Below are 72,089 nucleotides of genomic sequence, written 5' to 3' on the forward strand. Positions count from 1 at the left end.
GTATATGCCATTGGCCGCTTAGTCAGGTGAAAATAACTAATGTTTCACATGCATGTTTACTAGTACCAAAAAGTTATTTATTTGTTCATATAAAACTAATCTATACTTTCTCATTATATTTTGTAGGATGGAGCCATTCTACCTGCTGGAGCCGTACTACGAGGAAAACCACCGAGGATGACTCACCGCGGAGGGGGAGGTAACAACTTTACTTCTACTTGTTATTTTTCCTCTGCATATGTACTTGTGTTCACGAATTAATCTAATAATTTCTATTCTTTGCAGGAACTGTACCCTCTTCATCCTCGAACCCACGATAAGTTTGAGGACATGCGGTATGATGGCAGGTACACTCCTCTCCTTGAGAGGGCTGGACTTGACGTTGTATCATTCTAGGTTCGTCGTGGATTGCCTGCCTTCAAGCCCGCGGCGATCTCAGCTCTAGTCGACAGGTACCATAAGTATGAATTGATTCACTTCCATTTATACTTTCAGTTGTCGATGTGCATATAACCATAGTACTTCTTTCTTGTTTTGTAGATGGAGGCTAGAGACTCATAGCTTCCACCTACCTTGCGGTGAGATGACCGTTACTCTTCAGGACATGCAGAAGTTTCTTGGTGTCCGTATAAGTGGCAGCCCAGTTATCGGCCACTGCACTGCTGCTGGTTGGAGAGGTAGAGTGGAGCTCTTCCTTGGAAGAGAGCTTCCTCCAGAGACACCGAGTACCCGCTCCTCTGGAGTACTCATTAGTTGGCTGAGGCAGAACTTTGGTTAGTGTCATGATCATGCAGACGAGCAGACAGTTACCTACTACTACAGGGCATGGATCATGCACCTTTTTTGTTGTGTTTTGTTCCCCTACGGGACAGGAGACACCGCGTCATGGATGTACCTGCCCTGCCTTACTGACTGGCACACGGCGAGGGGCTATAGCTGGGGTTCCGCAGTGTTGGGGTACTTGTACCGGCAGCTTTGCGAGGCGTGTCGCCGGAGTTCGCCGAACTCTACATTAGGAGGATGTGTTTACTTGTTTCAGCTTTGGATGTGGTCTCGTCTACCGGTCGGTCGGTCCAAAGTTCTTGATCCTCGTCCCTGGTTCGAGGTGCATGGCCTTCGACGTCGACCGACGTATGCCTACCTTTGGGACCAGGTTAAGGGTCCCTTCGCCCGGAGTAAACGCGCCTACATCGAATTCGTGAACGAGCTCAACGCACTCATGCCAGGGCTAGTGAGTTAGCTGCATTTCACATACTAATTTGTTTTTCCGATGTAAGCACTACTTGACTAAAGAATCAAATGCAGGTTAGTTGGGAGCCGTACGACGACGAACAGTACGAGCACATTGGGTTCAGTGTCATGTGCAAGATGGACGAAGACCTGTACCTGATGCGGTGCCCCGTTGATCTGTTTCTATGTGGTTGAGTTCCACCAGCCACACCGAGTTGCATGCCAATTTAGGTTGAGGCAGGAGTGGCCCATGGAGCCATTCTCGACGTCAATAGACTTGCACAAATAAGCGTCTTTGAACTGTTGTATACTTTATTGAATATCATGACTTGCACACATGCCAAGTTCTGAATACAGTAAATGAGGTCACTGTCTTTTCTGGCGGCAGCCATGGAGATATCAATTGCACTTTGGCTTGACAGTAGCTTGTCCCATGCCATGGCTTTGGTTGTCGAACCTAAAAATTGCTGCTCCAAAGATACGTTTGCTCAGGCGGTGGCCACAGTAGTAGCACTGATGGTCCAACAATTTGACTGCACACAAACAATGGCCACAGTAACAATTGTAGCTCCACTTTGCCTCCCTCATTGTGAAGTTTACTCTGATACTTCTCCCAGTGAATGCCAACCCCTTTTGCACTGATCACCAGCAATTAATACAAAAATGTCTTGGTCGCAGCGTGTCTCTGCTACTTTTGCACTGATCACCAGCAATTAATACAATGTTGTCAATCTGTGCATAGCTCAAACTTTCAACTAATAGATTCAATTTCCAATTATCTTCGCGATGAGAGTATATACCACCACCAAGCCACCAATTTTGTTATAGGGTCACTTTCAACTAGTTAGAGTGTCTGCTCTTCAATTTTGTTATGATATCCTGTTGAAGTCTATAAGTTTGCATTTTCATTTCTGTCAACCTACAGGATCGATCATCGGAAACAAAAGAAGGAGATGGACTTTGAGACCTTGCACCGTGACTACATCGATCACTGGGAAAACTTTCATGAGAACTTGTATGAGAATGACCAGCCCCACATGAATGAGAACTTCAGAGCGTACCTATCTTGGTACAGACGGGCAACAAGGACCAAGCTAAAGGTGCAATGGACCCAAACAGACTATGCCGACATTGAGTCCTCCGACGATGAACGAACATCTTACGACCTTGCGACGAGAGCCGGAACATAGGTGGAGCCTGCACCGAGTGGTAATATCAACTATAACCCCCTATAACCCCATCATTTAAATACCATTGCATGCAGTTGCCTGTGCCGGTGTCCACTTATTTTGCTTGTAGCTAAGCAAGGCCTGAAATTTTGGACTCCCGGCCAGGTTGCCTTAACTTCACTGTAGTCAGTACCTGTGAAAGGTTGTTCACGCACCTCAAAAGCACCTGTGAACAGGCATGCTGGGCCTGTACTTGGCAATGAGCCTGCAAATCATTTAGATATACATGAGCCTAATTTTCACTAAACTTAAACTACAGCCCTGTACAAGCAATATTCATTTGTGTGTGTGTGTGTGTGTATATATATATATATATATATATATATATATATATATATATATATATATATATATATATATATATATATATATATATATATATATATATATATATATATATATATATATATATACCTTGCAGCCCGTCCAGAAGAGGTGAAGCAAATGATGACTGATGCCTTAACTTTGATAGCAGCTCGCACCTAGAAAAGTAGTTATGGTATTTTAGACCCCCAAAAATAAGTACACAGAAGTAAAGATAATTGTTGAAATGCAAATCCTTCATCAAGAAAACATACAACTCAATAGAAATTTTACCTCAGCACAAATTCTGCCCACTGTAAAAGCAATTGTGCATCATGATTGGACTGTCCTTTCTAAGTGCACCATGGACCAGTATGTCAGGCTACAAAGGCGCGTGTTTAGTTCCAACCCCAAATTTTCAAAAAGTGCTACAATATCCATCACATCGAATCTTGCGATACGTGTATGGAACATTAAATATAGACGAAAAAAAACTAATTGCACAGTTTGGTTAAAAATTACGAGACGAACGTTTTGAGCCTAATTAGTCCATGATTGAACACTAATTGTCAAATAAAAACGAAAGTACTACAGTAGACCAAATTCCTAAATTCACTCAACTAAACACGCGCTAAAAATTGTCAAGAACTTACCGTCGAGAACTGCATTTGGCACATCAGTTGCCTCTGCACGAGTAGGCCTGAGGTTGTCAGTCATGCTGTCCACGACATGAGTAACAACAGCAGGCTTTCCAGCCATGTTGCACTTGTGAAGTGCGGACTTTTGAGCCCGTGTTTAGTTAGGTGAATTTGGATTTTGGGACTACTGTAGCACGTTCATTTTTATTTGGTAAATAGTGTTCAAACATGGACTAATTAGGCATAAAACGTTCGTCTCGCAATTTCCCACCAAACTGTGCAATTAGTTTTTATTTTCGTCTACATTTAATGCTCCATGCACGGGCCGCAAACATTCGATATGACAGGTACTGTAGCAACTTTTTAGACTTTGGGGTCCAACTAAACAAGGGCCGAAACAAAAAGACCTACAATATGGAGAACCTAGAGAGGTAAGATCAAAGGCTAAACGAACTAGTATAAAAAAGACAATTGTCGCATCTTAAAACAAGAGAAAGGTATCATTTTATTATGAAATAAAATGTTTCAGATCACCCAATTTTGAGAGGTACTCACGTGCCTGTGTTGCAGGGAAAAAAATATTTGCACTGTTAACAACGTTGTTCTCAAACAAAGCGGAGACACTGTATTCAAATATAGCTACACAACCTGTATTCAAATATAGCTACACAACCTTTTAACTGAAGAAATACTGGACTTCCGGCCAGGTTGCCTTAACTTCACTGTAGTCAGTACATGCTAGTTTAGATTTCCTACCTAGGTATTATGAGAAGGTACACCTACCTAGGTTTTGAGTGCATTAATATTTGTTTTATTTTGCAGGGCAACGCGTTGAAGCAATCTGTGATTGAGATCGAACAGTTTCCAAAGACAGGCGTGGACGATCACACACTAAACACCTTTTTTGGAGTAAGTCGACACTAGCCATCTTGTTGGTTTATGCTTAAGTAAGTTGTTTGAGCTAGTGGTTTTCTACCTAATATCTCACTGCTCAAGCATGACATCTAGCATAACAAAGGTAGTATGATGATGATATGGCATTCATTTGAATAATAACTTATTTGTATACATTCAACAGCTTACTAATTGCATTTTTGCATGACAGAGGCTAGCACGTAGGCTGCGGCGTGTTGCAGCTCGTTGTGGTTGTGGTACTAGCGCTGTGATGGACATACACGGGCCACACGCACGACAGTGGAACACACCTGTAGGCCTCAGTACTTCTTCTCATGGAGGTACTAGCGCTGTGACTGTGGACACTTTCCAAGGCCACGGAGACGAGGAAGACGATGAGGAGGCCGAGGAGCATGGTTATCATGAGCTTGCCGAGTCTTAGCTCCTGGACGCTCCTTCGACTGAGCCTACGCAGGTTGCAGGAATGAGACGACGTCGTCCGCCTTGCAAGTACACTCCAGGCACCGGCCCTCTTGGCCATAAGGGTAAGGGTAAGACTAGGAGGCATTGATGACGACTTGTAGGTTAAGACTATGCTACCAACTTAGATTCGATGCCACAATTATTTAGGCTGCATGGACTTTGCTTATTTTGCATGTGTGGAGATTTAGAAAGTATGTAGTTACTTTCCTATAACTATTTGGGACTGTATGGACATTTTGGACTATGCAGGACATATTATGTTGATTGTGATTGAAAGGATCAAGATGCCCAAGAGGGGGGGGTGAATTGGGCTAATTCTAAATTTTCTTGCAATAATCAAATCCTACGGATAGCCCAATTAACCCCTTGTGCCTAGAAAAGTGTTTCAATCAAACTAAAGCACAACGGACTTACAACCTATGTAGCAAACTTACTCTAGCATGCAATTCTATGGATGTAAAAACAAGTATTGAATTGCTCAAAGTAAATACTCAAAGTAAATGCTCAAAGTAAATAGAGAGAGAGGAACACGGCGATGTTTTGCCGAGGTATCGAAGAGTCGCCACTCCCCACTAGTCCTCGTTGGAGCACCCGCGCAAGGGTGTAGCTCCCCCTTGATCCGCGCAAGGATCAAGTGCTCTCTACGGGTTGATTCTTCGACACTCCGTCGCGGCGAATCACCCAAAGCCGCTCACAACTTGAGTTGGGTCACCCACAAGCTCCGCCGGGTGATCACCAAGCTCCCAATCACCACCAAGCCGTCTAGGTGATGGCGATCACCAAGAGTAACAAGCACGAACTCTCACTTGACCACGCGAAGCCTAATGAGAAGATGGATGCACACTTTGCTACTCTTGATTTACTAATGAGGCTACTCTCTTGGATTCTCAAATCTCAATCACCTCACTAGGACCTTGCTCTTCTTGGCACTCATAAACGTGTTTCTCAGCTGTTGGAATGAGCAAAAGTAACTCCACACACGAGTGGAGCTTCTATTTATAAGGCAGCCTGAAAAACGAACCGTTATGAACTTCTATGGGGTGACCGGACGCTCCGATCATGTTGACCGGACGCTCCGGTCAGTTCAACCCATGAGCCAGTGGAAATGTGTTGACCGGACGCGTCCGGTCGCATGAAACCCTCACTGGATGCTTACTGGACTTGATCGGACGCTGAACCCTCAGGGTCCGGTCAGTACTGACCGGACGTGTCCGGTCACAGATTCCCTTCATTGGAACCTTACTGGAGTCGACCGAACGCTGCCTCTCAGCATCCGGTCACTTGACCTCTCCAGCGTCCGGTCGCACCGAATGCAGTTTGCTGATCAAATGAACTGACCGGACCCTGCGGCCAGCGTCCGGTCACACCGGAGCCAGCGTCTGGTCAGCATTTGACCCTCCATTCACTTCCAACTCTCGATCATATGTGAATAAAGTTTGATCCAAAAGATCTTAGGCATTCATAGGAGCTACCTAGAGCTAGTTTTAATAAGTGTGCACCACACCTAACTCACTAGACTCAACTAGGTCAAGCTACCCATCCATACCCCCCTTTATAGTACGGCCAAAGGAAAAACAAAGTCCTAAACTACTCTAAGTGTCTCTCCAACTCCAATCGACACTTAGAACTAGTCATCATTAACCTTGTCATCCATCCTTTGAAAACCAAAACGATTTCCATCGTAGGGGCATGACAACCTCGATTGCCCAATTGATCTCCATTACCATGACAACTTAATTGCCTCTGCAAAACACACGTTAGTCATAGTAATCTTGTATTGACATTAATCACCGAAATCCAACTAGGGGCCTAGATGCTTTCAATCTCCCCCTTTTTGGTGATTGATGACAATACCACCTCGAGTATGTGAAAGAGTGAGGTTTTTGACGGGCTTGGTTCATATAAGCTTTTGTCGATAAGAACAAAAGTGTTAGGCAAGCTTATATGACCCAAGCCAACACAATGTACTCAAAGGATATGAATTAAGCATGAGTACAAATAACAAAGCTCATTTGCTTCGAAGTATAAACACGGAAGCAAGGGCAAATGAGCATAACACAAGTGATATGACATATAAATAATGCAAAGTAAAGGACACACATGTCATATATCACAATCGTATAGATAGCACTATCACATAGATAGATATAAAAGTATGCATGAAAGTAAACACACGAATGCATAAGTAATAGTGTATCACACAAATAAAACTCCAAATGTATATAATAAGCTACTACTAGATAACTAGCTCCCCCTAAAACTCGCTCCCCCTGAGTAGTCTACATACTCGAACCCTCTCCCCCTTTGGCGTCAAACACCAAAACCTAAAGGTCGGTCGGCGGGGCTGCAGCGGACGAGCCGGGCGCTGAAGTACGTGGAGCAAGATGAAACTGGGCGCCATCATCATCTGACCCTGAGCTCTAAACTGACTGACCCTTTGTAGCAGGAAGTGACGCTGAAGCGGTCTGGGTCTGAGCTAGGGTAGGTGCTGCCTGTGATGCTGCTAGGATGTCTGTCATAGGATCTGATGAGGCGACAGACAAAAGGAGCCTTTGAGTAGTCATGATAGCTAGAGCTGCTGTAGAGGGACCGACGGTATGCATATGAGGTGGTGTAGGCATGCCGGTCAACTCGCTGAAGGATGCTCCAAGACTCCTGGAGACTGATATGTCAGGCACAAAAAGCGAGGAAGACTGCTCTGGTGTGAAGCCCGTCTGAAAAGGCGTGAACTGCGGGGCTACAACCGGTGAGGACAACCACTGGGACACCTGAACTGTAGGTGAAGCAAATGGAGCTGGAGGCTGTCCCTGACTCTAAAGCCCACTGGGCTGTACTGCTGGAGTCGTCGAAGTGGTGGCAGGCGGAGCAAGCTGGGGCAAAAGCTGTGGCTGTGGGGCCCCAAGTGCTGTGACGACATGCTGCATAAATCCCATGAGCTGTTGCTACATAAGTAACTGCTGGTGCTGAAGGAGCTGCTGCTACCGCTGGAACTCGTCCTGATGAGCCTGAAACTAAGCAAAGTTGGCAGCTGTCTCCTGAGCCTGTCGTGCCTGCTCTCGCTGCATCCGCTCAAGAATGGCAATCAATGCGGGGTCCGTCTGCGGTGCGGGTGGTGCTGAGCTAGAACTGTAACACCTCAGGTGTTTAAATATTAAAATCTGACATGTCATCATATGCATTACAAAGCATTTGGCATTTGGTGAAAACTTTGAGATGCATACACTAATACAAGTTTATATTTATGTGGTACGTGTTGCATTGTATTGTTTGACTCAAGTTCAAAGTTTGTTTGGGTTTTGAATTTTTCGAGAAAACCCCGCTTTTCAACATTTAAATCCTACCCTGAAAATCCATTTCAAAATCTAAGCATATTTTGGGGTTGAGCCTTGAAGCAAAAGTGTAGAGCTTGACAAGTTATACAAAGTTCATTTTTGGAGTTTTTCAAGTTGTTTAGAAAAAATTTGAGTAATTCAAAAAGGCGTAATTCGTTAAATATTCCCTATTTGAATTTAAAAGATCATTTCAAAATCTAGACAGAATTAGGGGTTGGTTATAAAAGCAAAGTTGTAGAACTCTTAATTTTGAACAACTTTTGTTTTTGGAGATTTTTGAGTTGTTATGAAAATTTGAGAGTAATTTGTGAAATTTGGCGAATGGCAAATCTGTAATTTCTGTGAACAGTGTCCACCGCTGAAGCTACATTGCCGGCGTTTCCTTCTTCGGCATTCCAGGCGCGGTCGTGGCCATTTTGGCGTCGCACTGGCGCGGTGAAGGCCACAGCGCAGCTTCCTCGAGCTTCTTGGCCTCCTTTATAGCCTGAGCCGCCGTCGTCTTTGCCTTTTCTTCTTGCTCTGTTTTTCCCGTCGCCTTGCTCATCTCCGGTGAGCCCGCGCCGTTGTTGTTGTGCTCCACCGTCGCTGCTAAGCTAGTTCCAGCTCTGCCGTATCCTTGCACATCCAGCCGACCCACCAATTCGGCTAGTCTTGGTCAGGAACTCGAGTTGCATCGTCTTCTTCCTCGCGGCCGGCAACTCCTCCGCCGAGCACGATTCGCCGCGGCCAGAGCTCCACGGTGCATCTTCGTCCCTGGTTTTGGTTGATTTTGTTTCGTTTCAATGCTGTGGTGCTTAATCCATAGTTGGTTGCTCATTTTGACCACTGTAGTCGCCGGTTCTTCATCACCGACGATCTTTGCTCCGCCGTGATCACCGTGATCGTCGTCACGCCTCTCCGTTGCTTCTCCGACCTCGCTCCTTGCTTCAACATGTTCGGGGTGAGCCACTGATGCTTCCTGGATCCCTTGTTTGAGCTCTACCGGTCGCACACCACCGGCGTAGCGCTGCCGTGCCACCGTGTCCGCCATGGCCGACGACGAGCTAGTATAGGGCCGTAATCAGTGCTGCTAGGGACGTCAATCGATGCGCCTAGTCTTGGTGATCATTTTGGTACGTTGGCCGTCGCCGTTGGGCTCACCGTCGGCGAGAAATCGCCAGTCAGCGCCGTCGTTGCCGTGGTCAGCGCGCGAGGTTAGGGATGACAAGTGGGGTCGGGTTGTCAGTGACTCAACGTTCAAATGGAATTTTTCTATTTTCAGATTTGAATGAATAGTGATGTAATTTGTTATTTTTGTGTAGATTTATTTGGAGCTCCAAAAATTATGAAAATTTTTGTGTGACTTCTCTGTGATGTATAGTATTTAATAAAAATATGAAATAATGTTTTCCAGTACTTTTTGAATGTGATAAAAATTGCTCAATTTATTAATAAATGTATTTCCATGATTTTTCTAGGCTTATTTAATTGTCCAAAAATTATGAAATTTGTTTTGTCACTTATCATGTAATGAACATTTACAAAATTTTGAGCTCAATTAGAATATGTTGATTTATTTCATAATTTTGGATTAAATAATTAATTCATAAAAGCAAATAGTAACCTTTAATGATTTAGGTTTTGTTTGAAATTTTGGATTGAGTGATGACCTTGGGTCATTAGTTGATAATGATCCTTGGCAATTGATGTATGTGTTACGAAAAAGATTTAGTTGTTTGACTTGCAACTGTACCGCGAAGGAAAGTTGTATTCAAATTGTTAATTTTTGTATCCATCATCGAGCATCATATTTCGTATTCCGCATCATGTTAAACATGGCATTGTTATTACGTGTAGTGAATGAAGGTGAAAACGTGGTAGTTAATCAAGTTGTTGAGGAGGTTAATTCGTCTGTTGAGGTCGGATCGAATACTTGTGTAACGTCGCAGGAACCGGACTTTTCCGTCAACGAAGGCAAGCCCCGGATGCATACAACCCTACCTTGTGTTTTATAATTTAATTTCGCTTTTGCTTTCCGTTACTGCATTAAGTGATTAGGAGTTAAGTAAGAGCCTAATTGGTGTATTACCACCCTTGTTATTCCATATTTACCATATTACCAGTTTTAAACTCGTATATGCCTAGTTTTGCTTAGCTATGCGTAGAACGATGAAAGTCGGGTGACTAACTGCCACCTGCAAGTTTTAAATGGAACATTGGTTAATTATGTTAGCATGTGATATGGGAATGTGGAGTAATAAATCTAGACCGGGCGGACTCAGTGAGTGTGAGCCACCTGACATGGAGGTCTTGTGAGCGGGGTCTTTCCGCCTGTGTCGATTAAGGCACGTCCGTTGTTGAATTGCATGAGGTGAGAATTTGTAGTACTAACCACATACTCCGATAAGCCTTTGCTCGGCTATTCTATTATGAGAATGGCTACTCGCGCACTAGGAGTGGAGAGATGGCGGGAATAGCGTGTACCCACGTGGCCATGGGCTGGAATGGTGGAGTACTGTATTCTCGGGTGGCGCGGACCCATTCTTGTTTTAGAGGATCCGAGGGTAGGTTGGTATATGTAGGTCGGGGACCTGCATATGTCATGTGGTCTGGAATTCCTAGCTGGGTTTTTAATCGGTTCGAATCATCGTTGCTCCTCAGTTATGGAGACTCAACTCACTGTTCATCATCGTAGTATTAATAACTGGAACTTGAATAAGGCTTGTGAAGGTGTTGGATATGAAGTTTCATGATCTCAGTGCGGATCGTGTCAGCTTTGTATATAATTCTTAAGAAGTTTTTATGCAAAAGAACTTTGATCATTGTTAAAGCTATACCTTGAATCTCTAGGCCTGCATTCCTAAGTTATCAGTTAATATTTCGGTTAAGTCTTGTTGAGTACTTTTGTACTCAGGGTTTGTTGACCCTTGTTGCAGGTGAGCCTCATGAGCAGATCTGTTTTGGATTGTGCTGCATGACTATCGTTCGTTCTGACGATGAGAAGTAAATGTGTGATCCTTGGGCAGGATGTTTATTTTGTGTGTTATGTATATATTAATTATGCCACTCCACTACTACTATGGTTTGTAATAATTATCGAACTTAGTTTGTAAGGTTTGAAACAACTGGTTTGTAAACTATGTTACCGTAAGACTTCCGCTGTTTTTACTCTGGTGTCGATATTTGAATAAATGTTGTAATACTGCAATGACTTTGTAATGTGATCCTGCTCGGAAATCATGGATGATTCAGGGTTCCCCGAGGACACTCGACAGTCTTCTTAAGTTAACGGAAACATGTGCATAAATGTTAAAGGTCGGTGGACAGTGACAGGTGCATGTGGGCCCTATAATTTAGAAGGTTCTGCCACAGAATGGTATCAGAGCGATCGTTACAAGGTTTTTGTTGTATTATTTTACAAAAACTTCAAAATGATTTGGGATGACTAAATTTAATTTGATAATTTGGTCCAAATTGCTTCTGACTTGTCTTATTTCTTTCTCACCATTCCGTATTTGATTAAAAAGGTTTTGTGTGGTGGAGTAGTAATATTACTATGCCCTATATAAAAATAAATGTTGTTTATGTGCATTATAAACTTTGATGTTTTTGTTCATAAGAACGATTCATGCATCATGAATAATTCATTCGTTACTTCCTTCACCTCTTAGTCTGGAGTTAAGTAGTGAGTCTGGTTGGAGGAATGTAATCCATCTTAGCTACTTTTTAGATTTTGATCAAATGGTCTTACTTGGATTAAATTGGTTTCCTACAGTATGGCTCGTGCCAAGATGACGCCCCGTAAGTCCACCGGACCCAAAGGAGTTCCTCATCACCAACTTGCCCCTAGAAATAATGGTGCTAGCAGTAGCAGTGCTAGGCCTGATCCCCAGGCAGAGATACTGAGGATTTCTATAGAGTTAGCACAATCTACTAGAGATAGGGCTTTGGATGTTATACAAATAGGAGAATTACAGGGTCAATTGAGGCATCTCACCACCGCGCATAGGAACTACGAACGTATGTTGGTTCGTACGGTGGAGGGAAGAAATGAAGCTTGGCAGAGGGAAAATGTAGCTAGAGCTAGAACTCATGAGCTAGAATTCTATGTAGAAGATTTAGAAGAACATAATACTTATCTGCATGAGGAAGTTCATAGGCTTAGCAATCTACTAAATCCGAATCATGAGCCTCAAGCTGATGCCATGGACCCCGGTGTCATCCTTGCCGATAATGATGAATTGGGAGAGGAAGAAGAAGAAGATCCTGAAGAATTAGTAATGATCGATGAAAGTGATAACGAAGGCGGTAATAATTCCGGAATGGATACCGAGCCTAAAGTTTGAAGTAATTGAGGAAAGGAGTAGAGTTGTATAATAGTAGCTCTAGTTTAGTTATGTAGTTTTGTTTTTGTACTTGCGGGTTTGTTTGTACATTAGTAAACTCTATGTAATATGTCTAGAGTAAGCTTTGGTACAATTCAATAAAGACATGTGAATAAAGTTTGGTTTGTTATGAGCAGATGCGTCGTACGCGGGGTTCGTTTATTCCGGGAACTTCACACGATGAGGACGGTATTCTAGATCCGCCACCAGTTCCAACAAATTTAGCTGATGCTATAACCGCACTTGTCAATGTGACGGCTGAAAATTCTCGTTTGCTTCATGAGATGGCTCAGAGTAATCAGAATCAGATGCACAGAAACCGTGGACGCCATCATAATAGACAGGAGGCTACATATGTTGATTTCACAGACATAAGACCCCCGGTGTTCACCAAGGCAGATGAACCATTAGAGGCTGATGACTGGCTTCGAACCATGGAGTAGAAATTTGACCTTATTCCATGCACGGAGTATCAGAAACCTGCGTTTGCCGCCCAGCAACTTAGAAGAGCAGCAAGTGCTTGGTGGGCAAACTTAGTGGCTATGCAACCAGCTGGCATTCCAATAACTTGGGCTGAGTTCCGTGCTGCCTTCAGAGCCCATTATATCCCTGAAGGAGTGATGGCTATGAAGCTAGATGAATTCCTTGCTTTAAAGCAAGGAGATCAAACCGTGATGCAGTATGTGGGAAGATTTAATCATCTGTCCCAATATGCATCCGAACATGTCAATACTGATGCCAAGAAGAAGAGGTGGTTTATGAGAGGCCTAAATACCAAGTTGCAGACTATGATGACCACTTGCACCAATGTTACTTATCATGAGGCAGTAAATATTGCAATTGCTTCAGAGTCAAAGTATCGGCAGCATAAGGAGCTCAAAAAGAAAAAGAGTGTGCCGTCTGGATCTTTTGGGGGAAATCAGAAGAGGTAGAGGGTGATTTATCATCTAGTACATCATAATCGTCCTCCTTATCGTCCGCCGCAGTTCCAAGCCGGGCAACAGTCAAATGTCCGTCCTGCTATAACCTATCTGAATTCACAGTCAACCAATGCTCCTGGTGGTAATGCTCCAACATCCCGGGGTCACAACTATCCGTGTTACAATTGTGGAAGGACTGGTCATTTCTCCAGGGAATGTCTATACCCTAGGCAGGCTAATCAAAATTATCAGAAGACCCCTGCCAATCAACAATAGGGTCAGGCACCAAACAAGAACCCCAATCAGAATGCTCAGAAGGGCAAAGATGAGAGGAAGACAGAACGGGTGTTCTATATTCAAGCTGGAGAAATTCCGGAAGGGGAGCCAATGATGATGGGTATGTTTCCTGTTGCCAATCACCCTGCAGTTATACTTTTTGATTCTGGCGCATCGCATTCATTCATCAATAGAACATTTGTCGTGAAGCATGAAATTTCAATTGGGGCAACAAAGGAAAGTTTCTTTATACAGTCGCCCAGGGGACATCTGTGTACTAAGGAAATGGTATACCAGGTACCCGTAAACCTGGGTGGGCATATTTTTCCCACTACCATGATTATCCTTAAGGATCAGGATATAGATGTAATTTTGGGAATGAATTAGATGTATCAGCATAAGGCTGTTATAGATGCTTTGAATAGGACATTAAGAGTGAGTTTGCCTGATAGTAATTCTCAACTTCTCATCCAACTTCCAACCCTAAGAAGATCAGTGGGCAAGATTTGTACAACTGCTGTCAAAGAGATTAGAGATATTCTAGTAGTGTGTGAATTTCTGGATGTGTTTCCTGAAGATTTACCCGGTCTACCACCTGATAGGGATGTACAGTTTAATATAGAGTTACAACCTGGAACAGCTCCGATTTCTCGGAGAGCTTATAGGATGCCACCTAAGGAATTGGCCGAGTTGAAGACTCAGTTACAAGAATTGATTGAGAAAGGGTTTATCCAACCTAGTTCCTCACCTTGGGGATATTCGGCAATTTTTTTGTAAAAAAGAAAGATGAGACCCTGAGGTTATGTGTTGACTATCGTCCATTGAATGAAGTGACCATCAAGAATAAGTATCCACTACCTCGGATAGATTTGCTTTTTGATCAATTGGCCGGAGCCAAAGTTTTCTCCAAGATAGATTTGAGATCAGGATATCACCAAATCAAGATAAAGCCTGAAGATATTCCCAAAACGTCATTTACCACAAGATATGGATTATATGAATACTTGGTAATGTCTTTTGGTTTGACAAATGCTCCAGCTCATTTCATGTATCTAATGAACTCAGTATTCATGCCTGAGCTAGACAAGTTTGTAGTGGTGTTTATTGATGACATTTTAGTATATTCCAAGAATAAGAAAGAACATGCGAAACATCTCAGAATTGTTCTGACCCGTTTGAGAGAACATCAACTATATGCCAAGTTCAGCAAGTGTGATCTTTGGCTTAAGGAAGTGCAATTTCTTGGACATGTCTTGTCAATCGAAGGAGTTGCAGTTGATCCTAGCAAAGTGAAGGATGTGCTTGATTGGAAACCGCCATCCACAGTTCATCAAGTTCGGAGTTTTCTGGGATTGGCGGGGTATTACCGTCGGTTTATTCTAGATTTCTAAAAAATATCAAAGTCCATAACTGAGTTGTTGAAGCACCAAGTTAAGTTTGTCTAGTCATCTGATTGTGAGGAGGCTTTCCAGACTTTGAAGAGACTGTTAACCACTGCACCAGTATTAGCCCAACCTGATATCGAGAAGCTGTTTGATGTTTATTGTGATGCTTCAGGTAATGGTATTGGATGTGTGTTGATGCAAGAAGGCTAAGTTATTGCCTATGTATCCAGGCAACTTAAGCAGCATGAAGAACACTATCCGACTCATGACTTGGAGTTAGCAGCTGTGGTTCATGCTCTGAAGATTTGGCGGCATTACCTGCTTAGTAATATGTGCCATATGTATATAGATCACAAGAGCTTAAAGTATATCTTTACTCAGTCAGAGTTGAACATGCGACAAAGAAGATGGTTAGAACTGATTAAGGATTATGATTTGGAAGTACATTATCACCCTGGTAAAGCAAATGTAGTTGCAGATGCCCTCAGTTGCAAAAGTTATTGTAATTGTCTAACAGTGAGAACAATGGGTTTGAATTTATGTCAAGAAATGGAAAAGTTGAATGTAGAAGTAATTCAACAAGGAAGTTTGACCAACATAATTATTGAAGCCACTATTCGAGATCAAGTTATTGCTGCTCAGAAGGAAAACAAGGGTATAGCCCATATCAAAGAAAGAGTCAAGAATGGAAAAGCGGAATGCTTTAGCATTGATGATGAAGATGTGTTGTGGTTCAAGGATCGTCTGGTGGTACCAAAAGTTCCTGAATTGCGGCAGTCGATTCTAGATGAGGCACATGCTACTAGGTTATCTATCCATCCAGGAAGCAACAAAATGTACCATGACTTGAAGCAAAGATTCTGGTGGACTAAAATGAAAATAGAGATTGCTAGATATATAGCAAAGTGTGATACTTGTCAAAAGGTGAAAGCTATACATTTGAGGTCTGCTAGTGAGTTACAACCATTACCTATTCCATCTTGGAAGTGGGAGGACATAAGTATGGACTTTATTGTTGGTCTACCCAAGACATCAAAGGGATTTGACTCAGTATGGGTTATTGTAGATCGACTCACTAAGTCAGCACATTTTCTTCCAGTCAAGACAATATATCCTACGATCCAATATGCCAAGATGTATTTAGCAAGAATCATGAGACTCCATGGAGTACCCAAGACTATTGTGTCAGATAGGGGTACACAGTTTGTCTCTAACTTTTGGAAACAATTGCATTCTTCGTTGGGTACCAAACTTCTGTATAGTACAGCTTATCATCCACAGACTGATGGACAGACTGAAAGAGTTTATCAAGTACTTGAAGATATGTTAAGGTGTTGTGTCCTTAACTATTCCAATAAGTAGGATGAATGCTTATCTTTGGCCGAGTTCTCATACAACAATAGTTATTAGGAAAGCATTAGGATGGCTCTATTTGAAGCACTCTATGGTCGTAGATGCAGAACATCATTGAGTTGGTCTGAGCCTGGAGAAAGAAGATTCTTTGGAGTTGACCTTGTGAAAGAAACAGAAGACAATGTTAGGCAAATACAGAGTAATTTGAAGATAGCTCAGTCCCACCAAAAGAGTTATGCGGATAGAAGACGGAGGCCATTGGTATTTAACAAAGGAGATTTTGTATATCTGAAAGTATCACCAATGAAGGGAGTTACCCGTTTTGGTGTTAAAGGAAAGTTGGCACCCCGATATATTGGACCATATCAAATTTTGGAGAGGTATGGAAAAGTGGCATATCGCTTGAAGTTACCTGAACATCTCACAGCTGTACATGATGTGTTCCATGTTTCTCAATTGAAGAAGTGTCTTCGAGTGCCTGAACAGAATGTTGAAGTTGAAGGAGTGGAACTAGAACCGGATTTAACTTATTCCGAATATCCTATCCGAGTGTTAGATCAGAAAGATCGTGTTACTCGAAGACGGACAATCAAGTTCTATAAAATACAATGGAATCAACATTCAGAAGAGGAAGCTACTTGGGAATCAGAAGATTACTTGTTAGAAAAGTTTTCCAAAATTTTAGCGTCAATATAGAATCGAGTAATGTTAGTTGAGCTCGGTAGTACAAGTTGTGTTTTGTAAAAGGAACCTCAGCTGTTTTATGGATAGATTTTGTATGTGTTCTCGCGACACATTTCCTTTTCCATTACTTACCCTATGGCTTTGAATCTCGGGGCGAGATTTCTTTTAGGGGGAAGGATTGTAACACCTTGGGTGTTTAAATATTAAAATCTGACATGTCATCATATGCATTACAAAGCATTTGGCATTTGGTGAAAACTTTGAGATGCATACACTAATACAAGTTTATATTTATGTGGTACGTGTTGCATTGTATTGTTTGACTCAAGTTCGAAGTTTGTTTGGGTTTTGAATTTTTCGAGAAAACCCCGCTTTTCAACATTTAAATCCTACCCTGAAAATCCATTTCAAAATCTAAGCATATTTTGGGGTTGAGCCTTAAAGCAAAAGTGTAGAGCTTGACAAGTTATACAAAGTTCATTTTTGGAGTTTTTCAAGTTGTTTAGAAAAAATTTGAGTAATTCAAAAAGGCGTAATTCGTTAAATATTCCCTATTTGAATTTAAAAGATCATTTCAAAATCTAGACAGAATTAGGGGTTGGTTATAAAAGCAAAGTTGTAGAACTCTTAATTTTGAACAACTTTTGTTTTTGGAGATTTTTGAGTTGTTATGAAAATTTGAGAGTAATTTGTGAAATTTGGCGAATGGCAAATCTGTAATTTCTGTGAACAGTGTCCACCGCTGAAGCTACATTGCCGGCATTTCCTTCTTCGGCGTTCCAGGCGTGGTCGTGGCCATTTTGGCATCACGCTGGCGCGGTGAAGGCCACAGCGCAGCTTCCTTGAGCTTCTTGGCCTCCTTTATAGCCTGAGCCGCCGTCGTCTTTGCCTTTTCTTCTTGCTCTGTTTTTCCCGTCGCCTTGCTCATCTCCGGTGAGCCCGCGCCGTCGTTGTTGTGCTCCACCGTCGCTGCTAAGCTAGTTCCAGCTCTGCCGTATCCTTGCACATCCAGCCGACCCACCAATTCGGCTAGTCTTGGTCGGGAACTCGAGTTGCATCGTCTTCTTCCTCGCGGCTGGCAACTCCTCCGCCGAGCACGATTCGCCCCGGCCAGAGCTCCATGGTGCATCTCCGTCCCTAGTTTTGGTTGATTTTGTTTCATTTCGATGCTGTGGTGCTTAATCCATAGTTGGTTGCTCATTTTGACCACTGCAGTCGCTGGTTCTTCATCACCGACGATCTTTGCTCCGCCGTGATCACCGTGATCGTCGTCACGCCTCTTCGTTGCTTCTCCGACCTCGCTCCTTGCTTCAACGTGTTCAGGGTGAGCCACTGATGCTTCCTGGATCCCTTGTTTGAGCTCTACCGGTCGCACACCGCCGGCGTAGCGCTGCCGTGCCACCGCGTCCGCCATGGCCGACGACGAGCTAGTATAGGGCCGTAATCAGTACTGCTAGGGACGTCAATCGATGCGCCTAGTCTTGGTGATCATTTTGGTACGTTGGCCGTCGCCATTGGGCTCACCGTCGGTGAGAAATCGCCAGTCAGCGCCATCGTTGCCGTGGTCAGCGCGCGAGGTTAGGGATGACAGGTGGGGTCGGGTTGTCAGTGACTCAACGTTCAAATGTAATTTTTCTATTTTCATATTTGAATGAATAGTGATGTAATTTGTTATTTTTGTGTAGATTTATTTGGAGCTCCAAAAATTATGAAAATTTTTGTGTGACTTCTCTGTGATGTATAGTATTTAATAAAAATATGAAATAATGTTTTTCAGTACTTTTTGAATGTGATAAAAATTGCTCAATTTATTAATAAATGGATTTCCATGATTTTTCTAGGCTTATTTAATTGTCCAAAAATTATGAAATTTGTTTTGTCACTTACTTATCATGTAATGAACATTTACAAAAATTTTGAGCTTAATTAGAATAAGTTGATTTATTTCATAATTTTGGATTAAATAATTATTCATAAAAGCAAATAGTAACCTTTAATGATTTAGGTTTTGTTTGAAATTTTGGATTGAGTGATGACCTTGGGTCATTAGTTGATAATGATCCTTGGCAATTGATGTATGTGTTACAAAAAAGATTTAGTTGTTTGACTTGCAACTGTACCGCGAAGGAAAGTTGTATTCAAATTGTTAATTTTTGTATCCATCATCGAGCATCATATTTCGTATTCCACATCATGTTAAACATGGCATTGTTATTACGTGTAGTGAACAAAGGTGAAAACGTGGTAGTTAATCAAGTTGTTGAGGAGGTTAATCCGTCTGTTGAGGTCGGATCGAATACTTGTGTAACGTCGCAGGAACCGGACTTTTCCGTCAACGAAGGCAAGCCCCGGATGCATACAACCCTACCTTGTGTTTTATAAATTAATTTTGCTTTTGCTTTCCGTTACTGCATTAAGTGATTAGGAGTTAAGTAAGAGCCTAATTGGTGCATTACCACCCTTGTTATTCCATGTTTACCATATTACCAGTTTTAAACTCGTATATGCCTAGTTTTGCTTAGCTATGCGTAGAACGATGAAAGTCGGGTGACTAACTGCCACCTGCAAGTTTTAAATGGAACATTGGTTAATTATGTTAGCATGTGATATGGGAATGTGGAGTAATAAATCTAGACCGGGCGGACTCGGTGAGTGTGAGCCACCTGACATGGAGGTCTTGTGAGCGGGGTCTTTCCGCCTGTGTCGATTAAGGCACGTCCATTGTTGAATTGCATGAGGTGAGAATTTGTAGTACTAACCACATACTCCAGTAAGCCTTTGCTCGGCTATTCTATTATGAGAATGGCTACTCGCGCACTAGGAGTGGAGAGATGGCGGGAATAGCATGTACCCACGTGGCCATGGGCTGGAATGGTGGAGTACTGTATTCTCGGGTGGCGTGGACCCATTCTTGTTTTAGAGGATCTGAGGGTAGGTTGGTATATGTAGGTCGGGGACCTACATATGTCGTGTGGTCTGGAATTCCCAGCTTGGTTTTTAATCGGTTCTAATCGTCGTTGCTCCTCGGTTATGAAGACTCAACTCACTGTTCATCATCGTAGTATTAATAACTGGAACTTGAATAAGGCTTGTGAAGGTGTTGGATATGAAGTTTCATGATCTTAGTGCGGATCGTGTCAGCTTTGTATGTAATTCTTAAGAAGTTTTTATGCAAAAGAACTTTGATCATTGTTAAAGCTATACCTTGAATCCCTGAGCCTGCATTCCTAAGTTATCAGTTAATATTTCGGTTAAGTCTTGTTGAGTACTTTTGTACTCAGGGTTCGTTGACCCTTGTTGCAGGTGAGCCTCATGAGCAGATCTGTTTTGGATCGTGCTGCATGACTATCGTTCGTTCTGACAATGAGAAGTAAATGTGTGATCCTTGGGCAGGATGTTTATTTTGTGTGTTATGTATATATTAATTATACCACTCCACTACTACTATGGTTTGTAATAATTATCGAACTTAGTTTGTAAGGTTTGAAACAACTGGTTTGTAAACTATGTTACCGTAAGACTTCCGCTGTTTTTACTCTGGTGTCGATATTTGAATAAATGTTGTAATACTGCAATGACTTTGTAATGTGATCCTGCTCGGAAATCGTGGATGATCCGGGGTTCCCCGAGGACACCCGATAGTCTTCTTAAGTTAACAGAAATATGTGCATAAATGTCAAAGGTCGGCGGATAGTGACAGGTGCATGTGGGCCCTATAATTTAGGAGGTTCTGCCACAAGAACTACTGGCCTCTGCATCATGTCTGCGTGGAGGCATCTGAGGTATCGGCTGATAGTCATCATCCGAGCTATCACTGGACTCGGTCATCCCCTACTGTGCCTTAAGCTGCTCCTCCTCTATAGCGGCTATGCCTCTAATGATCTCGTCCTGCTGAGCTACTGACTCTGGAACATCTGGACGATGACTAGGCTGAGCGGGTACCTGTGGAGTGTTGTGCCTGATCCTCTGTGCCATGTTATATGCTGGAAACTCTGTGGTGGCAGCCCTGTACTCGGCAACTATCTCTAGGGTCCTGACTTGCACACACTTAAGCATCAAGAAATTAATCCAGTGTGCATATGGAAGCTGTCTCCGACCCTTGAAGCCTTCAGCAATAGTATCCTCCATCTCTGATAGAAGGAGATCTCAAATGTCGAACACGGTCTGCTGTATTAGGGCATTCAGGAGCCAGAGCTATAGGCGAGTTAGACCCTCTCTGTATCCTAACCTGGGAAGTAGTGTCCTAATAATGGCCTCTAGCACATGAGCTGTAGGAGTCAGGTCACTAGGGTTCCTGCTCGACCCCTCACCAAAGGGCTCCTTGAATCAATGTCGCACCAAATCTATAGGGGGCACCATCCCTCCATGAGGACGCCTGGGAGGCTCCTGCTATCCATAGCATACCTCATGCAACTTGACAGGCTGATCCTGTAGCCTCAGTATCTCCCGGGCCCTGAAGCTCATCACCCTGTAATCTCTGCCATTGAATGCAAAGTGAATGAAGTTGTGATGCGGATCAACGTAGAGTGAAGCGTAAAACTACCAGACCCAAGATGGTACATATACCCCTGTCCGGCCAATCAGATCTACGAGCCCTAGCAAATATGACAAGTAGGGGTGGATGTGCTCTCCGGCTGCTGCCACAATAGACTCTAAACTGCAGACTCTTTGAGATCTGAACACTGCACCACTGTTCAGATATGCGTTGTAGAAGTCCTCCTAGAGCGGTGTGTAGAACCCCTCTGCTGCTCTCTCATCCCTCCTCGGAGGGAACCACATGTCGAACTCAACAAAACGCAGCTGGCGAACCTGCCTGGCTGTAGCGGCCCTCAAGTCAAGGTGTACCACTGGAGGCGGACCCTGTGGTCTAGGCGGAGGGCGTGAACCCCTGCGCTGTGTAGCTGGCCTCACTAGAACAGTAGCACTGGTATGACTAGAGCGGCGAAGCTGGGGTGCGGGCTCGGTCTCCTCGACCTACTGGCCCTCCTGAGTGTCCTAAGCTGGCTGAGGCTCTGCTGGTGGGGGCTGCTGCTGTGACTCCTGCTGAGACTCCCCTTGACGCTGAGGCTCCTCAATAGCTAGACGACGACCTGCCATCATGACAGTCCCAGGTGGACTACCATGAAGTCGCTCAATCTCCCTCAGTCTGCCCTACGCATCTGGTGCCAACTGATCTGCTATGATGACTCCACTATGGGCACTGCCTCTCTCAGCACGCTCTGCGGCCTCAGCTACTGCAGCTGCTCTCGCTGTCTCTACGTCGGGGTACTTGCACTTCTTGGATGTCACCTGCTTCGTTGCCTTTCCCTTCGGTCCTGCAGGCTGGCGAGGCGGGGGCCTCCGATCGTCATCACCTAGGCCACCACCAACATTCTTGGTGTGAGCCATCTGATCTGACAAGAGGGTGAACTGCCGCTGATGAAGATCAACTGTCAAACTGACACTCTCAAGGCTTGGCCTCGATCCTTACTCGCGAGCTTGGCTCCGAGTTGACTGACAATGTCACAAGAACCTCAACAGCACCGACTCGCTGCACGATGGAATAGATGGATATACAAATAAATACGATATATCTAATAGATGCGAAAACCTAGGAAGCAAGCAATGTAGGTACGAAATTGAGACGGCGGGCAAGCTACCTGATGATCAGCAATCCGGGAAAAGAAAAGACGTCGCACGGGGGAACCTCAGAACCGGCTAGGGTTAGGGATCGCGAACCACTCTGAAGATTTCGGCGGCCCTGAATGATTTAGGTCAATGCATTGAGATTTGAACTAGGTCATACGCGAAGCAATTTGAGAAAACGGATTTGCCCTTACCAATGAGAAGGAAGAGCTAGGGCATGGTAGCTGCGCTCGGTGGTTGAGGGCCGATGGTGGCACACGTGGGCGACGAAACCGTGGCGAAGTGCTCGGCTGCAAGCTTGGCTCCAGCGGCGCGATGGCGAGCGAGCCTGGCAGATGCGGTTGCGCGCGAGGCTGGCAGATGCGGTGGCACACGAGGGAGTCCGGCATGGGGCTGCGGCGGCGCGGCGAACTGCTGTGGCGTGGTGGCTTGGGCACGCGGGCTCGGGACAGAGCTGCGGTGGTGCGGCGAGCTGCGGCGGCGTGGTTAGGTCAAGGAAAAGAAAATGCGATGGCTACGGTTATATGAGGATCCCAAACGCGACAGATAAGGAAATGGAGAAGAAGTCCCGATGTCGCACGAAAACCACTGACCGGACGCGTCCGGTGGTCCATGACCGGACGCAGGCAGGGTCCGGTCAGTACAGCCTGTTCCTTCTCCAAACGACCGGATGCTGGATCCCTTCCTGACCGGACGCACAAACGCAACGTCCAGTCACTCCTTCTGCAGCAGTTCACCTCCTATGAACTGACCGGATGCTGGACAGCAGCGTCCGGTGCAGCGTCCAGTGCACCTTTTCCAGCAAATCTTCAAAGTTCCTTCGCGCTGCCTGTTCCCAATCAAGTCCCAACTTGAATAAGATCCAAATAAACACCAATTGGGACTAATGTGAGTGACCTCTCTCAAACCCTCATATTTTTCAAAATATGTTGCCTTAGGCTATAATTCTTTTTAAGAAAATTGGCAATAAGAGGGCAAATGGAACAAAATGATAAAAACAACATTCATGCATATGCCATACTTGTAAGTAAATCTAGTTGCTTGTCAAGTTTGATCCAAGGTTAAGCTTCTTCACACGCTTTTCGGCGGTTATCTTAACCATGTTAGACAAGCCCTATATGCATTGCCAAAAATTAAACATGTTGTATATTACAATGAATGCAAGGGACAACACAAGCTCAATTTTTTGGTGAAGTTACTAAAATCAAGCACATTGAGCTCATTCCACAATCTACAAAATGTAGCCTCATCTAGCGGCTTAGTAAAGATATCCGCTAATTGATCTTCGGTTCTTACACCTTCTAGTGATATATCATTTTTAGCAACATGATCTCTTAGAAAGTGATGGCGAATATCTATGTGCTTGGTGCGAGAGTGTTGAACCGGATTATTTGCAAGTTTTACCGCACTTTCATTGTCACACAAAAGAGGTACTTTTTCTAGAACTACACCATAGTCTAACAAAGTTTGTTTCATGTATAATATTTGTGCACAACAAGCACCCGCGACAATGTATTCCGCTTCGGCGGTGGACAAGGCCACACTATTTTGTTTCTTGGAGGACCAAGACACAAGTGATCTACCAAGCAAATGGCACCCTCCGGATGTGCTCTTTCTATCAACTTTGCATCCGGCGTAATCCGAATCGGAATAGTCAATTAATTCAAATAAAGCTCCTTTGGGATACCAAAGGCCAATGCTTGGTGTGTGCTTAAGATACCTAAGGATTCTTTTTACGACAATTAAATGTGTTTCCTTAGGACTAGCTTGAAATCTAGCACACATACACACACTAAACATGATGTCGGGCCTAGATGCGGTCAAATATAACAAACTACCAATCATTGAATGGTAGAGAGTTTGATCAATCGGGTTACCTCCCTCATCTAGGTCGAGATGTCCATTGGTAGGCATTGGTGTCTTGATTGGCTTACATTCATCCATCTTGAATCTCTTGAGAAGATCTTTTGTGTATTTCTCTTGAGAGATGAAGATGCCTTCTTTCATTTGCTTGACTTGAAAACCAAGAAAGAATGTAAGCTCACCAATTATTGACATCTCGAACTCCTTCGATATCAATTCACCAAATTCTTTGCATGATTCTTCATTTGATGATCCAAAGATGATATCATCAACATATACTTGACAAATGAAGATATGCCCATCAAGCTTCTTGGTGAATAGTGTGGTGTCGACCTTCCCAATGGTGAAGCCCTTCTCAATGAGGAAGTCCTGAAGGCGCTCATACCAAGCTCTTGGGGCTGCTTAAGCCCATATAGTACCTTGGACAACCTATAAACATGATTAGGATATCTAGGGTCTTCAAACCCGGGAGGTTGATCAACATAGACTAGTTCATTAATAAAGCCATTTAAAAATGCACTTTTCACATCCATTTGATATAGTTTCATTTCATGATGTGATGCATATGCAAGAAGGATACGGATGGCTTCTAATCTTGCAACCAGTGCAAAGGTCTCTCCAAAATCCAAACCTTTAACTTGAGAGAACCCCTTTGCAACTAGTCTTGCCTTGTTCCTCACAACAACACCTTGATCATCTTGCTTGTTGCGGAACACCCACTTTGTTCCAATGACTCTTGCACCTTTTGGTCGCTCTTCAAGATTCCAAACTTCATTGCGAGAGAAGTTGTTCAACTCTTCATGCATGGCATTGATCCAATCCAGATCTTTAAGAGCTTCTTCTACCTTGGTAGGCTCATAGCAAGAGACAAAAGAGTGATGAGCAATAAATAAAGTAAGTTTTTGAGATCAAGTCATTACACCCTTTGATGGACTCCCTATGATGAGATCTTGTGGTTGCTCTTGTAGGAGAGGTGTATTTCTTCTATTGACCACTTGAGGAGGAGGTTGTGGAGCATCAACATCTTGTGCTTGTACCACCATTTGCTCATGGGAGATATGAGTATCTTCATTTTCCACTCTCCCGTCCTTTTCACCATCTTGTGGTACATTTGATGAAGAATGTTGGTTAATGACTTGTACATCATCTTTATCATCTTTTGGCTTGATGTCTCTCACTGGAATATTCTTCATAGCCTCCCTCAATGGTTCATCACCTACATCATCAAGATTCTCATGTGCTCCTTGGAAGCCGTTAGATTCATCAAATTCCACATCATATGTTTCTTCAACCAAGCCGGTAACATGATTAAATACTCTATATGCTTTGGACTTCAATGAGTAACCAACAAGAAAACCTATATCACAACGTCTTTGAAACTTCCCTAGGTGTTGCCGCTTCTTGTAGATGTAGCACTTGCAACCAAACACCCTAAAGAAGGAGACGTCCGGCTTCTTCCCATTGAGCAACTCATACGATGTCTTGACAAGGAACTTTTAAAGAAATAGGCGGTTGGATGCATAACATGCGGTGTTGATTGCTTCCACCCATAGAGCTTCGGGGGTGTTGTACTCATCTAGCATTGTCCTTGCATGAGTGATCAAAGTCCGGTTCTTTCTCTCAACTACACCATTTTGTTGAGGAGTATAGGTTGCGGAGACTTCATGTTTGATTCCAACTTCATCACAATAAGCTTCTATGTTTGTGTTGTCAAACTCTTTGCCATTGTCACTTCTAATCTTCTTGAGCTTCACTTCAAATTCATTTTGAGCTCTCTTGGCAAACTTCTTGAAGCAAGATGCAACTTCGGATTTGTCATGAAGGAAGAACACCCATGTATACCTTGAATAGTCATCCACAATCACAAGACAATAGAGATTTCCTCCCAAACTCTTGTATGTTGTTGGTCCAAATAAATCCATGTGTAGGAGTTTTAGCACTCTTGTGGTTGACATGAAAGCTTTGGTTAGATGAGTGTTTGCAACTTGCTTGCCGGCTTGACATGCACTACAAAGCTTGTCCTTCTCAAACTTCACATCCTTCAACCCTCTCACCAAATCATTCTTCATAAGCTTCTTGAGTGAGCTCATCCCAACATGAGCAAGTCTTCTATGCCATAGCCACCCAAGTGTTGTTTTGGTGAATAGGCAAGTCTTCAAATTTGCATCTTCGGAGGTGAAGTCAACTAGATATAAGTTGTTGTATCTAAATCCATTGAATATCACTTGATTGTCATCTACCTTGGATACAACAACCTCCTTCTCGGTGAACAAGCATTGGAAGCCAAGATCACACAATTGCCCAACGGATAGCAAGTTGAAGCTCAATGAAGCAACATAGAGCACATTGGAGATGGAATGATCATTTGATATTACCACTTTGCCCAATCCTTTAACCTTGCCCTTTGAATTATCTCCAAATGTTATTTTCTCTTATCCATCTACCTCTTCATCTAGTGAGGTGAACATACGAGGATCACCGGTCATATGTTGAGTGCAACCACTATCAATAACCCAATGACTTCCACCGGTCTTGTAGTTCACTTACACACAAGAGATTCAAGCTTTAGGAATCCAAACTTGTTGAGGGCCCTTCACCTTCTCAACAAGTGACTTAGCCACCCAAATCTTCTTAGGTCTACTCTTGTTAGGGGGTCCTAAGAACATGACTTTCATCTTTCCACTAGAATCTTTTCTAAGCATGTAGTGAGTATTGAAGGCAAAGGGTCTAGCATGCTTGGGCAAGGGTTGTGGCAGTGGAGTTTGACACTCATGAGCAAAATAGCCTTCTTGTCCACACTCAAAGCATCTCTTTGGCTTTGGCTTTGGCTTTGATTGTTGTTGTTGAACTTGAGCCTTCTTCTTCTCTATACTTGACACATATCCAATGCCACTCCTATCCATCTTCATGACGGTGTTCATGAGTAGCTCACTTTGGAGATGATTGCCTCTAGCAAACTTGCTCAACCCAATCTTGAGATGTTCTTTCTCCATCTTGAGATTCTTATTCTCTTCCTTGAGAACCTCATTGTTCTTCTCTTCCTTGAGCTTCTTGTTCTCTTCTTTGAGCTTCTCATTCTCAAGGATCAACTCTTTGTCATGATCAAGAGTTTCTAGCACAATGATGTTGTTGCTCTTCATCTCTTCAAGATCTTTCATGAGCTTCTCATTATCACTCTTGAGCTTGACATACTCATCATAGTCATTGCACTCAACCACTTGCTTGCCTTTGTTACTAGATCCATGCTCAATGCTCTCATCAATTAAATCATCACATGAGGTAGCTATATCAATCTTAACAACATGGTTAGTAGCAACATGTGGCTCATTTGGTAAGAATTCTTGAGCAATAACAAGTGTATCATAATTGATCTTTAGAGTTGTATATTCATCTTTTAGCTTGTTGTGACTAGTGATAAGCTCATTGTGCACCCACTCAAGTTTATCATGTTTATCTTTAAGCTCTTTCTTAAAAGATTTGAGCTCCTTGAGTTTGGATGATATAGAATCATTTGTTTCTTTGAGCTCATCATTAGCCTTTTCCAATGTATCACACTTAGCTAAGAGTGAATCATTTTTAGCATCAAGTTTTTCATTTGTAGCTCTACTCTTTCTAATGATCTTAGTGTATTTTCTTAATATTTTGACAAGATCATCATATGTAGGTGAATCATCATCGCTATCGCTATCATCATCACTAGCTTGCTCATCATCACTACTATCATCACTCTTAGTTACCTTGCATTCACCCTTGGCCATAAGGCATAGGTGTGTAGAGGATGATGGCGATGGTGGCGGTGAGGATGCAAGATCAATAGCAATGGCGGCCACCTTCTCATTGTCACTATCATCATCGGATGATCCACTTGATGAATCAATCTCCGTGAGCCAATCACCAACAATGTAGGCCTTGCCACTCTTCTTCTTCTTGTAGAAGTCCCTCTTTTTGCCATCTCTCTTCTTGTATGGCTTGTTCTTTTTCTTCTCATTTTCATCTTCATTGCTTGAGTCATCTTTCTTGCCCTTGTTCTTGAACTTGTCTTTCTTGGGCTTTGTGCATTGATGAGCTAGATGGCCAAGTTCGCCACAATTATAGCAATCCATCTCGGAGATTGGCTTTCTTCTTGAGCTAGTGAAGAACTTCTTCTTCTTGCCGTCAAACTTGATGCCACTCTTGTTTAGCCTTTTTAGCATCTTGGCGGTCTTCTTCACCATGAGAGCAAGGCTTTCTTCATCATCTTCATCACTTGAGCTCTCATACTCAAGTCTTGCTTTGCCCTTATCTTGGCTAGCTTTGAATGCTAAGTACTTCTCTTTCTTCTTTGTAGAGGATGAGCCATCTTGTGGCGTGATGTGCATGTACATCTCATGAGCATTGATCTTTCCCAAGATTTGTGTTGATGTAGCGGCAGAAAGATCACCTTGATGTAGCACGGTCATAATGTGCCCATATTTGTCAATGGGGAGGACACTCAAGATTTTTCTCACAACGTCGGATGGTGACATTTGAGTAAGTCCAAGCCCATTGACTTCCTCTACAAGAACATTTAAACGAGAATACATCTCATTAGCACTTTCTTTGGGAAGCATCTCAAAAGAATTTAACTTTTTAATCACAAGATGATAGCGTTCCTCATGCTCACTCTTGGTTCCCTCATGGAGCGCACAAACGTCTGACCATAGTGCATGGGCGTCTTTGTGGTTTCTTACATGGTTAAACACATCTTTGCAAAGGCCTCTAAAAATGGTGTTTCAAGCCTTTGCATTCCATTTTTCATAGTTAACCTCATCGCCTTGTAGGTTAGTAGCATCTCGAGGTTTTGGGAAGCCTTGAGAGGCGGCTCTAAGAATACCAACGTCTAGAGCTTCTAAGTACGCCTCCATGCGGATTTTCCAATATGGAAAATCATCTCCCTCAAAGATAGGAGGATGTCCATCCCCGTGAGACATCTTGCTCTAAGCGATTAAGCTTAAAAACGTGAGCACGAGGCTCTGATACCAATTGAAAGGATCAAGATGCCCAAGAGGGGGGTGAATTGGGCTAATTTTAAATTCTCTTGTAATAATCAAATCCTACGGATAGCCCAATTAACCCCTTGTGCCTAGAAAAGTGTTTCAATCAAACTAAAGCACAACGGACTTACAACCTATGTACCAAACTTACTCTAGCATGCAATTCTATAGATGTAAAAACAAGTATTGAATTGCTCAAAGTAAATACTCAAAGTAAATGCTCAAAGTAAATAGAGAGAGAGGAACGCGGTGATGTTTTGCCGAGGTATCGAAGAGTCGCCACTCCCCACTAGTCCTCGTTGGAGCACCCACGCAAGGGTGTAGCTCCCCCTTGATCCGCGCAAGGATCAAGTGCTCTCTACGGGTTGATTCTTCGACACTCTATCGTGGCGAATCACCCAAAGCCGCTCACAACTTGAGTTGGGTCACCCACAAGCTCCGCCGGGTGATCACCAAGCTCCCAATCACCACCAAGCCATCTAGGTGATGGCGATCACCAAGAGTAACAAGCACGAACTCTCACTTGACCACGCGAAGCCTAATGAGAAGATGGATGCACACTTTGCTACTCTTGATTTACTAATGAGGCTACTCTCTTGGATTCTTAAATCTCAATCACCTCACTACGACCTTGCTCTTCTTGGCACTCACAAACGTGTTTCTCAGCTGTTGGAATGAGCAAAAGTAACTCCACACACGAGTGGAGCTTCTATTTATAAGGCAACCTAAAAAACGAACCGTTATGAGCTTCTGCGGGGTGACCGGACGCTCCGGTCATATTGACCGGATGCTCCGGCCAGTTCAACCCGCGAGCCAGTGGAAATGTGTTGACCGGACGCTGGCAGGGTCCGGTCACCACTGACCGAACGCGTTCGGTCGCATGAAACCCTCACTAGATGCTTACTGGACTCGACCGGACGCTGAACCCTCAAGGTCCGGTCAGTACTGACCGGACACATTCGGTCACAGATTCCCTTCACTGGAACCTTACTGGAGTCGACCGGACGCTACCTCTCAGCGTCCGGTCACTTGACCTCTCCAGCGTCCGGTCGCACCAAACGCAGTCTGCTGATCAAATGAACTGACCGGACCCTACGGCCAGCGTCCGGTCACACCGGAGCCAGCGTCCGGTCAGCATTTGACCCTCCATTCACTTCCAACTCTCGATCATATGTGAATGAAGTTTGCTCCAAAAGATCTTAGGCATTCATAGGAGCTACCTAGAGCTAGTTTTAACAAGTGTGCACCACACCTAACTCACTAGACTCAACTAGGTCAAGCTATCCGTCCATACCCCACTTTATAGTATGGCCAAAGGAAAAACAAAGTCCTAAACTACTCTAAGTGTCTCTCCAACTCCAATCGACACTTAGAACTAGTCATCCTTAACCTTGTCGTCCATCCTTTGAAAACCAAAACGATTTCCATCGTAGGGGCATGACAACCTCGATTGCCCAATCGATCTCCATTACCATGACCTAACTTAATTACCTCTGCAAAACACACGTTAGTCATAGTAATCTTGTATTGACATTAATCACCAAAATCCAACTAGGGGCCTAGATGCTTTCAGTGATGTTCGATGTGGTTGTATTGTGCTCTTTGGACGATTAAATGTTTGGATTATATAATGATATCTCTGTTTCTAACCGTGGATGCTCCTAAAACAAGGAAAACTTTTGTGAATTTTTTCTATGAATCATTAATTATACTACACTGCTAAAAATGCACAAATATAGTACACAGATTAAATATAAATTCATTAGAACATGTATAGTCCAATCATATCGTACAGATGCTTTGCAGATGAATCTAGGCTTTTCAGTAATAGTAAACGAATCTAGGCTTTTTATACAATGAAAATAGACTTTTCAGTTACAAGGACGAGGAGTACGACGACAGCAGCGATTTATCACTTCACTTATATAGTACACCTATAGCATCTAGGCTTTTCAGTAACAGTGAACGAATCTAGGCTTTTCAGACAATAAAAATAGACTTTTCAGTTACAAGGACAAGGAGTACGATGACAACAGCGATTTATCACTTCATTTATATAGTACACCTATAGCATCTAGGCTTTTCAGACAATGAAAATAGACTTTTCAGTTACAAGGACGAGGAGTACGATGACAACAACGATTTATCACTTCACTTACATAGTACACCTATAACATCTAGGCTTTTCAGTGATTTATCATGTCAACGACAAATAGGCTTTTCAGGAAATGAATCTAGGCTTTTCAGTGTCCATTGAAATAGGCTCTTCAGTGAAACTAATTAGGCTTCTTGTGACTAGTTATAACACATTGAAACGGTAACTAAACCTACCTCTGACTATATATACGCAATGCTGGATGCATTGCTACTTACTACCCAACTAGTATTTTCTTTCATTGCAGTACCAATGTCTGGAGGGTCGTCTAGAAGAAGAGGAAAGGGGAAGGGAACTACCATTGTGTGGGAGGGTTCTCTTGGTCCCAATGTCTTTGAGAAAGCTCTTTATGAGAGGTTCCCAGTTGAGAGCAAAAATGATTTCACCAAAGAGGCACCACTGAGAGGATACGATAAATGGAAAGAAGAGTGGTCAAAATGCATGCATGGTGAGGACTGCCTAGTGCAGATGTTCACCGAGGGAATAGATGGAGGTCGTTGTTTCTTCAAATGCCCGCGAGCATGGGTAATTGCTATTACTATTTGTTTCTTCAATATGTTCCTCTTCTATACAACTTACATGACATACTTATTGCAGTCTTCCTCGCCCGAAGAAAACTGTGGATTCACTAGGTGGATCGATCCTCGACCTATTTATCCACATGCGGAGTACATCTACTACCTACAGGACCGTATCTTTGATCTAGAAAGGGAAGTTAGCAGCGGTTACAACTTACAAGGACGATGAACATGACGATAACAACAATGGTGCCAGTTCACAGAAGGCACTCTGCAATGATCCATATTGCACCTGCCCTAATCACGGGAACAAGGGGCCTCCACCGCCACCCCCGCTGCCACCACCACCAACAATGGGAGGATACTGTGGAGAAGGTGCAACACAATTTGCTATGTGGCCACACTACTAGGACAAACCAATCTTTTTAACGGGCCACATCTATGTGTTTGTTTTTTTTTGTTTAATCACCTAAGGCATGTTAGGCTTAGTCGAAGGAACTATGTACCCTTGTTTGGCACATGTTCTCATATGCCATTTCATATGCTTGTTTGCTTCAATTACCTAAGGCATGTCAGGTTTAGTCTAGGACCTCTGTATCCTAGTTTGGTACATGTTATCACATGCCATTTCATGTGTTGTGTGTATTGAATTAGGTAATCCACTACTTCGTTATGTTGTGTGTTTTCCATGGATGAATTTAAATAGATATAGCAGGCATCACCGCATCATCGAAATTTGGCTCATGAGTAGGCATGCAAGTTTTGCTTTCTTTGGGACATCGGATCAACCCAATACTCAATTGAACTAGTCCAGATTTCAAAGGAAATGAAGTGAGATAAAAATTAACTAGCAGACTGACCCACAACTAGTTGGTGTCAGCGCTTGAATCCCTAATCATGAGGTTAACAAACCAAATTTTAAGTGCACGACAACGAAAGCTATCCTGTTACTTTTCCAACCACCAATCACACCCCACAACTGAATATCAACGTTAACCTTCTAATTCATGGATGGAATGCTTGCAAAGTTGTAATAGAGATCAAAGTTTGCAAGTGATCATGTTTCATCCAACCTTGTTGAGGGATTCCTGGCACAAAATATGATACAATTTCTATTTACAAAATAAGAATTTAGCATCAAATACAAGAAACACATATATCTGACCAGCATTTTATTCTATTTCTCTTAGTTTTATCCTGTGAATGGTATGGAAATTAGCATAGAGTGCATACGATGATACATATTGACTACCATAAAGTAGTTGAGGCAATTAGCATGGATTACTCAACTGCCAATGCCAATGAAAAAGTGTTTGGACTCTTGCTCAGCGCAGCAGCATGCACAATGCACAGTGAGGCTTGGCCGTGGGTTTTGAATCCATGCTAGGCGCCAGGATCCATGCTAGGCGCCAGGATCCATGGCTCCAAGCTCGGAGCCGAGATCCACGGCTCTGAGCTTGGAGCCACAGATCTTGGTGCCGAGCTCGGAGCCAAGATCTATGCCTCCAAGCTCGAAGCCAAGATCTGTGGCTCCGAGGTACCGGCCACGTTAACGCCACCTAGGATGCCCTACTGTGCACGGCCAGGCACCTCGGAACCATGAGTCCTGGCGCCGACCCTCAGGGTCCAAAGATGAGTTTACGTCTCCTAGGGGGCCAAACGTAAATTTTCTTCAAAAAAGGGACCAAATTGTAAAAAAATGGGCCTAGGTGGCCTTGCTGACCTAATTTTTTGCAATTTGGTCCTTTTCTAGAGCCTCCTCTCTGTGTCTCTTCTCCATCATCTTCTTGTCCTCTGCCTCCCACCGTAACAGTTTTTGCATCCACTCCTTGTCTTCCGGCTTGATCTCAATGTCGATCCACTGCTCAAAATCACAGAGCGGTGGAGGGGTCTGCAATAAATGCAATTGTTACAAAATAAATAAATAATGCAAGACTTCATTTGACATAAAATAATTATTACACAACATCAATTTCTCACCATCTTGTTAATGTGGCGCTGACGAAGTATAGGCTCAAACGCAAAATTGGCACACATCCAATACCTCTGTCATACGTGTCCTCTTCATCGGACTTGGCTACCTTGCAAGGATCACCGCACTAGCACATGGGCACTGGAACACCACTAGGCAGAGGCAATGGGTCCAAGGCATTTTCGGTCATCTGACCATAACTACAATTGAATCCAAATTTGTTCTAAGAACCGAAAGCAATGAACATTAAACCCTAAGCCTAGGGTTTTTCTATTTGTTGCACATAAATGAAAACATAATATAACACGATGATAATAGATTACCTTGGTTTACTAGCTTTACCACGCTTTGGCATCCTACCGTTACATAATACAAAAATAAAAATCACTTCAAACATTAGGTAATAACGTATCTAGGGTTGCAAAATAGACGTAATATATGCCAAATCAATGCGTAAAAATGATAAGGGGGGAGAGGATACCTCGCTCGTGAAGATGTATGGATCAAATCCAAGTATCCAATGTCAAATTCGTCGATTCAAGAGATTGGGCGGGTTAGGGAGAGGAAGGAGGAAGAAATGAAAGCAGACTCGGCAAGGGAAACTTGGCCGTGGGTTTTGAATCCTATGCTCGGCGCTAGGATCCGATGGCTCCGAGCTCAGAGCCGAGATCCACGGCTCCAAGGTTGGAGCCACAGATCTTGGGGCCGAGCTCGGAGCCAAGATCTGTGGCTCCGAGGTACCGGTCACGTCAACGCCACCTAGGATTCTCTGTTGTGAATGACCAGGAACCTCGGAGCCAAGATCTATGGTGCCAAGACATGTTACCTCGGAGCTATGAGTCCTGGCGCCGACCCCAGAGTCCAAAGATGAGTTTACGTCTCCCAGAGGGCCAAACGTAAATTTTCTATAAAAAAAGAACCAAATTGCAAAAAATTAGACCTTGCTGACTTAGAGAAACCCTAGTTGCCCCTCGCCGACTAGCTCCTTTTTAGAAGGCATTTCAATGTTTTTCGCTGCCTGCCAAAATCAGCCCAAGCTAGTTTTGGCAACTGTTCAAATCGGCCTAGGCCAGTTTTCTCTGCCTCGCTGTGATTTTGATCCTTGAGTAGCCCTATGACACTTGTGCGATCTAGGAGTACCAGCCCTTTAGGTGTATGACCGATCTTCGCATCGACACATTTTTTGTCGACAGAAACTAGAATGAGATGCAGCGGCAACGCTTATCAGCTCCTCATGTTTTGTTGATGGCTTCAAATCTTCCTTGCTCGATCAATTCTTCTTCTTTTGAGTAGCTCATTTCTTCTTGTATTTGGCCAAAAGCTCCTCAAATTAAGCTCAACCTCACCATGTTCTCGTATTTGGAGCTCCTTCTAGTTTTCTTAGAAAAATCGGCCAGTCCAATTTCCAGATCGGCTAGGCCGACTTCTGCAGCCCGAGGACTTTTATCTTGCCCCCCAAAGTGTCGAAGCATTCTCTACTAATTCTTGTTTGTTCTCTTTTAAGAGCTTAGGCCTTTCTTCACTAATAATTACATTCTTTCCTTTGGTTGATTTGGCCTCGCTTGACCGTATTAATACCTTTGGATTTTGCAATTCAAGAATATTAACTAGGTAAAGGATTACGATCAATTTGCATACTTCCAATGAGCAATCGTCCTTCACTAATGGCCAATTGTATTTGTCTATGGAAAACAATATGGTCATTAGTTGCATGAGCATAAGATTTATGCCATTTACAAATATGTGATGCTTTAACTCGTCAAGCGGCAGTAAAGTATGAGGCATCTTGATCTTCCCATTGTAAATAGCTCATCAGAGATTCTATCCCATTTGTATATGTCAAAGGTAAACTTTCACATCATCTTGTCATCTTTTATGAATCATTTTTAAGGTACCTCCATCTAACGGAAGATCGGACACCCTCATTTTCATTAAGTGGTAATCAGAGCTTTAGGCGTTATCGCCAGGTTTGCTCTTTAATCTTAGTTTAGATGTTTTTGTCTTCATTCCACAGTTCACAGTAATAATTTTTTTCCGTCCTACAACCTCCCGCGGCATACTCTTTGCACAGTTCCTCGGAGTATAAACTCCTGAACGAGCCACCGGGGAAGTGCAACACTTAATCAGCTAAGCTTCACCCCACTGAAGCGCATCTCCCTTTCGGCAACCTCCACTGAGGCCTATAAACGTCTTCACGAGTAGAGAGCTCACTCCATAACCAACCAACGCCCAACCACCAGCGTTGCAAGCCTTTGGTTAAGCAATGCCCGCCCCGGCGCTCCATCTCCAATCCACATCGCGATCCACGCAGCCTGCCTTTTATACGCCTCTCGTGTTGGTGCATGCAATGCTGCTGGCTGACGGGTAGAGGCGGTCAGGCGGCATGGACGTCGTCGTGGTAACCGGGAGCTCTGACCGTCAGTGGCGGCGGAAGGGTAGCAGCGGCCACGTCGTTGCTCAGCTGCTCGAGTCGCCGCTCCCAACGCCACGCCGCTCGTGCTGCGGGCGGTCAGCCGACCGCTGCTGCCCCGCTGCCGACGCGTCCCCGCAGCGCGGGCACGTACCGTTCAAGTGGGAGAGCTCGCCGGGCGTGCCCAAGAGCGCAGCGGCCGCGGCGGGTGGCAAGGCGGAGCGGGATGTACCACTGCCGAAGCCGCCGCCGGGGCGGTGCGGCACGTGCCACGCCGCGCGGGCCTACCACCACCACCACCACCACAGCAACACCACCGACTCGAGCAGCGACCAGCAGGACGACGACACGTTCTCCGACGCGCTGGACAGGATCTCGTCCTCCGACAGGCTCGCCGCGCTCTCCGCGCGCCTGAGCGCCATCGACGGCGCCGTCTTCGGGTCACGCCGCTCGCCGAGCTTCATCATGGACCGCTTCCTCCCGGCCGCCAACGCCATCGCCACCACGTCCGTGGACAAGCACCCGAGGCGGCCGTCGCCGCGCCGCTCCAGCAAGTCCAAGTCCAAGCGCGACAGGGAGGCCGAGACCGAGGCCGCGGCCAGAGCCAGGTTCGTGACTCACATTCGGCGCCGCGCTCTCGCCTTCGAGCAGCCTAAACATCCCCCGCATTGTCAGCGTGAGGACGCGGTGGCACACGCACAGGCACAACTCCCGCCGTGCGCCAGAGAAGAGGCGCAGGGCGAGCAGATGACCCCGAGGGCGTGCGGGTTCATGTTCTTTGTCCCCTGGAGCGCCAAGCCGGTGCTCCTTGGTTTCCAGCGGAGCCCGGCGCGTTCCCGGACGCCGCCGCGGGGCGACGTCGCCTCTGTCACAACCGCGTCCTCTCCTCCGCGCCGGAGCGTCACGCTAGGCGACGTCCTGGAGAAGGACCGCAAGCTACGCGATGGCGGCCTGTCGCATTGGTACGACGAGAAGAGCGGCAGTGGCAAGGAGTGGGCGAACCCAGGGTGGGGCATGGCGCTTCTTGGTACGAGCAAGAGGTACTGCGCGGACGCAAGGAAGGCACTGAGCAGGTTGACTCGCTCTGGAATGGACAGCGGCGACAGCCCAAGGATCGGCACCGGCAGGGAGCGAAGCAGCAGCAAGCACAAGCAGGCCGCCTCCATGCTGCGCTCAACGTTGGTCAAGATGCCGAAGCTTTCGCCGCCGTCCGAGTCGTGGCTCAGCAACGCGAGGCGGAGCAATGCGGGGAGTAACAAAAGTTGATGGCACTTGTGATCGACGTGAGAGCCCATTTGCACAAACATAGGAATCTTTTGATAGTGATTTTTCCACTTTATATATCTCTTCAGTAACAAACCAGTGATTATAATAGGCGCAGTTGGATTTATGTAAACAAACCAGCGATTGCCATTTTAATAAATGAATCCAGGTTATTTCTCTGTTTGAATAGGCTGAGCTGTTGAAACCAATCTTTTCCCAGTAGCAATGCTGACTTGCTGAGAACATATGCTCGTCTGAGCTTGCTGTGGCTGGTGGTGTTTCAGTTATTAGCTACAGTAGGTTCCAGTTGTTTACTGTTCACTGTAGAGGCTTTCTTGTACAGGCTTTGTTTAGATTTCTTTGCTTTCCATAGAACAAATAATCAAAGACTTGGCTAAAAAAATAATGAAAGAATACCTGTACAACTTATGCCCTGCCTAAATACTTTAGCAGGCTTTTAGATTTCTTAGCTTTCCATAGAACAAATAATGAAATGAATACTTGGTTAAAACCAAAAAAGAACAGAAAAGAATGAAAGAATTGTGTGCCCGGGCATACCTCACAACTTATGCCCTGCCTAAAAATACTAACTGTACACAGGAGAGCTGTGTATCTTTGTATTAAAAAGGTAAACTGTACAATTTCCTACGCTTCTCATAGCAGATGGACAGAGCTCTAGAGTCTGGGCAAGTCAGTTGCACAATCGACAGGCTTCATGATGTTATGATTTCAAGTTCAGCCCACCAAAGCGCGCTGTTCCTCGGAATCGCCTGATCTTGAGTGATCCCAGTGATCTCTTGCATCCTCTTGGTGACCTCTGCCATTGTTGGCCTCTGCCTTCGGTCCTCGCTTAGGCATAACCGAATCAGCTCTGATAATGCTCTTGCATGCTCCTCAGGCACTGAATTTAGTGTCGGGTCAACCATACCCATCACCGGGCTAGTGCCGGTGAGATATCTGTGTGCCCATAGAACAAGGAGGCCATCATCGTCAGAATATGGACGCCTTCCAGAGATGGTCTCAAGCAGTAGCAAAGCAAACTTATACACTGTGCTGTATTCATCGTGAGCATCATATTCATCTTCTTCTTTCTTGGCAACACCATAGCTGATGTCTGCAACCTTTGCAGCATCATCTTCAGTCAAGTATATGCATGAACTGTTTAAGTTCCTTAGGGTTACAGGAGTGTTCTGCTGGTGCATGTAATCCAGGACAGTATAGTATTCCCATAGCTATCCGTAGGCGTGATTGCCAATTCAGGTGCTCCGCTTCTTTAACTGCAACAACAATGTTTTGATGGTAATTAGAATTTGTAAACCTGCTAATATGGATTTCCTGTCACAACTGCTAATATCATGAGCCCTTGTGTGAAGACTGTTAATAACAGATAACAAGGTTTTTGCAGCTTTGCAGTACCCCACAACATACCCCTTAAAAGAAAGGTAGCCTGCAATTAAAACTCACCATGCAAGCGCTCAAATAGTGATCCATTTGAAGCATACTCGAACACCATCATACGAACGAATGGTTTTTCGTCTTCACAAGAACCCACAAGGTTCAAAAGATTCTTATGGTTTACCTTTGACAAGGCTCCAACCTAGAAATGCAAAGGATAACCGTGCTCAAAACCCAATATCTGAAGTTTGGAAAAGAAATGGAACAGAAAAACCAACTACATACCTTATTCATGTAATGTGTTTCAGCTATATCGGACCAACCTCCTGCATATGCCACCGTTGTAGACACCACAGCTATTTCCGCTCCACATGGGAGAGTTCCTTTATACAGTGTAAATCCAGGTAGTGTGCCAATTATGTTGCTGAAACCTTCACAGGCTGTTTCGAGCTCGGATCGTCTGAATAAAGTAATCCCTGCATAAACAGGGGTTAGAAGAGGACCATAGGTTCTGTTTGTGCATTGAAGCAAGCAGTATTGCAGCGTACACCTTGAGCATATGCATACTAGAGGAATGTATAGCACTACAGCAAAGTGAGCATTGAACAAATATGCATAGCAAAATATTAGCACATCAAGCAACCTTCCATGGTAGTGGTCTGTAATTGCCTGCTTGAACTGTTTGCAGACAAGGGTACAACGGTGCCAGTCTTCTTGTGGCAGTAGTAAAAGAAACATAGTGCTGACAAGGCTGCCACCAAAAAAACAATAGCTGCTCCAATCGATGCATATATTGTTGCAGAACTTTTGTTCTTGTTCTCTTGGCTTGGTGCTGCAGGAGGGGGGGTGGAATGGGTTCAGGAGATGGTACTGCTGGAGAATTCAACGGAAAATCCATGTGGTGGGGTGACCTTATTGGATCCGTAATATTGATCATTTCAAAATCTTTTCGTTTGCTCACTAACAGTCTTCTGATTTTGATTGTAGCAATCCTTGTGGTAGGGGTAGGTACTTGATTTTCAGGTTCACATATCCTAGTGAGCTGGTGTACTCCAACTGGTGAACACCCAGAAAGGCTGTTACCTTTAAGAAATCTGCACCTCCAAAAACGAAATCAATGTCAGGCAGTGAAAGTTACTCTGAGAGAAACACTTGTTAGGTGAAGATCTCACTCACAGAAATTCTAGGGATAATATGTTTTGTAGCTCTGATGGAATTGGTCCACTGAAATTATTATATCCCAGATCCAACATCTTTAGATCCTGTAGGTCTCCTATTTCTCTAGGTATGATACCATAGAACGAGTTGTTGTGCAGAATTCTGTACGGAAAAACAAAATAAAATCAGGATACAAAGTAATTGGGAATTCTTCCAACAAAAAAAGGCAAATACAAAACTGCAGATATAAATCGGTACAAATAAGATGTTTTTGACTCAACACTATTCCTCAGATGGAGTTTCGACACCAGCTAATGACAGGAAGTTCTTTAAGCATCAATTTTGCAAATCAGAGGCTTGATGTAGTGAAGAACAAGAATAGCCATGGTTTTTTTTATTTAAAGAAGTCGGGTTTTTTGTATGGCAACAGTTTATGTTTCCTTTTCTCTCCCCCCCCCCCCCCCCCCCAAATCCATTTTAAGGTTCACATTTGTCTTAAGTTTCAACCAAGGTTCTAAATCTCCAGCTATAGCTGTTTGAGGATGATTTAGCTATTTTTTTCAATGTACAATTTAGCTGTTAACTGCAGCTATAGCCTGCTATAGCCGACTATTTGTTGTTTCTGGAGGCGCTAAATGTCTTAGTTGGCGATTAGCCCGCTATAGCCGGTTATTTGCTGTTTCTGGAGGTAGATCGCTAAAGGTCTTTGCCGACGATTTAAAACACTGGTCTTAACTAAGCTCTTCTAAGTTCATTACAGTAAGCACATCAAAAGAAACATTTGTGTTGTATCTGACTAGATACTCAGAAACAAAAACCAAAATGCTAGATGAAATTCCTGAATTGACAACTGAAAAGTGAAAAGGCATACTTTTTAAAGTTTCTGAGTCAATGTGTATGAACAAAAACAAAGCACTTCTGAAAGAAGTACAGAATGTGCTTACAGAGATTTCATATGCATAAGCTTTCCAAGCTCTGGAGATAAAACACCCTTTAGACCAAGATTTGCTAAGCTCCTGCATAATTGCATACTCAAATTTAGGGGAACACATCAGAATAGGCATGATCAATCAGAAGTAGACACACAGTGTTATGCTCTAATTCAAAAATAAAATAATCACTGCTACTTTAACTATATAGAAAACAGGAACGCATAAGAATTATGTACAATCCTTAACAGCAAGTGCACACATAATGTTACAGCAGAACCAAGCATGCAGCACTCAAAATGATACCTAATTCTTGAAATAACAGTTAAGCTTAATATGATGCAGATCCAATATTATACTCCCTGAAAGCAAGTGGAGGATCAACAAAACTTTGCCAAAAAAAACTTGACAGATAAACTTATGAAGGATCCTTCTTATCAGGATGGTCATTAAATTGCCCATCCAAAAACAGATCGGCACTAGATATCCAGAAAATGACAGTTTTCGTTATTCCCTCAACAAAAATATATCTTGACATTTAAACAGGTGAATTGAAGGTTACTCTTTTTCACATTACAGGAACTAGTTCTAATTTGAAGGATGTGATGTACACTGATACCTCCCACCAACTAAGGCCTTGTTTGGATGCACTCGTATTCAGCTCAATCCACATGTGTTGGGGCGGATTGGAGTCTAACTAAGTTTGATTTTCACCCCAATCCACCCAAACACATGTGGATTGAGACTCCAATCCACCCCAACACAAACCAAACAAGCACTAAGTTATGGTCCCCAACCCCAACATCACAGATTGATTTATATAGTTCACTAATATATGCACAAATGAGTTTTCTTGTGTACTTATTATCTTTTGCTATGCAAAACAGAACTACTTACAGGGCCATGACTAGTCCATCATCGGAGCATTCCACACCAAACCAAGAACAGGGGCTCAAACTCTCTTCATTCCATTCCAACAAAGCACCATATGAGTCCGCATCGATCGCTGCCTTAAATCTCAGCAGAGCAGCACCTGCAGTTCAGCAAAGAAACAACCCTAAACAGAGTAAAAAACAAAAGTCGGGCAACAACCATCCACGCAAGCGATTCAAAGCACAACACGATACCTTCATGATTCAGGGATGCGCACTGCTCAAATGTCAACAAGAACCAGAAGAAAAACCACACCCCCAGAACTCTCCTCCGACAGGTCCCCATGCCTCAAAACAACTTCTGCAAGAACACAACCCTAAAGAAACGAAGCACCAAAACCCGCTGCGCTAGCGCTGTTGCTCCAAGAATCGGCGCCGAAGATCCTATCTTTCCTCCGCTCTTGATGGATTCAATAAGAACAAGCCGCGTGGTTTGCCTTCGGCGGCCAGAAAGGAGAAGCGGATCAAGGAAGAAGCCAACAGGCCAGACTAAAACAAAATTCACAATAGCCGCCAAGAACGAGTCAATAAGCGAGCAACTACCCAATCCGCTCCCCCCGAGAAGAAAATTGATCCGGTGCTTGTCTTTAGTGGAAAATGGAGACCAGGACCACTAGTAGCAGACAAGAAAAGGAGAGCAGGCAAGAGGGATTGTGAAATACAGGTGGGAAGTGGAACGGGACGCGGTGTCCAACGTCACGTGGAGGCGAACGCGGCACACGAAAGTGTGCGGAAACAGGAAAATTTTTTGGATACATTCTGTATTTACCGCGTCTCTAGGCATACATGTTACGGATAGTTAGCATATGTTCAGTTAATATGATCTAACCGTGTGTTATAAGATTCCCTCGTAGGCTCCGCATATAGATCGGTGGTAGCCACACCCATTTCTTTTTATTCTCCACCATACACGGTTAGATCCTGTTGACTGAACACATGGCAATTGTCCTTAGCATGTATACATGGAGGCACGATGAATACTGTTTGCATCTAATTTTTTTCCCGGCAACATAAGTTGATTGCGGGGAAAGGACGGGTTCAGCCTTCAGTTGATCAATTCCTTTCGCTCAAAAGAATCAAAGCTACAGTGTATGCATTATACAATTGGAGTGATCCTTGGCCAAGTCCAGAATATATATCATATTCCCACTTGTGTATAGTTGGATTGATCAGTTCGTTACTTACTCGAGATATTGGTCAATGGTTGTTTGATACCGACTGGGGGATGTTGCATGCGGGAAGCGACGTATTCCTTAGGTGTGATTCCTCTCGTTTTTTGTGTGCATGGGTATTTTCTGGAAAGTTGGATTCTTTTTCAAAGTTGTTATCATGCCCAAACCACTACCATCTACAAATTCCTGGGCAAACCCATCTGTTTAAAAGATTTCCTCGTAGGCTCCGCATGTAGATCGGTCGTTTCCACACCCGCTACTTTTTTATCTCTACCATGCGCGGTTAGATCCTATTGACTGAATACACAGCAATTATCCATAACATGTATGCATGGAGGCACGGTGAATACCGTTTGCATCTAACTTTTTTCCCGGCAACGTAAGTCGATAGCGGGGAAAGGGCGGGTTCAGCCTTCAGTTGATCAATTCCTTTCGCTCAAAAGAATCAAAGCTACTGTATATGCATTATACAATTGGAGTGATCCTTGGCCAAGTCCAGAATATATATCGTATTCCCACTTGTGTATATTTGGATTGATCAGTTCGTTCTTCCAAATTGTACTTACTCGAGATATTGGTCAATGGTTGTTGGATACCGACCGGGGGATGTTGCATGCTGGAAGCGACGTATTCCTTAGGTGTGATTCCTCTCGTTTTTTGTGTTCATGGGTATTTTCTGGAAAGTTGGATTCCTTTTCAAAGTTGTTATCATGCCCAAACCACTACCATCTACAAATTCCTAGGCAAACCCATCTGTTTAGGTACACGAATTATAAATTACTCTCTTCAGTTTAAATTATAGTTTGATTTAACTTTGTCCTAAATAAAGCTTATACAATTTTGATTAGGTTCTTATAAAAATATATTAACATCTATAAAATCAAATAAATACAATATGATAACATATTCAATGGAGAATTTAATGAAACTAACTTGATATTTTAGACATCGGTGCATTTTTTAAAAATTTGCTTAAAGTTAGAGTTAAGACAGAGCCAAAGTGAACTATAACCTTAATCTCAAAAAGAATATAATTATAGAATAGTGTTGAGTCAAACTCCCTTAAATTTTGACCAAATTTGTAAAAAGTCGTTAATACTTATCGTAGTGAATATGTTTCATTATATTTGTCCTAAAATATATTTTTAATAGCATACATATTTGAAATCATAAATGTTGATGCTGTTTTTAAATAAATTTAGATAAAATTAAGATGGGGTCGGCCGATCCTACGGATCGCCAGAAGTGATCCAACCTCCTTTGCCATTTATCTTTGGTTGGCAAGTTGATCTATGACCCATATGAAATGTGGTAAGTGAGTTGAAGTGTGTTTGTTCTATTGGATGGGTCTATGGATCCTTGTGCTCTCCACTCACTGGTGGAACCAGGGGGGCCAGCAGGGGCCGTGCCCCCCCAAGCACAGTGATTCTTTTAAATACATATAAAAGATTTAATTGTGTAATAAAAAAGTTATTATTTCACTCTTTTTATGGCAAATATTGTGTTTTTTGTTACGAGTACTAAATATATATGTAAAAACATTGAAAAGCTATTAAACTTACATTTTTTGTACATATTTATTATGTTTACGAGATGCCATCATATTGTTCGGCCCCCTTGATTAAAAGTTATGGTTCCACCACTCTCTCCAGTTGGCTTCATTTCATCCCTTTGATGTAAATCGATGTTGAACCAACATGTGTGATGACATCTAGGTATGTTTTCTGCGATGTGGTGAAATAGTGGGGTTGGATGGGCTAGGGTTGGGTCGGCCAACCTAGAGCCAGGTCGCCCAACCTCCCGACTGGCTCATCCTTCACTTATTTGTTCCTACACTCACATAGTTACCAAAAACTTATGGAGTTTATTAGAAATATGCTTCATGCCTATGGTGGATATCATTCATATCCTCAAATTAAGCACGGCTTAAAATGATGAGTTAATGACCATCAACAATCTTAACACATGCCACCAGCAACCCCTATGCCTGCACCAGCTATGGATTTCGCGTCGTCCCGTTGGGTGATCTGGACCTCCACAACGAGCATGATGGCAAGGCTCCGCTCTTGTTTTGGACACTCTAGAGAACATACTAAGACCAATGGTGTTGTCGTGGGGTGATGAACCTGCCATGTTCAAGGAGGCACATGGCAAAGGATAACTAGTGCAAGGCGATGATGGAGGAGATGACATCGATCGAGCAGAACACAACATGTGGATGCTTGTGGACCTGCCTCTAGGCCATCATCCAATTGGCTTGAAGTGGGTCTTCAAGCTAAAGCATGACGAATAAGGGACCATTGTTAAGCACAAATCTTAGCTTGTGGCGAAGGGCTATGTGGTAGAACCACCCAAATTATATGGCCCACGTGCACATGGCATTGTCCTAAAGACCTCTAACTGCTGCACATGAGAGCCAAATAACTCTGGTAGTCTGTCGGATGTCCTCGGGGACCCCGAATCATCTACATTTTACAACTCATACAGGATCAACATGAAGTTACCACAACATTACAACATTTGATACAAAAATATCTTACATTGGAGTGCGGAAGACGTATAGAATTAGATTACAAAACATGTTTATGTAAAAACTAAACTTAAGTTCCAAAAGGTGAATAGAACTACAGAAGCAACTTAGGTAAGGCATCTAAGGTAGGAGAGACGGCCAGATCATGTCGAGCCCACCGACATAACCTCGATTAGCAGCACAAATCAGAACCTGCAACAGGGGTTAACAAACCCTGAGTACTTGAGGGTACTTAACAAGTCTTACCCGACTAAAAGAAAAGACTCCAAGGGCATGCTGACTTAAAGGAAAGTTTGAAGCAAGAAATAACTTTTACAGAAAAGCTTACTAAAAGTAGATCCTTACTTTCAATATTTTAGCCGAGTATTAAGTTCATTAGTAGTATCCAGTTTGCACCTGATCTAAATCAATCACTTCTTTAATCATCCCATCTCATCTTCAGAAGTAACCATGATTTCTATTGATTAACTACGATGAGTGGTCAGAGAGTCGAGTCTTCTTCTCCGAGAAGCAACGACGATTTGAATCGATTTGGCCTAGCTGGAGTTTCCTTACACTACCAGGCTGAGGAGAATTCCTTACGTCAAAAAACCATCAGGAATGAGCGAAATACCGTCAGGAATAATATTCCCGTCGGCCAGCCGACAGGAACACGCCGTAATGAACGTCTCGACATGAAAAATCCATAATTCCTGACGGTTAGCTGTTAGGAAACTTTTCCTGTCGGTATATTCTTGACGGTTCTCAGTTGACCAGTCAAAGGTAATTGTTGTCAGTTAATAAAATTGCATGCAACAAATGGACACATTTGCATCATGTATACATGAGCTAGCTGGAGACTCATTTGCTGCAAATTAATAGATGTAACAAGACATAGCAGACTAGCATATCACACCACACGAAGACATACAACAGCTAGCTGGAAACTCATTAGCAGCAAACAACAATACTAGAGTTGGTGTTCCTGATTTTGGTCTTTAAACAGTTGAGTACTATGATTGGTAAGGTCACATTTGCATCATGTATACAAAAAAAAATATCGAACAAATGCATGGTAAGGTGTGGACCTGCTCAATTGGTGGCACAGAAGCATAGCATTGGCTTTCTGCAAAATGTCTCCAATTTCTGCTGGTACTTCAATGTTCATCTTGTCATAAAGAAACTAAAACACATGGTGATTAGATAACATTTTCAAACAAGTGATTAAGTCCATACAATATATGCCAAATTCAATAAAATACCTTCAGATGTTTGCTTAGGACAAGTCCAATGTGAGAGTCTCTCTGAGAGTTCTGCTCCAATTGTGCATTCCTTCTCACAAGATATTGGTAAGACCTTGAATTGGCTTGATTTGTTGTATCTGTCCTCCTAGCAATTCCTTTTATGTGACTTTTCCTTATAGCACCATTTGCTATTGGCACACGGCCATGAGCTAAGCCACGCCCACTACTTTTGTATAGCACAACAGGATCAAGTTGTGCTTCACTCTTGCGCTGCTCAAAATTATTTGGGTGCTCGGCCTCAAGAGTTGCAAAGTAATCATCCTGATGAAAAAAGGCAATCAATTTACCATTCATGTCATGGTGCATTACATTTGATACTTAAAAATATTTGTAGAACTTACAACACGTTGATGGGCCTTTTAGCTTGGAATTGGACCACTCTTTCCATTACTATCACAATTTTTGAGACCCGACTTCATGGAGCAAAAAGTATTCATGTCAGCTTCTAGGCCATAAGTCCTTGCCTACAATACAAAGATCCAATTATAAAATTGTATAACACATCAGCGATAGATCAACATGCTGAAATCAACTCAGCAGAAGAACTTACCAAATATTACTTGGTTTGACCATAAGGTCGAGACCCACCCCTATTTTGAGCAAAATCTGGCTGGTTCCGTGACTCTTGAGCAAGGCGATGCTTCTTAAAATATTCTGGTAAGCACCAATAAACACAAATGGCGCGCCATGCCTCCTCAGAAATCCAATCTGGCTTAACCCTTGCATACTGTGCTTGACGAAGTAATTTCTTGCAAGCCTCTTTATCCTTTATTCTTTGCTTCAGGATTGTGTCATAGAATGCCTTCACAGCATCAACACGAAGCTCATACATCATATTCTTGCACTGTTTAGCTTCAAGCCTATCAAGAACATATTCTGCATGTGGTCTTAATTCATCTTCCACTGAGTAGATACTCTGCATTATAAAATAGAGGTATCCCATCTTTCATATTTAGACAAATCAAATCTAAGCTAACATTAGTAATAACCAAATCATATTTGGAAATTGAAAAAAGTAACATTTTGCACTTATTTAGTTACCCAGAATTCTTCTCTGAAAGTCATCCCTTCGCCATCTTCGATAATATCATAGTGAGCCCATTTCTTTGCAAAATACTTGTTTGAACGACTCTCTTCAATCATAGAAGGGTATTCATGCTTGAGCAGTGCTGTGACTTGACCAGCAATCCCATGTCCTTGCCAGGTGAGTAACATACAAACTCAAATTGCCTACAATCACAAGTTGTAGTCCCACAGCCACAATATTGAAAAATCAGCGGTGATATATATTTGAGGTACAACCATTCTTAGAGACAAAATACCAGTAATATTCAGGGTACAACCGTGCTTAGAAAAAAAAACAGCAATATATCTCAGGTTCATATTCAGACTTAAGGTTCCGTAAATGTTGCAGTCACATATCACAAGAATGTGTCTCTAAAATATGCTACTAATATATTATCTATATATATATGCCAGTAAGTTATCAGTAAAGGCAAGAATGAGTTCTAGGTTCACATATTTAACATGTGTGGGGGATATGACCTCCGATATCCATAAGATAAGACATGGGCCGTACCATCAGAGGTGACCCAGCCCACAAGATCAAGACGTGCACGCCACTGGTCGACGTGCACTGATATTGTATAGTACCAAATATGTTACTTTCCTGGTAACCCTACCCCTTCATAGTACATAAGGAGAGGCAGGGGTCCCCTAGTCGACATCTACATACATCTCATATTCAATACAATACACCAAAGACATATGGCATAGGGTATTATGTCGATCAGACGGCCCGAACCTGTCTAAATCGCTCTCTCTATGCCTTGTGTCACCATCCGGTTCCTAATTACGCACACCCCCACCGACAAATCTAACTTCGTGGGATACCCCTCGGAGAACTGTCGAACATCTTTTATCCACAGTTAACGCGTCAAGCAGGAGATGTGCGCGCGAATCCCGTGGCGAACCAGATGAGGATTTTCTTCGTCAAATCTTGCGGTGGTGTCCTTAGTCGACAACGTCCGGCGGCGGCAATCTTCGGCGGCCTGCGATGAAGCCAATGTCCCCAAGGTCTTTGCAGATTGACACGTCCCCGCACATCTCATGGGTGGCCGAGTCGTAGCGCCGCAATCGCCACAACTACCGATCACAAAGACCGTGTAGGGCAGCTAGCGGCGGCTCAACACCCGGCAAGATGGAATCGGTGTTTCTGGTGGCGGGTGTCAGGCGCACTACTGGGTGCCCTCAAACGCATCTGGATTACTCATCATCAGCCACCGTGACAACGTTGCATCGGTAGCTTCCCGGCGCGGCACGAGACTGGAACCGCCGACAAACGCTGCAGCTGCTGTTACCTCTCCGACAGCATCTGCACCGCAAGCCGCATGAATAATTTTTCTGGCCAGCGTACGTACTCAGGCCATCAACGGGCTCATCAGCAGCATCACGTGATGGCACATGCACGCGTACGTCAGCCTCAAGCAGATAAAGGAAGATGCAAGCCACGCAAGCTATTAGGATGTGATTTGCATGTACACATCTACTGCTCGTGAACTGACTCCAACACGAAGTGAGCCGCCCAGACAGCTAGCCGTCCGAGCTCCGTCCATTTACTTGAATATTACGGCTCGCCGATTACACCACCACCATCCCGATCTAAAGCACAAAGTTCCACCGGAAGTCGCCACGGACGATCGGCGAGATGCTGTAGATGGCCAATCAATACGTCAACGCAAAGAGGCTGACCAGCGACATAAGGACGACGTCGTGTGGATTACTTACTCCGACCACCTACTGCGTCGCAATGATGATCGCCGCGAAGAATGGCGCCGTGACAACCGCGACCGCTATGACATTTCGGAAAGCTCGAGGGCCGCGCAATTTCGTCAACGCCGACCAGATAACGCCATACGTCGCCGACCAGACGTTCTGTCTAAAGTTAAGTCACGTTTTAATATTTTTCTAAATATTTTCCAATCTTCGTATATCGCCATAATGTTTCTCCGAGCTGTTTTCTCCATGTTTGCTCTCCAAACGATTTTCTTTCATGTATACCATCTTAAAGATGACATACAGCTAAGTCTAAGGCGAACCCCCGAACAGTCATATTGACGCTCGGATGTCCCTAGAGACGGCCCTGTCTCCGACTCCTCTCTACACGTGCACGAGTGTCTGCCCTCTGCGTTATGGGTGGTCGGCAGTGGCTCCTTAGCGACACTTTGTTCTTCCTACACGCACATGGACTCCGCGCTCCGCGTTATGGTTAACAGGCTAGCTAGGGCTGGAGACTCAGCTACACACTAACTGTGCGGAAGGTTTGTATTAAATATAAATACATCTTCAGAATAACACTAAGTGTTCACACCAACTGATCGCCGAGCTGCATACGCTATTTCATCACCATTGCTGATTCTTCTCTGGAGTTCATATATTTTTACATCATGTACTACCCGTTCTACATATTTGTATTGCAGGATCATCGTTCAGGTGATCGGACCACCTGGTGCTCAGACTTCTCCACCGATCAACTGGTCGAACCGCTAGGTTCATGGACTTCATCGCCAACTAGTTGATCGGACTGTTCACCGATCGCTTCTACTCAATGCTCACTTCGCCGCCGACCAGTTGACCGGACCGTTCATCGCTCGTGCTTCATCATCAGCTACGCCAGGGACTCTTCGGTGCTCGGACATCGCCAGCTATGCCGGGGACTCCTCGGTGCTCGGACATCGCTAGCTACGCCGGGGACTCCTCGGTGCTCAGACATCGCCAGCTACACCGGGGACTCCTCGATGTTCGGGTTCTTCGTGCAAACATCGCCAGCTAAGCTGAGGACTCCCTTAGTGGTCGGATCTTGCTATGTCTCATCGGTGTGCTATCAAGCTACTCCATGCTGTTCGGATCAGGGTGCTGATCTTGGGAAGCACGTCTGGGGTCTTGATACACGCATGTCAGATGACGTCGGCAAGCTTTCAGACTTCTTTTCTTTGACCATGCTACAAGATTTATTCTTCATCTTCTAGCAGGCTTAGGGACTAAGTGGCTACACTTCACTTGGCGGTGAATGCAGTGCTTATTTCTTGATTTACCCTCCTTATTGATGGAGTCTAAGTGGCTACACTTCTCCTAAGTGAAAGAATTTTTAAATTTTATCTTGAGCCCCGTATATCCTTCTAGCAAGCCTTACTTGGCTAAGTCCGATGTCTCCTAACCAGTTAAACTGGTAGGCATTGACTTTCACCGCCCAGGTCACCAGTTAAACTGGTCGGCTTCGACCTTCACCGCCCAGGTCATCACTTAAACTGATCGGCTTCGACCTTCACCGCCCAGGTCACCAGCTAAACTGGTCGGATTCGACTTCCACTGTTCGGATCACCAGTTAAACTGATCGGCTTTACGTCAAAGTGCTCAGACTTGTTCAAGACATCGTTGCTCAAAGGATACAAGGCGCTCGGGGACTAGCTGTGGGGGATATGACCCCCGGTATCCATAAGACAAGACATGGGCCGCACCATTAGAGATGGCTCAGCCCAGAAGATCAAGGCATGCACGGCACTGGTCGACGTGCACCGCAAGATATTGTATAGTACCAAATAGGATACTTTCTTTATAACCCTACCCCTCCAAAGTATATAAGGAGAGGCAGGGGTCCCCTAGTCGACATCTACATACATCTCATATTCAATACAATACACCAAAGACACAGGGCGTAGGGTATTACGTCGATCAGACGGCCCGAACCTGTCTAAATCACTGTCTCTGCGCCTTGTGTCACCATCCGGTTTCTAATTACGCGCACCCCACCGACAAATCTACCTTAGTGGGATACCCCTCGGAGGACTGCCGAGCATCTTTTGTCGATAACATGTATTTGCAGCTTATGTCCTACAAAAAGGTGCTATCCAAATATGTATCACACAAGTATATTATCTATATATATGCCAGGAAGTTATTAGTAAAGGCCCAAAAGCATGCTATGTGCATTGAAACACAGAAGATACACTCACTCTTCACCAAGCAGTTTAATAGGAATTTGCTGTCCAGGTGGAGGCCTTTTTGGCCGAGTACGTCCTCTCTTCTTCCTTTGACTTCCTTCCTCAGTTAGCCCAATCTCATTGTTATCATTATTGTTGGAGCAATTCCCATTCTCAGTTGATTCAGTAGGAACATAGTCCTCAGAGACTCCATGTCCTAGACGGTGCCTAAAGCTCCTCCTCATTTTCTGCATACAAAGATATTGCTGTGTTAATTATTAAAGATAACTACAAATTGAACAATAGATCTATATATTGCATAAAAGTACATGTTTCACAGTATAATGCAACAAAATTTGTAGAAAACGACTTATCACATAAAAAAGTAGTAAAATGCAACATTGTTCATAGTACACACTGGAGTAACAAATGAGAAAGTATAGTAAAGGTAGAACATATGGATTTTAGTTTCAATAATCTTCTTCATCATAGCAATCAGCATCTAGCTCTTCTTCTTCATCACTATGCTCATATTCCTCAATCATTTCTTGAGAATCATCTTGTTGTCTCGCAAGCACCCCAATTCATTTGGATCAACTATCTCATCCAACAATACAGGAGCAGAATTATCTAAGTCAACACCCAGATCAATCACAAAACTGCCTTCCAAGCCTTCCTCTTGAAAGAACATTATGTCTTCTGTTAGTGCTCTAGTCTCATCACACTCAATGCTGCTATCAACTGGAAGCAATCGATCTCTAGGTGTTACTTGGTAAACAACCCACCACTCGGATAAATCTTGTCTAGAGTTGCATGCATATGGTAAATAATACACTTGTTTAACCTGACTGGCAAGAACAAAGGGTTTGAAATTAGAAAGCCTTGAGCTATGCTTAACCTCTACCAAGCCAATATTTTCTGTGCACCTAACACCAATCGCAGTGGGATCAAACCAGTCACACTCAAATATAACTAGCTCAAGTTGCATGCTACCCTCCCATGAAATTTTAATGATGTCTTTGATAACACCATAATACTCAAGAAGGTTGTAATTCTCATCAAAGCTAGACACACAAACACCACAATTGGTTGTCCATAACCCTACTCTTGTTTTCTCATATGCCTCGGATCGAAATCTATAACCATTAATGTCATAACACCCATAGGTGCTGACTCTTCTGCTAAACCCATAAGATAACTGACGCAGGGCTTTGTGAATGCTTGCATTAACCTTGCACTGAAAAGCCAAGTTGCATAAATTAGCATTTTCTTTTGTTAACTAAAATACTATCTAACTGCAAGTGTGGTAATATGTTTACATGGGCTTTGAACCAGTCAAAGAATTTAGGACCATTATGGGCGTGGCTACCACGCCCAAGTTTCCAGCCATTTAGCCTTAAGTCAGAAGTTTGCTGTTTAGTTGGATTCCTTGTCCCCTTCCATTGTTCTTGGTCAAACTTTCTATAAAGACAATGAAAATATCGCATGCACATTTATTTTTGGTAAAGATTCAGAAGTCGTTTTAGGTTAAAGCAACACATACTTCAAGAATTCTTCCATCTCTGGTTTATTGGTCAATATGTATAAGAAGGCAGCCTTGTATTCTTCTATAGAAAGATCGCGACAAGCCCCTTTGGCACCAGCATCGGACCAGGTTGTCGAAAGATTTCAATATCACAAGTAGGTACAAATGTTGAGGCGCCATCATCATATCTAGGTGCCTTGTTTCTAGCTGAATGCACCTTTGATTTAAAGAAAAGAGACATAGAATTTGTGGCCTCCTCAACAAGCTGAGCTTCAACAATGCAACCCTCAACTCTTGCCTTGTTATGAACTTTTTATTTAAGCTTTTGTATAGCCCTAATAAAAAATAATAAATTAACACAACCACTAATAGACCAGCGCCCAAATAAACCTATAGTTCGAAAATGTACCTCTCAATTGGATACATCCATCGATATTGTACAGGGCCTCCTAGTCAAACTTCCTCAGCAAGATGTATCATAAGATGTTGCATAGGATTGAAAAAACCAGGGGGAATATCTTCTCTAGTTTGCAAATAAGAACGGGTATGTTCTGTTCCAAAGCTAATACAACATTCTTAGTAATGTGTCTAGCACACAATTGCCTATAGAAATAGCTGAGCTCAGCTAGACAAAGCCACACATTTTCAGGAAGGAATCCATGGAAAGCTACAGGAAGTAGACGTTCCATGAAGATATGATAATCATGACTTTTCAGCCCCAATATCTTCTTCGTTTGTAGATTAACCCCTCTTTTAATATTTGTAGCATATCCATCAGGAAACTTTAGAGCTTTGAACCACTCCAAAATGATGGGCTTGTCATCCTTGTCATTGCAGAATGGTGTCCTTGGTCTATGCCCCAGGCCATTTGGTTTTAATACAAGATGCATGTTTGGATGATTGCAAATCAATTCTAGGTCTTGCCTTGCCTTCACATTATCTTTTGTCTTATAAACTATGTCAAAGCATGTGTTCCATATAGCTTCACCCATATTTTTCTCATTGTGCATTACATCAATGTTGTGTGGAAGTAGCAACTTTTTGAAGTAAGGCATCTGCCACAAACTACTAATGTGTGTCTAGTTGTGTTGTTTATTATAGGTCTGCCTATTACTGACTTGGAGGTTCATTTGGGCTTCTATTTCTTCTCCTGTCAACTTCCTTGGGGGTTCATCCATCACTATTGTATCCTTCCTAAATACATTTCTTTGGGTTCTAAATTCATGGTCCATAGGAAGAAAATGTCTATGACAATCAAAACAGCATACCTTACCACCCTTAGTGAGTCAGAATGCTTTGGTGTCACCTAAACAACGATGGCATGCCAACAACCCATGGGTGCTCCATCCAGAAAACATCCCGAGGGCAGGAAAATCATGTATTCACCAAATATATGTTGCTTTCATGGTGAACTTTTTCTTTAATGATGCATCCCATGTTTGAACTCCATCCTTCAGAGTTAGCAGTTCATCTACTAAAGGCTACATTAGGACACTAAAATTTTTTCCAGGATGTTCTGGACCAGGGATAGCAAGAGCTAGAAAGATGTATTCTAGCCTCATGGCGACACCGGGTGGAAGATTGTATGGAAACACAAACACCTGCCAACAAGAATATGAAGCGGCCATGGGGCCATATGGTGTGAAGCCATCAATTGCAAAGCCTAGTCGCACGTTCCTTGCCTCTTGTGCAAACTCTAGCCAATCAACATCAAATTGTTACCAAGCTTCACCATCACGTGGGTGGTCCATTCTGCCCGACATGGAGCAAGGAGCTTCTTTGTGCCATCGCATCATTTTCGTTGTTGGCTCATGTGCATAGAGTCTCTGTAACCTATCTATTATTGGCATGTAGCACAAGACTTTGCATGGGACCTTATTTGAGCCATCAACATAGCGAGGGGTATCACAAAAATCACAATTTTCTTTATGCTCGTTGTCTTTATAATAAAGCATGCAGTTGTTGTAACATACATGAATTTTTTCATAAGGCATGCCAAGACCCGTCAACAATTTTTTGGAATGGTAGAAGTCCTTAGGCAAGTTACTATCAGCTGGTAGGAGTTCATGGATGAGTGCCACGATGTAATCATAACACATAATAGAAAGGTTGTATTGTGACTTTATGGATAGCAACCTTAGCTATGCCTGATAAAGTTGAGTGGGTTGTGTGGTCATGAACTAATTGTTCTGCACTATCAATCATCCTATACAAAGCTTGAGCATATTCTGTTGGCTCCTCATCACCCAGCGATGGTGCAGCTGCAGCTAAGTCTGCCAACATATCATCCATCCTATTTGTATCACCAAAACCCTCAATTCTTGGCTGCTGGCAGCGCCTCTCACCATGTGCAGTCCAAGTTTTGTAGTTGGATTTGAACCCATTTTGCAATAGATGCAGCTCTACCTTGCCCCTTTTGTGCCGAAAATAATTACTACACACAGCACAAGGGCACTTTATGGTACCCTCTTGTACTACAGTCTGATTAGAGAAGTGCAAAATCCAAGAATTGGTTTGTATGCTCAACCCAATCACATGTTGGCCTACCACGCTTCCAACCACTATACATCCAATCACTGTTGGTCCATATTTTAGTCTTGCTGTTAGATTCACAAAGTGCACTAATTAGTGATCCAATACAACTATTTCCTAATGCATATATATAAATATAGTTTCATACAGGCCACAAAATATATTTGCCTCTGCATGCTTCTAATAAGGCTAAGTTCTAATCTACATATCATATTTTTATTGACTAACTGTGCCAATTTTTCTAAGCCCAAGTGCTCACACACACATCTGGCTCCATATATAAATTAACAATTTTTATAACCCTAATTGTTGTTGTTCCATTTACTACTAACAACTGATAATATTCCAAAATCACATTCATTCCTATACCTAGTGAACATATTGTGCACAGACATATAGCTAGAGTTTCTTAAAAATATATGCCAGGGTATAGAAACATATATTTCACAATGAACATGAATGCTACACTACCATGAAGAAAAATGCAAGGGGATGAATTGATCACCTCTTAGGGTTTGAGCAAACTCCTTCCTTTGCGTTTCTTGTTTTTCCCTTACACCTCTTGCAGCAGGATCTTCACCTCCCTCTTGTGGCAGCAAACCTCCTGCTCCTCTTCAAATTACCAGCAGATCCGTTCTTGTGGCCTCCAGGTTGCTCCGTGCCTCTTCAAATCAGCAACAGATACTCTTCAAATAGTAAACGAAGCAAAGTTTAGAAGGAGGGGGCAGCGGCGTCGCGGGTAGGCGGAGAGGGTGGGCAGCATACCATTGTAGGCAGAGGGGATGGTGGCATCCTATTGCAGGCAGAGGGGGTCATGGCATCACGCTGAAAGGTCCTAATATGGCTAGAGGGGGTGAATAGCCTATTTTAAAATGTACAAGATCACTAGAGCAATTTGATTAGTATGACAAATAGCGAAATGCAAACTTGCCCAAGCTCTATAAGGGTTACAAGCCACCTATCCAACAATTCTAGTTACTATGATCACTAGGCACACAATTGGCTAAGTCACTACTCACTAAGAGCTCTCACACTTGCTACACTAAAGAGCTCCACTAGATGAACTTAAACTACAAAGCAAGCTCTCAATTCTAGCTACACTAAAGAGCTTGCTACAACTAGTTTGTAGGAATGTAAATGAGTGAGTAGGATGATTATACTGCCACATAGAGGAGTGAACCAATCACAAGATGAATACCAATTCAATCACTGGGAGAATACCAAAGGGCAAGAGACAACCAATTTTTCTCCTGAGGTTCACGTGCTTGTCGGCACGCTAGTCCCTGTTGTGTTGACCAGCACTTGGTGGTTCAGTGGCTAAGAGGTGTTGCACGAACCTCATCCACATAATTGGACACCGCAAGAACCTACCCACAAGTGAGGTAACTCAATGACACAAGCAATTTACTAGAGCGACCTTGCGGCGCTTCACCGGGGAAGGTGCAAGACACCTCACAATCACTGGAGCCAGCCACGAACAATCACCAACACGTGCCGAAGCTCCTCCGCTGCTCCAAGCCATCTAGGTGGCGACAACCACCAAGAGTAACAAGAATACCTACAGCCAACATGATCCCAAGTGCCACTAGATGCTCAAACACAATGCAAATGCACTTGGATCACTTCCAATCTCACTTTAGATGATCAAATCACAAGCTAGATGAGTGGTAGGCGTGGGAGTATGCTCACAAGGTGTATCACAAGTTAGAGAGATAAGAGTGTGAGCAAGAGCTGGCCACCATGCTTTTGTAGAGTCCCAACAACTCAACTAGCCGTTATACCCCTTCACAGGGTTGTCTGCGAGATGACCGGACGCGTCCGGTATGGTGATCGGATGCATCCGGTCACTGCGTCTGGTCACTGCTAGAAAGCCACGTGTCCCATTCAAATGGATATATGCTCTGCTTAGAAAAGTAATGGATGCATAGAGGGCAGTGTCCGATCGAGTATAGAGAGCTCCTAGAGCCTCTCAGACATGACCGAACGCGTTCGGTATTTAGGACCGGACGTGCCCCTACGTTAGGTCAACACCACCATGCAAAACACCTCCTCTGACCGGACACGACGCTCAGCGTCAGGTCACTCATTCATTTAGAGTCCGGTCAAGATCTGAAACTACACCGAGAGGTCCAGGGCACGACCTGACGCATTAGATCCAACGTGAATGGACGAAGCCTAGCGTCCGGTCATCCCTGCCTTAGCTTCTCATGCCGGGGTCAAATACCGAACGCGTTCGATCCCAATTCTGGACATGTTCGATCATGTCAGCGTGACCACCCGAGTCTGGCATATCAGACGCGTCCTGTCACCTTGTGACCTACGTGAACAACTCCTTTCTCAACACCCTTGCTTCTATGTGCCAACACCCAAGTGTCTCACCACTTGTGCACGCATGTTAGCATTTTTCACAAGCATTTTTAAGGGTTAATTGTTAGCACACTAGGTCCTAATGCATATGCATGGAATTCAATCTAGTGCCACTTGACAACCGTATTATCGGTGTTTCGAACCACCGGCTAGTAAATTTATATCTGTGCATTTGGCCCGGATGGTGTGCTGGAGGACACAAGGATTTTTATTGGTTTGGGCAGAATGTCCCTATGTCCAGTCTGCTACTGCTCGTGTTACAGGCACTAGTTTGTAGTAGGGGTTACATATGGGCGAGGGAGGGAGAAGGTCCCAAGTCTCTGGTGAAAAGATCGAACGGAGTTGAGTCTTGTTTTGCTCGTTCAGCCATGTGCTCATGCCTCTTTCTTCATGGGGCTTCCTGCTTCCCCTTTTATAGGGGAAGGGGAAGGCTCAAGTTACAGAGAGAGAAAGAGAGAGAAAAGGAGAAAAGTGAGGGAGAAGAAGGCCTCTAGGGTCACAACGTCCTTCATCTCCATTATGTGGGTCCCGCCGGTCCTTTAAATGATGATGGGGATGGCTCCATGTTGTGGCCCTATTCATCACTGGCATTATACGCAAGCGTCGTCAGCCGGTCGCGGCGCTCCACTCTGTTTCGGCGTGCGGCGTGGTCAATAGGTACTCCTACCAAAATTCATACGAGGATTAGGCAGCACAGCGCTGGCATGCCCGACACTGTTGGCGACATGATCCCCCAGGTATGGTCCATCATGTCCATAGGTCACATCGAGACGTGCACGCTTTCCTCTCGGTGTCAGAAGTTTGACCCTGGGGTCATACTCTTAGACCCATAGTGGTTGGAGGTGGTATGGATCCCCGTCAGGTGAGATGGAACCCACGCCCGAGGGGTCTAATGAGACGGAGCTCATGCCCTCAGGATTAGGCGAGATAGGGCCCACACCCTCGGGGTTGGGCGAGACCTTAAATACGTCTTGTACCATCCGGGCGAATTAACGTTCGTGGCCGTTAACTTCCTTCCTCCGGGTATCCCTAATATCGATACCTGACACCTATCAACCATGAGAATTACCCTCTTAATAGTATGACTATCGATCCTAAATCACTCACACCCTCTATGGTGTCTTGAGTGCAAACAAAAAATGGCTCCTATCAAAATACCTTTGCCTTGAGCCCATTTTTGTTTTTCTCTTTCTTCTTTTCCAAATGTGAAGCACTTGATCATCTCTTTTGTGGCCATCACCTTCACCATGACCATCATCTAGCTTCACCACTTGGATTGGACTGCCTCATCTAACTCACACACTTATATCAAAGGTTAGTCCTAGGTTTCATCAATTATCTAAAACCAAACAAGGGCTTTCAATCTCCACCTTTTTGGTATTTGATGACAACCTATTTACAAAGATATTCAATGAAATCCTTTTGGATTCATGTTGCTTGCCCAAGCACATTACCATGTGTAAAGGTTATGGACAAGTTTCATCAACCCAAATTAGCAGTATTAGCTCCCCCAACATATGTGCTAAGAGTTTGGATTTGAATGCTTGCACATATGCATGGATTGAAAGTTTAGGAGAGTAATAGCTACCAAATGATGCTAAGGTGTAAAGAATAGACCTTTGAAGAGTGAAACCAATCGGAGTAGCCATTTGAACACCATCCTTAGCACCATGATTTGCTAGATATCACTTGAAAAGCAAAGACAAGCTAGATACCTTGTGAGATCAACATTAGAAGCAAGGTTCTAGTACCACTTGTAAAAGATCAAGAAATATCTAGTTATCCTATGCATGCTAGTTTTCATTTCATCAAACATTTTCTACAATCTAGCATATACCACACAAGCATGGATATGGAATTAAAGAACTTGTGCCATGCAAGCAAACATATGTAATGCACATACAAATACAACATACAAGTTTATGAGCTTGCTCCCCCTACTTGTGTGCTTCAAATTTTAATTGATCCCCATACAATGTCATTTCATTTGTTTGCTCCCCCTATCTTTACTATCTTTGTGAATTTCTCTCCCCCTTTGTCAACAATTAGCACAAAAAGGTGAGCTCAAATTTTAGATAGATTGGGATGAAACCATGTAAAGTAGGATCATTTTTCCAATTTGGTTCAATCTAGATCACTTTCAAAAGATATTTAACTCGATTTGATCCAAGGGCAAGCTTCTTCACACCACCAAATAAGGGTTATCATGCACCATGTTGAGTTAAACACTTATAGCTCATTTTATAGATTAAACACTAGGTTCACAAGCCCACAAACATGTCATATGCTACCACTAGATCATTTCAAGCATATAAGCAATAGTGGTACCATACAAGCATCAAATTCATTTGATTTTCATGAATGGGCCTAAGACATGTGAGGAATGACTAGATGCACTAAACAAGTCCTTAGCAAGGGATGAATGACATGTCAACCAATTTTACCTTGCTTTGTTCGAAGGAGAGGCATGTCATATAATGGGGGTGCATCAACACATATTTGAGAAGTCAAGTATGTTCAATTTATTCCTTAGCTTGCAAAACCTCTTCTCATCAAGTGGCTTGGTGAAGATATCGGCAAGTTGATCATCGGTGCCCACACTCCCAATGCAAATATCCCCTTTTTGTTGGTGATCTCTTATGAAATGATGGCGGACATCTATGTGCCTTGTTCTTGAATGTTGAACCAGGTTGTTGGTGAGCTTCATGGCACTCTCATTGTCACATAGCAATGGCACTTGTTTGAATTTGATTCCAAAGTCACTCAAAGTAGCCTTCATCCAAAGTAATTGAGCACAACAACTACCGGCTGAAATATACTCTGCTTTGGCGAATGAAAGTGATACACTATTTTGCTTCTTTGATGACCAAGACACAAGTGATCTTCCCAATAGTTAACATGTGCTCGATGTGCTCTTTCTCTCAACTTTGCATCCCGCATAATCGGAGTCTGAATATTCAATCAACTCAAATCTAGCTCCTTTGGGATACCACAATCCAACATTTTGTGTATGCTTCAAGTACCTCAATATTCTCTTGGTTGCCTTCAAATGACTTTCTCTTGGTGAGGCTTGAAATCTAGCACACATGCATACACTAAACATCACATCCAGCCTTAATGCGGTCACATAGAGTAGGCTTCTAATCATAGACCGATACATCTTTTGATCCACCATGTTGCCACTAGCATCACTATCTAAGCTTCCATTTGTCTCCATTGGTGTACTAATAGATTTAGCATCATCCATTCCAAACTTCTTGAACATGTCTTTGATGTACTTGCCTTGACTCACAAATATGCCATTCTTCATTTGCTTGATTTGAAGACCAAGGAAGTAACTAAGCTCTCCAATCATAGACATCTCAAACTCACTTGCCATCATCTTTCCAAACTCATCACAAAAATCTTGATTGGTTGATCCAAATATGATATCATCAACATAGATTTGCAACACAAACAAGTCATTTCCTAGCTTCTTGGTGAAGAGAGTGGTGTCAACCTTTCCCATCTTAAATCGCTTAGAGAGTAGGAAATTCCTCAATCTCTCATACCATGCTCTTGGTGCTTGTTTCAATCCATACAAAACCTTTCTCAAGTTGTAGACATGGTTGGGTTTCTTCTCATCTTCAAAACTGGGAGGTTGCTCAACATACACAAGCTCATTGATGTACCCATTTAGAAATGCTCTCTTCACATTCATTTGGTACAACTTGATGTTGTGGGCATAAGCATATGCTAACAAGATCCTAATTGCTTCCAATCTTGCAACCGGGGCATATGTTTCTCCAAAGTCAAGACCTTCAACTTGAGTGTAACCTTGAGCCACTAATCTTGCTTTGTTCCTTACAACTATCCCATCTTAATCTTGCTTATTGTGAAAGACCCACTTGTCTTGAAGGTTGCAAACACATCACTCTTGTCAACAAGAAAGAACACCCATGTATATCTAGTGAAATCATCCACAATCATAAATCCATATTTATTTCCACCAATGCTAGTGTATGTCATTGGTCCAAACAAGTCCATGTACAAAAACTCAAATGCCTTAGATGTGCTCATCATGCTCTTCTTAGGATGTGTATTACCAACTTGCTTTTTGGCTTGACAAGCACTACAAAGCTTATCCTTTTCAAATGTGACATCTTTCAAGCCTCTAACTAGGTCATACTTGATCAACTTGTTCAATTGTTTCATTCCAATATGACTAAGTCTTCTATGCCATATCCAACCCATGCTAGACTTAGTGAGCAAACATGTTGACAATTGAGCTTCTCTAGCATTGAAATCAACCAAGTATACATTCTCATATCTAAATCCTTTGAATATCCAGTTAGAGCCATCTACACTTATGATCTCTACATCATCCACACCAAATATACACTTGAAACTAAAAGGATCAAGATGCCCAAGAGGGGGGGGTGAATTGGGCTAATTCTAAATTCTCTTGCAATAATCAAATCCTACGGATAGCCCAATTAACCCCTTGTGCCTAGAAAAGTGTTTCTATCAAATTAACGCACAAAAGACTTGCAACCTATGTTCCAAACTTACTCTAGCATAGCAATTCTATGAATGTAAAGACAAGTATTGAATTGCTCAAAGTAAATACTTAAAGTAAATGCTCAAAGTAAATGGAGAGAGGAACACAGCGATGTTTTGCCGAGGTATCGGAGAGTCGCCACTCTCCACTAGTCCTCGTTGGAGCACCCGCGTAAGGGTGTAGCTCCCCCTTGATCCGTGCAAGGATCAAGTGCTCTCTACGGGTTGATTCTTCGACACTCCATCGCGGCGAATCACCCAAAGCCGCTCACAACTTGAGTTGGGTCACCCACAAGCTCCGCCGGGTAATCACCAAGCTCCTAATCACCACCAAGTCGTCTAGGTGATGGCGATCACCAAGAGTAACAAGCACGAACTCTCACTTGACCACGCAAAGCCTAATGAGAAGATGGATGCATACTTTGCTACTCTTGATTAGCTAGTGAGGCTACTCTCTTGGATTCTCAAATCACAAACACCTCACTAGGACCTTGCTCTTCTTAGCACTCACAAATGTGTTTCTCAGCTGTTGGAATGAGCAAAAAGTGCCTCCACACATGAGTGGAGCTTCTATTTATAAGGCAGCCTGAAAAACAAACCGTTATGAGCTTCTACGGGGTGACCGGACGCTCCGGTCGTGTTGATCGGACGCTCCGGTCAGTTCAACCCGTGAACCAGTAGTAACGAGTTGACCGGACGTTGGCAGGGTCCGGTCAGCACTGACCGGATGCGTTCGGTCGCATAAAACCCTTACTTGAACCTTATTGGACTCGACCGGACGCTGAACCCTCAGGGTCCGGTCAGTATTGACCAGACGCGTCCGGTCACACTTTCTCAAGTCTAGACCCTTACTGGAGTCGACCGGACGTTGGCCCTCAGCGTCCGGTCACATTGACCTTCCAGCGTCCGGTCACACCAGACTTGTTCTCCTCGGTCAAATGAATTGACCGGACCCTGCGGCCAGCGTCCGATCGCACCGGAACCAGCGTCCGGTCAGTATTTGACCCTCCATTCACTTCCAACTCTCGATCATATATGAATGAAGTTTGCTCCAAAGGATCTTAGGCATTCATAGGAGCTACCTAGAGCTAGTTTTAACAAGTGTGCACCACACCTAACTCACTAGACTCAACTAGGTCAAGCTACCCATCCATACCCCCCTTAATAGTACGGCCAAAGGAAAAACAAAGTCCTAAACTACTCTAAGTGTCTCTCCAACTCTAATCGACACTTAGAACTAGTCATCCTTAACCTTGTCGTCAATCCTTTGAAAACCAAAACAATTTCCATCGTAGGGGCATGACCAACTCGATTGCCCAATCGATCTCCATTACCATGACCTAACTTAATTGCCTCTGCAAAACACACGTTAGTCATAGTAATCTTGTATTGACATTAATCACCGAAATCCAACAAGGGGCCTAGATGCTTTCAATCTCCCCCTTTTTGGTGATTGATGACAATACCACCTCGAGTATGTTAAAGAGTGAGGTTTTTGACGGGCTTTGTTCATATAAGCTTTTGTCGATAAGAACAAAAGAGTTAGGTAAGCTTACTATGACCCAAGCCAACACAATGTACTCAAAGGATATGAATTAAGCATGAGTACAAATAACAAAGCTCATTTGCTTCGAAGTATAATCGCGGAAGCAAAAGCAAATGAGCATTACACAAGTGATATGACATATAAATAATGTGAAGTAGAAAGCACACGTCATATATCAAAATCACGTAGATAGCACTACCACATATATATAATAGTATGCATGAAAGTAAACACATAAATGCATAAGTAATAGTGTATCACACAAATAAAACTCCAAATGTATATAATAAGCTAATACTATATAACTAGCTCCCCCTAAAACTCGCTCCCCCTGAGTCTACATACTCAAACCCTCTCCCCCTTTGGCGTCAAACACCAAAACCTAAGGGTCGGTCGGCAGGGCTGCAGCGGACGAGTCGGGCGCTGAAGTACGTGGAGCAAGATGGAACTGGGCGCCATCATCATCTGATCCTGAGCTCTGAACTGACTGACCCTCTGAAGTAGGAAGTGTCGCTGAAGCGGTCTGGGTCTGAGCTGGGGCTGGTGCTGCCTGTGAAGCTGCTAGTATGTCTGTCATAGGATCTGACGAGGCGATAGACGAGGGGAGCCTCTGAGTAGTCATGATAGCTGGAGCTGCTGTAGATGGACCGGTAGTATGCATGTGAGGAGGTGTAGGCATGCCAGTCAACTCGCTGAAGGATGCTCCAAGATTCCTGGAGACTGACGTGTCAGGCACAAATAGCGAGGGAGACTGCTCTGGTGAGAAACTCATGTGATAAGGAGTGAACTATAGGGCAATCACCGGTGAGGACAACCACTGGGAACACCTAAACTGTAGGTGAAGCGAATGGACCTGGAGGCTGTCCCTGACTCTGGAGCCCACTAGGCTGTACAGCTAGAGTCGTCGAAGTGGTGGCAGGCGGAGCAAGCTAGGGCGAAGGCTGTGGCTGTGGGGCCCAAGAGCTATCACTACGTGCTGCATGAAACCCATAAGCTGCTGCTGCAAGAGTATCTGCTGCTGATGTATCTGCTGCTGGCTGCTGCTGCATGCCCTACTGCTGCCTTTAGAACTCGTCCTGTCGAGCCTGGAACTGGGCAAAAGTAGCAGTTGTCTCCTGTGCCTGTCGATCCTGTGTCTGCTGCATCTGCTCAAGAATAGCAATGAGAGCGGGGTCTGTCTGCGGAGCAGGTGGAGCAGAACTGGAGCTACCGGCCTCTGCATCGTGTCTGCATGGAGGCATCTGAGGAATAGGCTGGTAGTCATCGTTAGAGCTGTCACTGTACTCGCTCACCTCCTGCTGTGCCTCTAGCTCCTCCTCAGTGGCTGCAATCCCTCTGATAATCTCATCCTGCTGAGCTACGGACTCTGGCACGTCGGGACGATAGCTAGGCTGTCTGGGTGCCTGAGGAGTGCTGTGTCTGATCCTCTATGACAAGTTATAAGTTGGGAACTCTGTGGTGGCACCTGTATACTCATCCATCATACTTGGGGGCTTATCAAGCACTACTCTATGGATGAGGAACGTGATCTAGTGAGCATAGGGAAGCTGCCTGCGACCCTTGAATCCCTTAGCTATAGTATCCTCCATCTCTGAAAGAAGGAGGTCCCAGATATCAAATACTGTCTGCTGCATTAGGGCATTGAGAAGCCAGAGCTATAAGCGAGTCAGGCCCTCCCTGTATCCCAACCTGGGAAGCAGTGTCCTCCTGATGATGGCCTCTAGCACTCTCGCTGTAGGAGTCAAGTCAGCGGGGTTCCTGCTCGACCCCTCACCAAAGGGCTCCTTGAAGCAATGTCGCACTAAATCTGTAGGGGGCACCTGCCCTCTATGAGGACGCCTAGGAGGCTCCTGCTGTCCATAGCATACCTCATGCAGCTTGACAGGCTGATCCTGTAGCCGCAGTATCTCTCTGGCCCTGCCACTCGTCACTCTGTAGTCTTTGCCTCTGAAAGCAAAGTGAATAAATCTGTGATGTGGATCAATGAAGAGTGAAGCATAAAACTGACGAACCCAAGATGGTACATATATTCCAGTCCGTCCAATCAAATCTGTCAACCCTGGCAAATATGATAAGTAAGGCCGAATGTGCTCTCCAGCTGCTGCTACAATAGACTCTATGCGGCAGACTCTCTGTGATCTGAACACTGCCCCACTGTTGAGATAAGCATTGTAGAAATCTTCCTACAGTGGCGTGTAGAAACCCTCAACTGCTCTCTCATCCCTCCTCGGAGGAAACCAAACCTCAAACTCTACAAATCGCAGCTGCTGAACCTGCCTGGCTATAGCGGCCCTCAAGTTGAGGTGTACCACTGGAGGCGGACCCTGTGGTCTGGGCGGAGGGCGTGACCCCCTACGCTGTGTAGCTAGCCTCGGTGGAACTGCAGCACTGGTACGACTCGAGCGGCGTAGCTGAGGTGTCGGCTCGATCTCCTTGGTCTGCTGGGTCTGCTGAACTGGCTCCTGCTCTGCTGACGGACCCTCCTCAATGGCAACCCATCATCCTCCAAACGTGGCGGTCCCAGCTGGACTACCGTGACGACGCTCAACCTCCTCAATCGCAGCTCTCACTGCTGGTGAAACCGGCTGATATGCAATGACAACTCCGCTGCGGGCACCACCTCTCTCGGCACGCTCTGCGGCCTCTGCAACAGCTGCTGCTCTCGCTGTCTCTATGTCGGGGTACTTGCGCTTCTTGGATGTCACCTGCTTGGTTGACTTGCCCTTTGATCCTGCTGGCTGGCGAGGCAGGGGCCTCCGATCATCATCACCTGGGCCACCACCAACGTTCTTGGTGTGAGCCATCTGAACTGACAAGATGATGAACTGATGCTGATGAAGATCAACAGACAAACTGACACTCTCGAGGCTTGGCCTCGATCCTTACTCGTGAGCTTGGCTCCGAGTTGACTGCCAACTGCCACGAGAACCACAACGGCACCGACTCGCTGCACGATAGAATAGATGGATATACGAATAAATACAATATATCTAATAGATGCGAAACCCTAGGAAGCAAGCAATGTAGGTACGAAATTGAGACGATGGGTAAGCTACCTGACGATCCGGCGATTCGAGAAAAGGAAAGGCGACACACGGGGGAACCCTCGGAACCGGCAGGGGCTAGGGTTGCGAGGAACAGCGATGAACTGGTGGCCCTAGAAATTTTTGAAATCAGCGCATTGTAATGCAATTTGATCTAAGCAAATCGAAATTGACCCAAGGAGCTAGCCTTACTGAGAGGAGGTAGGCCTAGGGCACACGGTGCTTAATGACCAGCAGGAAGACTGGAGGCGCTCGGTGAGGCTTGGCAGCGGGCTCGGCTTAGGCGGCGCGGTGGCGAGAAGGCCGGGCGAGCGCGGTGGCACGGTGGCGCGCGGGGAGGCTCGGGTGGAGCTTGCTGCGCGGTGGCTGGACTACGGTGGCACGACGTGCTGGACGGTGGCGTTGGCACGGGTGAGCAGCGGCGGCGACCTAGCGGCGGCACGGGCTCGGGCGGGATTCGGCGGCGCGAGTTAGGTCAAGGAGAAAGGAAATCGAAGGCCCGGTTATATGAGGGTCCCGAATGCGACAGAGAAGGAAATGGAAAAGAGACTTGAAATCGCGCGAGATCCACTGACCGGACGCTCCGATGGTAGCGACCGGACGCTACCACCCAGCGTCCGGTCGATTCTAGAGAGGTCCAATTCCTTTGGAATCGAGACCGGACGCGTCCGGTGGTCCATGACCGGACGCATGCAGGGTCTGGTCAGTACTGCCTTTCCTTCCTTCGATCGACCGGATGCTGAAGGTCCTCCTGACCAGGACGCACAGACAGCAGCGTCCGGTCACTCCTTTGGCAGCAGTTCACCTCCTGTGAACTGACCGGACGCTGGACAGTAGCGTCCGGTGCAGCGTCCGGTGCACTTTTTCCAGCAAATCTTCAAACTTCCTTCGTGCTGCCTGTTCCCAATCAAGTCCCAACTTGAATAAGATCTAAATAAACACCAATTGGGACTGATGTGAGTGACCTCTCTCAAATCCTCATATTTTTCAAAATATTTTGCGTTAGGCTATAATTCTTTTTAAGAAAATAGGCAACAAGAGGGCAAATGGAACAAAACGACAAAACAACATTTATGCATATGCAATACTTGTAAGTAAATCTAGTTGCTCGTCAAGTTTGATCCAAGGTTAAGCTTCTTCACACGCTTTTCGGCGGTTATCTTAACCATGTTAGACAAGCCCTATATGCATTGCCACAAATTAAGCATGTTGTATAATACAATGAATGCAAGGGACAACACAAGCTCAATTTTTAGTGAAGTTACTAAAATCAAGTACATTGAGCTCATTCCGCAATCTACAAAATGTAGCCTCATCTAGCGGTTTCGTGAAGATATCCGCTAATTGATCTTCGGATCTTACACCTTCTAGTGATATATCATTTTTAGCCACATGATCTCTTAGAAAGTGATGGCGGATATCTATATGCTTGGTGCGAGAGTGTTGAACCGGATTATTTGCAAGTTTTACCGCACTTTCATTGTCGCACAAAAGAGGTACTTTCTCTAGAACTACTCCATAGTCTAGCAAAGTTTGTTTCATGTATAATATTTGTGCACAACAAGCACCCGCGACAATGTATTCTGCTTTGGCGGTGGACAAAGCCACACTATTTTGTTTCTTGGAGGACCAAGACACAAGTGATCTACCAAGCAAATGGCACCCTCCGGATGTGCTCTTTCTATCAACTTTGCATCCGGCGTAATCCGAATCAGAATAGTCAATTAATTCAAATAAAGCTCCTTTGGGATACCAAAGGCCAATGCTTGGTGTGTGCTTAAGATACCTAAGGATTCTTTTTACGGCAATTAAATGAGTTTCCTTAGGACTAGCTTGAAATCTAGCACACATACACACACTAAACATAATGTCGGGCCTAGATGCGGTTAAATATAACAAGCTACCAATCATAGAATGGTAGAGAGTTTGATCAACCGAGTTACCTCCCTCATCTAGGTCGAGATATCCATTGGTAGGCATTGGTGTCTTGATTGGCTTATATTCATCCATCTTGAATCTCTTGAGAAGATCTTTTGTGTATTTCTCTTGAGAGATGAAGATGCCTTCTTTTATTTGCTTGACTTGAAAACCAAGAAAGAATGTAAGCTCACCAATCATTGACATCTCAAACTCCTTCGACATCAATTCACCAAATTCTTTGCATGAGTCTTCATTTGATGATCCAAAGGTGATATCATCAACATATACTTGACAAATGAAGATGTGCCCATCAAGCTTCTTGGTGAATAGTGTGGTGTCGACCTTCCCAATGGTGAAGCCCTTCTCAATGAGGAAGTCCTGAAGGCGCTTATACCAAGCTCTTGGGGCTTGCTTAAGCCCATATAGTGCCTTGGACAACCTATAAACATGATTAGGATATCTAGGGTCTTCAAACCCGGGAGGTTGATCAACATAGACTAGTTCATTAATAAAGCCATTTAAAAATGCGCTTTTCACATCCATTTGATATAGTTTCATTTCATGATGTGATGCATATGCAAGAAGGATACGGATGGCTTCTAATCTTGCAACCAGTGCAAAGGTCTCTCCAAAATCCAAACCTTTAACTTGAGAGAACCCCTTTGCAACTAGTCTTGCCTTGTTCCTCACAACAACACCTTGATCATCTTGCTTGTTGCGGAACACCCACTTTGTTCCAATGACTCTTTCACCTTTTGGTCGCTCTTCAAGATTCCAAACTTCATTGCGAGTGAAGTTGTTCAACTCTTCATGCATGGCATTGATCCAATCCAGATCTTTAAGAGCTTCTTCTACCTTGGTAGGCTCATAGCAAGAGACAAAAGAGTGATGAGCAATAAATAAAGTAAGTTTTTGAGATCGAGTCATTACACCCTTTGATAGACTCCCTATGATGAGATCTTGTGGTTGCTCTTGTAGGAGAGGTGTATTTCTTCTATTGACCACTTGAGGAGGAGGTTGTGGAGCATCAACATCTTGTGCTTGTACCACCATTTGCTCATGGGAGATATGAGTATCTTCATTTTCCACTCTCCCGTCCTTTTCACCATCTTGTGGTACATTTGATGAAGAATGTTGGTTAATGACTTGTACATCATCTTTATCATCTTTTGGCTTGATGTCTCTCACTGGAATATTCTTCATAGCCTCCCTCAATGGTTCATCACCTACATCATCAAGATTCTCATGTGCTCCTTGGAAGCCGTTAGATTCATCAAATTCCACATCATATGTTTCTTCAACCAAGCCGGTGACATGATTAAATACTCTATATGCTTTGGACTTCAATGAGTAACCAACAAGAAAACCTATATCACAACGTCTTTGAAACTTCCCTAGGTGTTGCCGCTTCTTGTAGATGTAGCACTTGCAACCAAACACCCTAAAGAAGGAGACGTCCGGCTTCTTCCCATTGAGCAACTCATACGATGTCTTGACAAGGAACTTTTAAAGAAATAGGCGGTTGGATGCATAACATGCGGTGTTGATTGCTTCCACCCATAGAGCTTCGGGGGTGTTGTACTCATCTAGCATTGTCCTTGCATGAGTGATCAAAGTCCGGTTCTTTCTCTCAACTACACCATTTTGTTGAGGAGTATAGGTTGCGGAGACTTCATGTTTGATTCCAACTTCATCACAATAAGCTTCTATGTTTGTGTTGTCAAACTCTTTGCCATTGTCACTTTTATCTTCTTGAGCTTCACTTCAAATTCATTTTGAGCTCTCTTGGCAAACTTCTTGAAACAAGATGCAACTTCAGATTTGTCATGAAGGAAGAACACCCATGTATACCTTGAATAGTCATCCACAATCACAAGACAATAGAGATTTCCTCCCAAACTCTTGTATGTTGTTGGTCCAAATAAATCCATGTGTAGGAGTTCTAGCACTCTTGTGGTTGACATAAAAGTTTTGGTTGGATGAGTGTTTGCAACTTGCTTGCCGGCTTGACATGCACTACAAAGCTTGTCCTTCTCAAACTTCACATCCTTCAACCCTCTCACCAAATCATTCTTCATAAGCTTCTTGAGTGAGCTCATCCCAACATGAGCAAGTCTTCTATGCCATAGCCACCCAAGTGTTGTTTTGGTGAATAGGCAAGTCTTCAAGTTTGCATCTTCAGAGGTGAAGTCAACTAGATATAAGTTGTTGTATCTAAATCCATTGAATATCACTTGATTGTCATCTACCTTGGATACAACAACCTCCTTCTCGGTGAATAAGCATTGAAAGCCGAGATCACACAATTGCCCAACGGATAGCAAGTTGA

General features: G+C 43.9%; 1 protein-coding gene and 3 pseudogenes across 1 annotated transcript; 1 reads left to right on the top strand and 3 right to left on the bottom strand.

The window, feature by feature from the left end:
- Positions 1-4,865, top strand: part of LOC136515895 (uncharacterized) — a 12,170-nt pseudogene extending 7,305 nt beyond the window's left edge.
- Positions 4,866-38,355: 33,490 nt separating this feature from the next.
- On the bottom strand, positions 38,356-42,928 carry LOC136517091 (protein MALE DISCOVERER 2-like; annotated as a pseudogene).
- A 3,869-nt stretch (positions 42,929-46,797) lies between these two features.
- LOC136515896 (uncharacterized) lies at positions 46,798-47,745 on the bottom strand (annotated as a pseudogene).
- Positions 47,746-52,316: 4,571 nt separating this feature from the next.
- LOC136515897 (uncharacterized) lies at positions 52,317-53,847 on the bottom strand. The gene is made up of 4 exons (XM_066509358.1): positions 53,831-53,847; positions 53,607-53,748; positions 52,904-53,524; positions 52,317-52,535 (listed from the first exon to the last, which is right to left on the bottom strand). The coding sequence occupies exons 1-4, from the start codon at positions 53,845-53,847 to the stop codon at positions 52,317-52,319; spliced, it is 999 nt and encodes a 332-aa protein (XP_066365455.1).
- Between the last annotated feature and the right edge of the window lie 18,242 nt (positions 53,848-72,089).

This window comes from Miscanthus floridulus, chromosome 17 (assembly GCF_019320115.1).
Source record: "Miscanthus floridulus cultivar M001 chromosome 17, ASM1932011v1, whole genome shotgun sequence".
NCBI classification, from domain to species: domain Eukaryota; kingdom Viridiplantae; phylum Streptophyta; class Magnoliopsida; order Poales; family Poaceae; genus Miscanthus; species Miscanthus floridulus.

Excerpts from the sequence above, each read along its gene's own strand:
- LOC136515897 (XM_066509358.1), bottom strand. Across the intron at positions 53,525-53,606 it reads TTGACTGGTTCAAAGCCCAT|TGCAAGGTTAATGCAAGCAT; the intron begins GTAAACATATTA and ends TTGGCTTTTCAG. Across the intron at positions 52,536-52,903 it reads ACTTAGATAATTCTGCTCCT|AAAATGAGGAGGAGCTTTAG; the intron begins GTATTGTTGGAT and ends CTTTGTATGCAG.